Raw genomic sequence first — 71,727 nt, forward strand, 5'->3', positions numbered from 1 at the left:
CTTTTTAGTTTGACCTGGTCCCACTTGTTTATTTTTGCTTTTGAAGTCAGATCCAAAAATTCATTGCCAAGATCAATGTCAAATAGCTTACCACTCGTATTTTCTTCTAGGAGATTTATGCCCTTAGGCCTTACGTTCAAGTCTTTAATCTATTTTGAGTTAATTTTTGTGTACAGTGTAAGAAAGTGGTAAAAAGAAAATTCTTGCTCACTTCTACTTACATACTTTCAATCTGTGGCTTCTTTGCAGAAACCTCTTTAAACTGCAGTGTGTACTGTGTAGGTTTAGACTAAGCAATATAATCTTTGAGTTCATGTAATAGACACATTATGAGCTGCACATTAGGGCATGGCCATTCTGCTTCCAGAATACATCATGTACTTCCCACGGCATGTGACCCTCTGACACTAAGGGAGTTGCTGGTTTCAGCCTGTTTATTAGATAATAATAGAACTTAATTTCTTATTCTGTTAAAAATTCAGCATAAGTAGGTGACCATTCTTTCTTTCTGCTTCATCATGGATTATTTTATGCACCCCTTCAGGAATAAGCACCCTACTTTGGAAACCTGTGCTTCCAAGCATCAGGCCATCTAGCTACAGTCTTCCCAAAGCTGTCTTTGCTGCCTGGAAACACTTTTGCTGCCCACTTACTCATGGCCTAATTTCTATACTCCCTTCAAGGTCTCCAATTTATCACACCTTCTGGGCAGCTTTGTCTAACCCCCAGTTAAACCAGATTGGGTACTTCTATTTCTTTCCCTAGCACTTCTTCATACAACTAATACCTGTTGAGTTTCACTTATTCCAGGTTTATCCAGGTGAGCAGAATGGACATGGCCTTGAATTTATGAAGCTTACAGTCTAGAGGAGTTAATAGTCATTAATCGGTTATGATACAAATAAATATGGCATTATAATTGTATTAAATGCTTTGACAGAGAAGTGCATCATATGAAAAAAAGCATAAAGGAGGGGGATTTGATTTAGCAACTAATTGAGTTTAAATCTGAAGGAGTTCAGACAAAGGGGAGAGAGAGTTCTGGGGAGGGGAATGGGTGAATACCATATGCAAAGGCCCCGTGGCAGAAGGGAGCATTTATTTTAATACTTGCTATATATTTTACAGTTCCTTGTAAAATTGTCTGTGCCCCTCCTTAGATGCTGAGCTCTGTGAGAACAGAGACTATGTCCATCTCGGTCACCATTATATCACCCCTGGCTAACACAACATCTGCCACATAGTAGCTGCTCACAAAATATTTGTGGAATGAATGAATGAGCACATAGGAAAAGCAATAAATCCAGACTGAGGAATCAGAAAATTTTCTCAGAGGAGACAGCACTTGAGATATAAAGGACAAGCAGGATTTCACTACAGGAAGAAGCTGGAAGAAGTGAGGGAAGGAGCGGGAGATAACAGGAGTGTTAGCAATAGCTATCAAGCACCTGCTGGGGCTCCCATCTGGCAGTGGCTCTAGATCGGGGCAGGCAGGACAAAGGGAGGCACAAAGGATGAGGCTGGAGGGGAAAGCAGGAGGGGATGGGAGGAGCCCTCCACCTGACCTGGGGCCTTGGAAGGATTTGCCCCATGGCGAGGTGTTGTAATACAGGTGCAGCGTGAGGGCCCAAGCTAAGGCAGGTGCAGTGGGGAGGAAGAGAAGTCGCACTTCCAGGTGGTGCCATAACCAAGCGCGGGGCACAGGGAGAGCAGCCGGGTGTGATGGGAGTGGGGGTGACAGCTGCAGAGGAGGCGCGGCCGAACTGGAGGTACTTGTGCAATATTCCCAGGAGTAAACTGTAGTGGTTAAGATTCCTGGGTCTGAAGTCACCTGTGTTCTCTGACTTAGAGTCAGGGAATCCTGGTCAGAGTACTGGATAGGATACAATCATGGCTAAGACACTGTCCCTGTCCTGGTGGGTCCCAATCTATTAGGGAATGCGCTACACACATAAAATGACACACAAGGTAGGAAGTGTTAGGTAAGAGAGGAACACATTGGGTCTTCAGAAGGGAGAGAGTGGGAGTTCATTGCTTGCAGGGTGAGAAGTGGTGGGAATCTGCTCAGAAACCACCACACTGGGTACAAATCACACATCATCCATATTTTGTGGCAGTGGCAGCAGGAAAATGTGGGTGTCTTCGTTGGCATTAACCTCCAAAAGCTAGTCCTTTAAAACCCAGATTGCACGGTGACTTTTAAAAATAGCCGTTAGTGTGGAGCCTTTTGGAAAGTCTAAATAAATTACATTCATTGGTTTCCCCTTGTCCACACATTAATCTTCTCAAAGCCTGCAGCGCATTAATCAGGCCTGCCTTCTCCTTCTGGAATTGCCTTTCCCGGGGAAGTTCTGCGTATCTGAGAGCGCCCCATCGATTCCGTGCCTGCCTGGGCGCTGCTGGACGGGAGCTCTGCTCCTGGTTCTCAGAAGGCCCTGCGGAGTCTTCTCCTTGCTCAGGGTCACACTGGTATTTTCTGCCCCCAGATGTCAGGGGTCTCTATGCTGACATGTGACACACGGGCTGAGCATTGCACAATGCCAGTGCCCCTCCCCCAGCCTCTCAAAAAGTCCTGGGGGAGCCCCATCCCTACCCAGGGATTTATCTGGTTGAACAACTAAGTAATTCGTGGCTATTTGGTTAGTTACCGCCAAACTACCTGCTTCCATAAATGATCTAGAAGTGGCCCAGCCAAAGCATCTGAGTCCTTGGGCTTCCACGTCTCTCTCCCTCTGCCCAGCAACTGGCCATCACCTTAGGAAGTATGCCCTTGACTTCCAGGAATTTGGGTAAAGTCAAGGAGCCTTCTATTAGAAGCTTTGGGGAAAAAGGAGAAGGAGCAGCAGCAGCAACAGAAGCAGCAGCAACTTTGGAGCTCCCAGCAGGGCACCTTTTGAATTATTCGTGTTCCTGTTGATTCCATCATGCTCAGAATCTGCCACACTTCGTGCGCTCCCCAGATTTAGTTCATTGGCCTTGTCCGTGTCTACAAAAGCACCATGCGCACACCCTCAGCCTCCCCTATTGTGTCTGGCCATCTGGCCTGTCAGGGTGTCTTGTGCACTAGCTGGTCTGTAAGAGTGCAATTTCAGACACATACAGACCAGGACTGGGTCAAGGACAAGTGTGCAGCTATATGGCGGGACAGGGCTAAACCTACACGGGGTAGTGCGGGAGAGCAGCTGCTTTGCAAAGAGGCTTCCAAGCTCTGGGCAGAGATGGGAGTGTGTTTCCATGGCCTGTCCATAGCTCCTTAGTTGGCCCTGAGTCCAGGAAGGATCGTCTTTCTTTCAAAGGGCCATCTGGAACAGTTCAGATCCACAGGCTCCTAGATCATCGATAATCTGAAAAACTGAAACCCATAATGTTGGTCTTCCTTGTTCAGGCAAAAGCCTCATCTACAGTATTTGAGATGGCCTCGTCTTGGAACTGAATTAGGAGCCAACCAGGATGTCCACATCCAGCCCCAGAGATGACAAGCTGGCCATGGCTCTAAGTGAGAACTATGTGGGGCTGCCTCCTTCTCATTCTCTGTCCCCTCTTCACTGTATGAAATTTGGCTCTGTGTGTCTGACAGTCATGGCCAGGCTTCCTCTACCCATCAGCCAGTCAGTCCTTAAAACAATCTGAAAAATAGCGCCCCTAGACCTCCAAGTCAACCATGACCCTTAACACTAGAGAGAAACTTTTTGGAATGTTTGACTTTAGGTCATTCTTATTTAGCATGGTTAAGGGGAGAGCTCTGAATCTGAGAAGTATATGAATGATTCCCTGAGTTTACCGTCAGGCAAGGCACGTTGGAATTGTTGGACTAAATGTTATTTGAAGTCCCTTCCAGCCACGAATGCAATTTTCATAGGTGGTCTGACAAGTGAAAGCCATAGTAGAAAGGCCACCAACCTTGACCTGAGAACAGTTAGGGTTCTGGCAAACCTAAGTTTAGGAAGAAGGATCTGCTTGGAACAAGAAGCGACCAGGCGAGACTCTCATCAGTAGAAGGCAACATCCATCTCTAGGAACTTGGGTTCAAAACAGGACATCAATCCTTGGAGGATACAGAATAAGGTGCTATCCTATTTTTGGATGTGCTGAAGTTCTTGGAACCAAGGCTAGGATTTAGTTGGAATTGGGGCTCAGGACAAAGTCTCAGCCAAATGGAACAAGGCAGTGGGTGTATTATTGGAACCAAGAGACCAAGATCTGATACGGACTAATAGCCAAGGTGGCTTATGCTCTTAAATTTCTCCTACTTGGGTACAGGATGAAAAGGGTTAAACCTCAAATTCTGGTTTGGTGGCCTCAGTTGAAAAAAAAAAGTGAATTTCAGTTGGTTAATTTTGTAGAATGAACTTTAAAAACGCAGAGTGACTGAATCTTTGCGAACATCTGCATAGACAGCAAAGCCAGTAGAGTGGTGTTCAGGACTGGCTTTTCTATCTGTATCTGGAATCATCCTTCCAGAATCCTCAAGGGTGACTCTCACACAGATAGCACAATGGAGGAAGTACTTAGCTAGCCACACCTGGGATGGTTATCAGAAATTAATGCAAAGTCCAAAGATGCGCCATCAACAAGACAGGAAGGAGGGACCTCAGCTCACGATGAAGCAATTCAGCAACTGAAGATATTCTCACCAGGGAGTCGGGGGTTCTGTGCCCCTCGTTTTGCAGAACACTGAGTGTTTCACTCTGCCACATAAAATGTCAGAGCAATGCCTCCTTGGAATGGTGATGTGAGACAGGCACACTGCCCCATACATTTCTCTATTATTTCTTTCCTGCTCCCAGCTCTACTGCTCTTGTCCTAACTTTGCCACGGATCTCCTGCCCCAGTCCACTCTCACTCTGTCACTGCTTTCTGTGGGGAGCTTCAGGGACGGTTGAAGACGACTTTGAATCTCAGCTGGCATCTGCTGAATCAGCCACACGTGAGCAGCATTTCCGATCACAATGCTGTTCTCATCGCAAAACTATTAGCTTCGATATTTCTGCTCGTGTGCTGTCTTCTTTGTCTTGCCTACATACATGGTTAGAGCACGCTTCTCACAGCATGCTTTGGAGAAAGTGTGCATGCGTGTATGTCCGGATTCATATATGCACACTCTAGTTTAGTGTGCAGTAGGTCAAAATAACAGCCAAATTATCCTTCTTTTCCCTTCTTCCTGACACATTTACATGTAAGTCATGAAACAAAAATGTCATGCTATAGAGACCGCACGAGTTGGGGTGGGACTGTCTTGGAGGAGCTGCTGGGAACCACACCTGAGGTAGTTCTTGTGTAGTTCTCTCCCATATTATACCAAATTTGGGCTGTGTTACCAGGAGAATACATCATAGCGACCCCTTCCCCTTAATTTCTCACCCATAGAAACTGTGAGATAGTAAATATTTGTCCAAAGCTTCCAAGTTTGGGGGTAATTTTTTCATGTGGCAATAGATGGTGAATTCACTCAACACATGGGCTTTCTCTTGGTCACCACTCCCATTCCTGTTCCAGGCAGGACGACAGCAAAACGGGGGAGATGCCTTTATTAGGGAAGTAACAAATTCTGCTTCTCTCCACTGAGCAAGAACCAAGTACATGGCTCTCCCTGGCTGCAGAGCAGCCTGGGAAATGTGTCTTTTGTTTTGTTTTGTTTTTCAGCTGAGAAAATTACTGCCTGGAATTAAAATCAGGGTTCCATCAGTAAGGAAGAGAGGGAATGGATATTGGAAAGGCAGCCATGCTGTGTTAAAATAGATTTCTTTCTGAGTGTTCCACATATTACATTAGTGATTCCTAACCTTTTATCATGGGACCTGGAAAATAATGCTTGTATGGCAACCCAGAGTAAGTGCAGGATGCTGCTGATGGCCAAGGCAACTCACTTGTGGACACGGATTGACATGGGACCGACCTTGCTTCTCCAAGGGCTGAGAGAATAAATATCCCTGCAGACCAGTAACCCATTCACCATTTGAGAGGTGTCATGGGTAAAGTTTCTTGGCAATTGACACACAGGAGCTTTATCAAGTCATGTTTTTAAGAACAACACCTGTGAGGGATGAGGGGTACAGAACTGGGCAATGGGAGAAGTTAAGTGGCCCCAAATCAGAGACTTCAGAGGATCTCCTGGGGGAGCTCTGGAGCTAAGATGGCCCTTCAGGGTTGTCCACTTTGAGGCAAGGGAGCCAGGCCAAGGAAACCATCCCTCCTTCATCCCTGGCCAGTCACTGGATATGGGAGGGGATTGACTTTGGACAAGGGGCACTCTTAGGCTTAGGGCAATGCTCCTATTGGGACTCACCTGAGAGCCATCAGCTGCCATGACTCCCATCAGCTGGGGAAATGGGTCCCTCAATCCCAAAGGATAGGAGGGTCTGGGCAGAGCTCCCAGAATTCACTTCCAGGGGCTCTGCGTTCTGTGATCACAAGGCACAGCCACGCTCTCCTGCGGAATGACCCTTGGTGGCATGGTAAGAGCAGGAAATTGAAACGCATGAAATAAAGGTCTTACCCAGAATGGCATCTGCAGTCTTATGCAAACTGGCATCTCAGCCAGCGGGGGAGTCCCAGAGGCCTGAAGGAGAGTTCTGCCAGTCTGCAGCAGCGCTGGAGGGCTGACATATGTATTTCACATTGCTGTTTATTTGAATTCAGCCAGACTCCTCTGCAGCATTTAATTGTCATGGACCTCCTGTAGCAGGAGGCAGCTGAGAGCCTGAAATGAGCTCCCAATTTGTCTTTGGAAATTTTTCTCCATTATGAGACTAGAAAGATTAAAGGGATAATAATACCTTACACCCATATCATGCTTTCCCACTAGCAAAGAGCTTTCGGATGCACATTATCTTATCTGAGCCTCACGATAGTCTTGTGAGGTGGCTACAAGAGGAATTATTACCTTAGAGGAGAAAAAATTACTACTTAGGGAAGTTACGCCTCCGCCTTATAGTCCAAAAATGGGTTGCATTTCTCAATTTTTACAAAAATTGACCAAAATCCAAGAAGGCTAACGCATGAAGGCAAGTGAGAAAGAGAATTTCCCTTCTCTTATGCATATCTGCTTTGTAGCCTCTTCCATCTCCGAAGCTACCATACAAGGGCTAGGAAGCAGCAACCCAACAACTAACACACACAGAAGTATGGCAACTGTCAACTTCCGTGACTGTATCCCTTATTCATTGTGCCCCTGCTGTATGCCGTGGGAGGGGTTTTTTAAAAAGTGAATAAAAATCATAGTTCTTCTGGAGCGAGCCATCCAATAAGGGACATAAAATGGGCTGAGGACTACCACGTTAGGGAAAAGAAGAGGATCTCAGTTTATCAGGAGTTTAGGGCAGGCACAGATGCTGGAATGCTTTGACCAAAGAGGCAGTGCGAGAGCTGATCCCTCACGCGGATCCTTGACAGATGACACAGCAGCGACAACCCCAGGAGCTAACAACTCGTGATCCTGAGCTTACTGAGTGCTGAGCCCTGGGCTAAAAGGAGGGCGATCACATTCACCATACTGCTGATGCGATCAGGTCAGTACTGAGCCATTGCACACATGACCACCAGCCAGCCAACCAAACAGCCCACATCTGCTTGCTTTTCCACTGGGCTCTTTTTTAAACCATATTTTGTTTTCAACCTTTTTTTTTCAACACTTCTTGTAGTATTCGAGAGGGCTATGCCCAGAATTTTAAAGAAATGTTTGGCTGCAGTGTTCCTTGAAAAATCAACTCTTTAGGCTGGGATCTCCTGGTGTCTTTGGGGGGTTTCAGGAGATACTTTGAGCAGCAGATGGTCTTGTATCTGCACCAAGTCAGATGTCCTTTCTGCACACAGGTGATATATACGCCTGTGCCCAAGAGAAACAGCCAGCCTTTGAAGGGGATGTTTTTTTCACAGTTGCTTGTTTGTGTCTTGATTTTTGTTCTACCTTTATTCTTCTCCCGGAGGGAACATTCCTAATAGGATTAATAAATGAAAAAATGTAAATAATACGACTACTGAAAATAGATTTTTCAGGGATGCAATTTCTTACTGGCTTTGTAGAAGCTAGGTCACATGATCCCATCTGTTAAATGGCTACTTCCCAGGCTGCCAGGGGAGGATTCCACAAATAAGAGCCAGAGCTGTCAGTGGCTGGTCTGGTCTCCACGCATGGCTCCCAGGGGCAGCTGACTCTAGCTGGGGCAGGAGAGGAAGGTGCTGACTTGGAGAACAGAAATAAACTCCAACCATAAATTGGTGTCACGCGGACACGAGTCTTGGAACAGTAGGCTGAGGACTTTTATGCCTGAACTTGAAACGGTCATTTGAAAGCTGGGGGAGGCGTGGGGGAGCTTGGATTTGAAAAGAATGGGAGTGAGGAATGAACAAGAGACAAAGTGGATAATGACCGGGGGTCAAAGTGGCAGATCCTTATGCAACAACCAAAACTAATGAGGTATGTTTGCAGCCTTGACCACCTGGGGGAATTACCTGCAAGACTGCACAAACCCATGTGCATTCTGGAAGCTAGACTTCCCAGTGAGGAGAATCTGCCTTTGCAGCATCTCGGTGGTCCTAACTGGTTAGGTTGTCTGGTCTCTAGAGTTGCTGGATCTTGTATTAATGACTCCATTTCAGAATCCAAAGCTTTATAAAATACTTCTTTTCTCGATTCATTCAGAGTCATCTTTGACATCACTTGAAGGAGAAGGAAATGGGATCTGTGCTGACCTTATCTTCATCACCAACCGTCCTCTCAAAAGAGGAACCTGGACCCCCAAACAGGAAACCTGAAGAGCAAAGGGATGGCATCAGGAGCTACACCCCTGCCCCAGGGAGGGCAGAAGAGTGTGACTCTCCCTTCATTGGTACAGAAGGAAAAATCCTGAAAGAGGCTGATAGGGACTGCCAACCTGCATACGACTTCTCCCTGGTAGCCTCCTTCCCTCTCACCTTTCCATCTAAGGCTCTTCCTCCTCATGATCAGTGATAGACATTTCAAACAAGACTGTCTAGGAGAGAGGCTATTCCTGGGAGCTGTTCTTGACCTGAACCAAAGCAGGAAGCATGAAGGTGCCAAGCTGTGAGCAAGAGAGGGGAAACCAGCTCGCCTTGCCAGGGTACCCTTGCCAGGGCAGGAGAAGGAGGGGGTTGAGAGCCAGGTGGAGATGCGAAGGGGTGAGATCCTAAGGCAGGCTGGCATCCAGGGCCCAGGCTTCCCCCGTGGCTCTGAGAGGTGGATTTCGTAAGGAGGTCCTGAGGAGAGCCATGAAACCATGAGTATGGATCTCCCACTGCAGCCAGGGAGCCAAAGAACGGTTGGGAAATTTCCCTGCGAAAAGGCTTCAATTTCCTCAGAACCCACTGTATTTCATGGGAAGAATAAGCTTGTGTTCTTCATTCATTCATTCATTCATTCATTCATTCATTTAACAAGCAGTTATTGGGTCTGCAGTGTATAAGGCCGTGCAGATCCCCGTGGATTCTGTAGTGAAGATTATATATAAAATCCCTGCATCAGGGAGCTGATCCCTGCCTCGAGGTGCCAGCATCTGAGTGCACAACCTGCAGAAGGTGGGACCATGTGGTCTCAGAGCTTTGGTATCTTGAGCAAAGATCACAAGTTAATTTTTTACACTCATTGTCTCCAGCACTCTCCTTGGCATGCTGTAGTAGAGAAAAGACAAAGCTTTGGAGTCAAGGAGATCTGTGTTCAAATCTTGACTCCACTACCAAGTGTGCCACCTGCGTGAATTACCCAACCTCCCCAAACCTCAGTTTCCTTGTGAGTGAACTCCGAGCTGGAAGGGCAGATGTAAAGGATGTACGGTAAGTCATGCATGATTCTCTGGCCCAGGAAGCGTTCAAGGAAGGGTGGCTATTGTGCCAACTCTGATCCTGCTAGACCCCCACTGCATAGCAATGATCCCGCTGCCTTTTCCTGGTGGCATCAAAATTAGTAGATCATGGAAAGACTTCTCCCCCAAGTTGATTCAAGTATGGGAGAACCAGGAATCTGGAAAATCAAAAGAACTTATTGTCAATTTTTCCATACTCTCCCTTCCTTTTCAAAAAAAGAAAATAGGGGGACCCAAGGGAGGAATGGAAAATAAATATTAGGTGGGTAGTCGTATGATGTAAGAGAACCACTCCCCACCCCCTCCCCACGTGGCTAGCTTCAGTTCTTTTCTCTGTAAGGGAAGGCTGGGTTTTTCTATGCCCCAGGGAGGCAACAGGCTACTCCAGATCTCCAGTGTCCTCTGCACACCAATCAGGATCAGAGCGGCAATGCCTTCAGAAATTTATTATCTTCTGCCCCATGGACGTGTAGCATCACTGAGAAGCCATGACATCACCCATTGCCATGATGCCTGTCCCTCTGTAGTCCTCCTACAGAAACCAGGGCTGAGTCAATCCTGGAAATCGTGCTGTTGGGGAAGGTGTGCATGGCTCCTTAGGACAGATTCCAACCATCTTAAAGTAATCACTTGGTCATGCTTGGTCACTCCACATTTCTTTACCTCCATCCAGGCTCTCATAACCATGTGACTTTTGTTTGTTTGCTTATTCTTTGTCTCCCTTCACTTGAACATAAGCTCCATGAGATCAGAGGCCTCATCATGCCCACCCCTCTGGCCTCCGCTTTCTAGAAGGGCTGCTGGACACAGAGTGGGTGACATTCAATACCCATCAACTGAGCAAGTACGTGAGCCAACAAATGTGTGTCAGTGATGCCCAGCACATGCAGAGGGCCCACAGGACGCCAACACATCCAGATTTGGCCATCAACCAATACGTGAAGCAAACGCCCAGCTCATGAGTGGCCTCAGAGAGGCCAGACAGCACAATCCGGTTGCAATTATGCTCTGACACACAGTTTAGTATTGAGCAAATCAGATCCAATAGTCCCTCAGCTGCATGTCACCTCAATGGGTTGTCAGCGAGGTTTTCCCCCTTTGCCTTGTTCAGGCAGATTCAGAGTCCTAAGAGTAGAGTTGATCTCAGGAGGGGCATGATGGGGTCTCAGATGCTGGGATTAGTTGGCCAGTTGGGTATATGGGAGGTTTATGGAAGACCAGTGAGGCAAAAGAGCCCAATGGGCATTTAAAATAAGACAACAGGCTGCCCACCCAAACAGATGCTTTTTCCATCCCCTGCCTGGCTTCAACAATCTCTGCATCTCACGTCTCACAGTTCTGCTCAGACACGCCTCCTTCCTACCAGATCCTATCTGCTTTTAATTGTCCCCCTAATGACATTATGTCATTCCTAAATTTAGCTCTTTTAAAGTTCTATTTGTACCTTAACTAACCCCACGAAGCCTGTACCTGCACTGTCCATGTAGAAAGGACATCATCTATTTATGTGGCCCCAGCTGGATGCCCCTCCAGTGGCTTTCGGAGCCATAACAGAGTCTGCAGATGTGAGAGGGACAGGAGATGTCCTTGGGAAACTGAAGATGTGGGCTACTGGGCCCAGAAGGCCTTTATCCCAATTTCCTCAAATGCCTTCTATTGTTGCTTCATTGATTTTAGCGGCTGGTGGGACTCTTTGCCTGTTCATTAGAAAGGACTTCATTTCCCCTCCTCCCATTTATTTCGTTTTAAAGATTTTATTTATTTATTTGAGAGAGAGAGAAAGAGCATGAGCAGGGTGAGGGGCAGAGGGAGAAGCAGGCTCCCTGCTCAGCTGGGAGCCTGATGGGGGGCTCGATCCCTGGACTCCAGGATCATGACCTGAGCCAAAGGCAGACGCTTAACCCACTGAGCCACCCAGGCTCCCCCTTCCATTTATTTTTTAATCTGCTCTACCCTTGGTGAAAGAAGTGAATCAGTCTGTGTCCACTGCTCCACAGCTCGGGGCTCAGTATTTTCCTTCCTGAGTGTAGCCAGAGGCCTGTCGGTTTGTCTAAAATAGACTCGCTTGCAAATCTGCTTTGTTATCAATGTTTGACCAGTGAATGAGCAGAGACCATACCGTGTACAGAACGCATATGGGATTTAGAGAGATCTCTGTCTCATTTTCCTCAGGCCTGCCATTTTCTCTCCTGAGACAGACACAAAATACAGGATCAGCATGAGGATTAAATGAGGTGACCCGTAAAGAGCTTGGCACGCAGGAGGTGATCAACAAATACTAGGTCCCGTCCTTACACCGGATATGCAATCTCCACATTAGGGCCAAGGCGGGGAGGCAGAAAAATGATTCCCTGTGACTCTGGGCTATGGATCAGCCTCTCCCAACTTGATTGTCTCCAATCCCGATCTCTGTCCATGCTTTGGGACCATCTTCCCTACATCAATCCAGAATGTATTCCCCCAAACCCACGGCGAGTGTGAGACAAAATGCAAACCCTTTCCAGGTTCGTCAGTGCGTCGCTGTGTATCTGAATCAGAGTTGTAACAAAGGCTGAAAAACGTCAAAATAACAACAATCCCCTCTAAACCGTCCCCAAAACAGTAGGAACTCTTCTGGACGCCCAACTGACCGGAAATGGAAAGTGGAGCAATGGCGCCACTAAGTGGTGAAACTGCAAATGACAGTTTTGCCTGCAGGTTGTTCATGAACTTCATTGTCCTCGGAGGTACCTGGCAACCTGATGGCCTGGCTCATTAGAGCATAGGGCTGATGAAGCTGGCTCACAGGCACGGGCCACAGTTCAACCCACTGCGAGGAAGGGCAGCAAGCAAGAGAGTGGGAACGGAACCGCAGAAATGAACCCTTTCAGGGGGATAAACAATAAATAATTGTATTATTTATGGCTTGTCAGTGACACAGGGGTATTTTGCCACATGGTGTTCTACCAGACCTGCCTCAGGATCACCCGGAAAGCCTGGTAAAGGTGCACATTCCTGGGCCCGCCCCAGACCTACCGAGCCAAACCTCTGGGGATGGGGACTGAGAGTCTGCATTTTTAACAAGTATCCTGGGCAGCCGGGGGAATGTTACAATTTTGGGACCAGAAAGTGACCAGAAGTCAATGAATGAGGAGCCGTGAAGGTTTCCTGAACTCATTCTATAAAGAAAAGGTCAAGACAATGAATAGAGGAGAACGATCATGTTTAAAAGAGATAGAAACTTGAAGGGAAAAGGAACCCCCTGAACAGTAGATCGGCACCTGCCCGAGCACGTGCACGCACGCACACGCACGTACACAGTCCTGTTCGTGCAGCTAGACGGGTATGTGAACACGAGTTTTGTTTGCTGGACCCAGGATTTTTAAGGTCCTTATATTTTTTGGTAAATCAGGTACAAGTGAACCTACTTAAGCTGAAGTACTTCCCACGCGTTTTAGTCCTGAATAATCCAGTTACTTTTGGGGACATTTAGCCCTTCCCTCGAAACTCAGATCTGCTTTCCCCACCCTTTTAAGTTTTAAATTAGACTCCTACGCCCAGATGGACTGTATTTATTTCCAAGGAGAGAGAAAACAGTGCTTTGGCATTTATTTTCTCCCAGGGTCCAGGAAGGTGCAAATATTTGATATTTGCAAATATTTGATGAATGGAATGGATAGGTGATTGGATGGAAGGAAGAACGTAGGGAGGGAGGAAGTATAAAGGGAGGAAGGCAGGGAAGGAGGGAGAGAAGGAGGGAGCAGAGCAGATGTGTGTGCCCTCTCCTTTCAACATTCTCTTCTTCCTTCTCCCCTCCAATCCATCCCTGTAACCTACCCCATGGCAACTCTGGTTTGAGTCTCACTTGGTCCTTTTCCACAGTGGCTGATGGGGAGGGAGCAGCAATACGATGGAAGCTCAGTAGTTAGGGGCAAACAATCTGCTCGTCTGAGGATATCATGGACTTTTTGGTGGCTGATACTTGTGAAAACAAAACAAAACCTTCATTTGTAGCATTTGCCTATTTCTGTGGTGTAAATACTCCCCACCGTGGCCTATTTCCAGCCACGATGTTGACATCAGTGAACACAGACAAGATGCACAATCTCGTAGTATTTTCCCGTATAGATATAATCGTTAAGTAACCCCAAGAGCCCAGGTCATGGTAAAATGTAATAAAATAATTAGGTGGTGATGAGTTTTGAGTATTTATTACCTTTGTGTCTAATATAATTTATTTAATTATAAGTAATCATTTTTTAAAATAAATTGTGTTTTTGCAAAATTCCTGAAACTGCACAGTCGGGTCTCGTGCACTGGTAGGAGCCAGTTCCAGCATATCATCAGTCTGCCCCAAGAGATGTTCTGTCACTACCATAAAGCCAAAGTGGAGGGCCAGGGCCAAGCCTGGGGGGAGCTGCTGACAGGAGCTGATGAGAGTAGGTCTCAGGAGAGGGCTCTCTGAGGCAGCTTCTGGGCCACGCTAGGGGTTTTCCTTCTGAATATTTCCTCTTGAGGTTAGCCCTCCACTGGGCATGGAGTGGCTGGCTCGAAGTCCTCCCTGGTCAGCTGGCTAGAGCTTGGGGGGGTGGCACAGCCTTCGTGTGGACTTCCAGGTTACCCCTGTCCAGCACCCAGTGGAGTCCCCAGCCCAGAGGAGGGAGGTTCAATAAACAGTTACTGTTGAATGAATTAGCTGGCCCAGGGTCAGAAGAGTTGGGTTCTGGTCTTGGGTCTTGGGTCTGCCATTGCTGGGTTGTTCAACTCTGTGGTTTCTGGGTCTCAGTTTCCTCAATCGGTTGGAGGAAGGAGTTGAATTACATGACTCTGAGGACACTGCCAGTGTCCCTAGGACTCTCTTCTCCAGGATGATTGGCCCTGAGACCCTGTCATCACCCCCAGCCTGAGGCCCTGACCTGCTCACCTCACCCTCGGGGCTTGACTTCATCATGGGGTGCTGGTTCTCCAACCCCTAATGGGTTGGTCCTGGCGCCACTGATGTTAGAGGCTCTGATACATGGAAAACTTTGTAAGAACCCAGCAGTTGTATTCGTGGCAGGATTCCAGCTCCAGGGACAGGATTTCCCCCAGAAATTCCGGAGAGGGGTGTGGCGTGTCATTAGGGCCGGAACAGGCCTTTACCGTCTCAGCTGCCAGGGGCGCCTTGCTAACTCATCAGGGAAACTTCCAGCCCCAGCTCCCTGCCTCTGTGTCCTGGAGAAGATGTCAATGGGGTTAAGAAGTCGCAGGGAATCGTGGATATAATAAAAGCCACTGAACTGTACACTTTAAAATGGAGAATTTTATGTTGGGTGAATTATCTCAATTTTAAAAAGATTCAAATACTTGCTGAGGCAGAAGTTGAGGAGCCCGAAGAGGAGGAGAAAAGTCAGAGAGAGGCTCTTAGGGGCAAAGGGAAGGGAAAGACTATTCCGAGATTCCCTGAACCAACTCCTGGCAGAGGGTTTTCCTTTTAGGAGAGGAATTCAAACTGAGTGCCTTCATCCTCTTACTTGAATTAAAATGTTGGATAATTGGTGTTCCGATGGAACCCAAAAGCTGAGTCCTAGAAGAACAAGTCAGCGTATGAGAACCCTCCCCTGTCCGGGGTGAGGGGATGGTGGGAGAGCAGAGCAGGGTGTGGCCTGGGCCCACCTCACCTCCAGTCCTCCCGGGATGCCCCTTCCTATGGATCTCAGCTCCTAGTTCTTTACAGCTTCCAGACAAGTGTCATCTGGGGGTTCTGGGTCCCCCTATCCGCCCCAGCCTCTTGTGGAAAAACCCCCTTTCCTTTTTGTTCAGCTGAGACTGAGTTGGAATTTTCCAAGAGGAACCTTTTCTCAGAAACTTAGGGAACCAAAAAAGCACAAAGGTATTAGAAAAAACCCACAACCATCCATGCCACTAGAGGGTAGATTTCCACTGTGGTCAGAACGCAGGCCAAAGTTGGGGGAAGACAGTGGGATCTCTTCTCTTATCTCAAATCTGAACAGGGGCCCTGCTCACGAAGATCCCTCTTTGGGGCCTTTAGTGTCTTTCCTTCCCAGTCTCCTCCTGCCCCCCGGACCTCCCATGAAGCCATGTCTGAGGCTGGGCCTTGGAGAAGGAGTCTTCAGCGGCCACATCTCCAAGGGTTTAGGCAGGACCTTTTCCGGTACTCTTTCCCAAATTAATCCCAGAATTACAGAGTGACGGATCTGGTAGAAACCATGTTGACCACCTGGTCCAACTCATCCTTCTGATAGGAGTGTTTTTCCCAGGACGACCCAGGGTATCAGGCTGAAGGTGCTCACAGGGGGCCACAGAGCTGGCCACCTGGCATGGGGCACCTCAGAAGCCAGGGCCGGCCCTTCTGCAGCTTTAGGGAAGAGAAGAGGAGAACCTTGAGAGGTGGCATGGGGGTAGAGGGAAGAGAGGAAAGAAGCGCCATACCAAAAGTTCTGTTCTCTGGTGGCTGGTGGGATTTTGCTGTAGGCAGGGCTGGACTGGAGAAGCAGGGCCAATGAGCCTGAGGGCGGGCCATTCCCACAATCAGAAAGACAGAGGGACAGTAACTCCAGGCTCACCCCACATATCTCTGAGTCTTGCTGAAAGTGCTCACAAATGTCTGTGAGGCGGTCCTCATGGCCCCCTGCTATCTATCCTTCTCATCCCCTGGCAGCCCTGGGCCCATGGATGTACTGAATTCACTCTGGCCTGTGCCTAGTGACCTTGGACAACCCTGTGCGGACTGGCCAGACAATGAAAGTCCTGTAAGGTGAGAGGCTGCTTGTCTCCTCTTTGTCACCCTCCCTCAGGGGCACCCCACAACGAGGTACCACAAGCCCAGGCCCCAGACACTGCAGTTGAGTGGTACAGATTTTTCAGGTCTCACCACACACACACAGACACACACACGGCCATTTCTGTCAAGGTAGGTGTCCCAGGGTGACTTCAGCACTCCCCTTACCCCTGGGTTGTGCCAGGGTCTGGCTGCCTCTTTCCAAATATGCCCTGTGGTCCCTTCCAGGGGCTTTTCAATTTGGCCTTGTCCGGGGTCACACACTACTTAGGACATATTATTTCTAGAAACACAATGGAGGCTAGAATTTGGATCACGTTTTTGCTCAGGGAATTTTTTCCAGCCAATCTGGATTCAAATAGATATCCGGGACAGGAGCTCGCCAGGGGTTTCAAGGGGTGGGGGGCTGGGGAAGCCGGGGGAGGGAGATCTCTTCTCCCTCCAACATCAGACCCCACTCCCAGCCCCTTGGACTTTAAGAAAATCGTTCACTAGCCTTATGCTCTCAATTCTTTGATTATCAAAACTTTCTGAGATCGATCTGAGGCTCCTGGTGCAGGGACCTTGGTGGTAAGAAAGGATTTGTAGCAGCATTTGTCCCCCGAAGGACCATGAGGTCACAGGAGTGTCTGTCTACGGAATCCTCTCTAAAGACGGGCCTGAGGCAGGCTCGGTGGAGGCAGCACAGCAGAGGCAGGAGCAGAAGGAAAAGAAGGAAACCCACGGGCGATGGTCCCTAGCAAGCCACTCCCGAAACCCAGCGCTCTGGCGAAGACCTACCCACTCGTGCTCACGGCTCTCCGCGGCCAGGAGCAGGGGTTGTTAGTGATCCCGTCCTGCTTTCAGTACTGACTTTCCAGGACTGAGCATGGATCAGGGTGATGGAGCAGAAATGTGCTTCCTCTGGGTCAAAGGTCCCCATCGGGAGAAGTCTGGCTCACAAACAGAACCATCTAGCGCTCCTCAGAGCTCCTTTGAAGCTTGCCTCAGAACCTGGTTTGCAAGCTGCCTGCATGCTAAGCCTCACCACATCTAGATCTTCATCCCGGGGGGTGATCGCTGGCTTCAGCCCTAGACCAGGATCTGGGCACCTTCCTACATACAGTTGCTGTGTGAGTCCTAAGTAAGACTCGAGCATCCGGGACCAGGAGGAAGGGGTTCCTGTGGGCTGGCCAGAGAAGGTGGCCACAACTTGGCCAAATGAAGAGGAGCGAAGGCGACTTGGGGGGGGGGGGGGGACCATGAGTCAGTCACCAGGATGGGGCTTGGGGGACAGGGTGAGGCCGTGTCTGTCTAGTCAACCGACTGCATCGGAGCTGTCTGCTGGAAATCTTGGCCCTGGAGTGACCGTGCGTCCGACTACCCACCCTTATCGTGGAAGGGCATGAGGACCGCAGAGAAGGGCCTGGAGCCAGTGCAAGGGGCTGTCGGTGCAGCCGCTTAGAAGAGGGGTCCGTACTCCAGCGGAGAACAACTTGGCCTGAGGACGGAGAGCCTTTTGTAGCCCTGGCGACAGGCCGGGCAGAGCTGCGGGTAGTTCAGACGTGGCTTCTCATCCGACCTTCCTAACGATTCCGAGACACACGTGTTACTGTCGCGTCCACTCGGCAGACGGCGAAACCGGGGAAACAGGCGGCTACGCGACGCGCCCGAGGCTCTAGCAGCAAATGGCGAAGCCAGATTCGGCCCGGGAGTCCGGATCCGGAGTCCAGGCCACAAGTAACCCCCTGATGCAGTTCTTGCCTCAGGTCAGGACCCGAGGAAAACGCACAGACGAGGACAAAATACGGCTTTGCCCGTGGGACGCTGGAGTGGACGCTTTCTACGTGATGTCTGACCCGCTTCAACGGTCGGGCCTGGAGACGCAAAGGCCAAGGGAATTCCCTGGGGGAGCTGCTAGACTAGAAGGGGTGGTGGCATCTGGGACTAATCAGAGCAGCCTGCACAGAGCACGAGCCCGGGCTGTCGCAGCACAAACACGTGGGGGGGGGGTGCAGCCGGAGGGCCCGGGCCAGGGACGCGCTGCAGGAGCCAAGGCCCAGGGGCCGAGACAGGGCACGCTCCAGTTCGGCTGGAGGGAAGGCCTTACCTGTGCGGGAGGCAGTCAGGTCCTTCTGGAGTAGGTGTCTGCTGTGAAGGGTTTGGGTCTGAAGAAGTGGCAGCCACTGCGGGCCCTACAGTGGAAGCCGTAGGGCCAGTTTCAGGAGCCCGCGACGCAGGTGGACTGGATTGGACGTATCCCGTATCCCGGGGGGGAGACCGGCCAGCGCCAGCGCAGTCATCCAGCTCAACAGGGCACAGGTGTGCAGGCCTCGGCCGGGGGGAGGGGGAGGGGGATCGAGGGAAGGGTGTGGATGCTAAAACCGCTCTGAGGACAGAGGTCAGCCGGTTGTCAAGGGGCGGGGCGGCAGTGAGAAAGAAGAGGGAGGCCAGGGGATTCCCAGGCTTCTCGACAGGGCACATGGTGACGTCCTTAAGCCAGCCGGTAGGAGGGGCGGGGACTCCACCCCCTCTCCTGCTCGGTTCGCAGGTGGCCGGGCTTGAGGCCTGTTCTCTCAATGTGGTTCCCACACCGCGACTTCCATCAGGATCAGAATCGTCTGGCTTGTTTGGTAAAGATGCAGATGCCCAAGCCATACGCACAATCTCTGGGAAGGAAAGGGTGGAGCCCCGCATCGGAGGCATCGGAAAAACCCCTGATCCTAGGTATTCCTGGTTCCTTCTCCCCACCCACCCCTCCCCCACTTGTTCTCAGTCTCCTTAAACTGTGATGCTGGGAACGTAATAAAAAGAGCAAGTTTTAGAGGGAAGATAATGAGTTTGGCTTTCAAGGTGTTTGCAGATGTCCAATAGGCAGTTAGATATTATAAGCTCGAGCTCAGGAAAGCCACTGGGGCCGAGATGGGTATAGATATTCAAGAACATAACTGGAGGAATAATTTGAAACTGTGCCATTTTTCTCTTGTCTTCACGAGTCTATGACCTTTACACATAGTCTGCCTCAGGCAACAAGATGTCTGGGAAGAGATTAGAATTTGTCATAGAAGGATTGCTGAGGAAAACGCTAAATTGATATTCAACTTTTGACATTCAAAATAGGATTACAGCAGGACAATAATCTTTAAACCAGGACGCATCTTGAGGGAGGATTCACCAAATTCCTATACTTCCCTCTTTCCCTGTTGGTTCCTTAAGAGCTGGGCCCCTGCCCCGAATTTTAGGCTCAGGTAGAAATCTGGAAGAGGGTAATGTGATATAAGGAGGTCAAAATAAAAAGCCAGCTGAATGGGAGAGATTTAAGGGAGAAGGAGAAGATGACGGCTGTAGGAGGGGCAGGAGGCTAAGGATTCTGCTGACAGTGACAGGTAAGACTGGGCCCTGTCATCTGACAACCTGACTGGGCCCCAGGTGGGCAGAGCCCAAAGCAGCTGGTTCAAGATCAGAGGCCGTGAGAGCACACAAGATGCCAGCCAAGGTCATCATCCTGGAGAGCCAGTGACCCCACTGGAGGACTGAACGAGCACCCCCACGACCAGGGGCCTCTTCTCCTAGCAGAGATAGGCTATGGCAGCTCAAAGACCGAGCATCTTAATCCAAGAAAGCCTGAACAGACACCTAACTGACTTGATAGTTACCCAGCCTGATCAAGCTTCATTTGTCGTCTGAAAATTACAGTTTGAATCCTGTACATCCAAGATGTACCGTGGGTTAAATATTCAGCTCAGTGGAGGAGTCCATAGGTGGTAGTAGAAACTCTGAGAATAACCGGAAGTCGCTGAGGAATGTGGGTGGAATGAGAGCAGAAGCCTGGGGGAGGGGACGGGGAGGCAGAGATGTGCCAAGAGCCTGAAGCTGGTGGTGCCCGAGAGCCCGGAAACATCGGTTCAGGAAGCCCATGGTGAGCAATGCTGCACCATTGCAAGAAGAAGGGAGGATGAAGGTGGAGGAAGTCTCATTTGATTTGACAGTTAGGAGATGTTTAAGAAGTAGGTGGGAGTAGTGCCAGGAAAGAAAGCTGCTGGGCAAATCCTGGTGTTGAGTGAGTGGGTGATGGAAACAGCTGGAGTCAGCAGGTCCTTTGAAGGGCTTGTCCATGGAGTAGACCCAGGCAATACACAGGATGACAATTTGAGGGGTAGCGAGAACAGTAGTATGGAGGACCTGGGATGAGAGAAAGGGATGCAGCCAATGAGAGAAGGTCAAGGTGCTAGGAAAACGAGACGCTATCAGTGTGTGATGGTTGAGCGGGATGTCTTGGGGAGAACGTGAGAAGGGATGACCAGAAGAACAGGTGGGGGGACTGACTCTGTGAAGGAGGAAGGGGAGTCTCTCTCCAAGAAGGCAAACCTGTGAGGACACAGGTGTTCTTAGCTGGAGATGATGGTTTATTCATAAATGAGGCTAAAGACCTGTCCCCCTCCTCCTTCTTCCTTTAGTGACCACAGGGTGAGGTTGTCTGTAGGTGAGGCTGCCCAGCCTGGGAGTAGTCAGGTGATGGGGGACAGAGGAACACAGTGCCGTGTGTGGAAGATGCGCGTTTGCCCTGGGTTCTTGGCCTCTGCTCCAGGCCCACCTCTCATCAGTGGCAGGGACGGTGCCCATGCAGGGGCTTGAGCACTGACAGCTGGCAGTGGGAACAGTGGAATTTTATAAATGGAGGAGCCCAGGGAAGCAGGGGTTCCCCCTGGAAACAATCCCCAAGGTTCTGTCATTTTAATTGCTGGTGAATATACCTTTATGAATAATTTTTACTTATTGCCCAAAGAATATTATCAAACCAATAACAGGAATATTTTTTTAAATCAAGCTTTTATTTTTCCAAGTTTCTTCTCAGTCCCAAACCTAATGCTTTTGTGATTTTTATGTGGTTTTTAGCCACAGAGCACAGATTTCAGCAGATTGTATTTTCTGAAAAAAATGGCCAGAACAACATTGCCAGTCCTGCATGCTGGTCCAGAAACTTGTCACTCTCTCATGAAAGGTGGAGTCTCTTTTCCTTCCCCTTTGGAACCACCTGGGACTTTGTGACTGTCTCAATGAATGGAGATGAGGTGGCCCATAATTTTTTAAGACTAGGTCATATAAGGTGCATTGACTTCCGCCTGGCTCTCTCTCTGGGGACTCTCAGCTTTTGAACCCAGCCAGCATGCTTCAAGGAAGCCCAAACCGCACACTGGTGTCCTGGACGGAAAGTCCAACTGCGGTCTCAGCTGACAGCCAGCACTGATAACCAAACATGTGAGCAAATGAGCCTCGGAGGATCCGGGCTTGGCTGCGGCCCCAGGCGTAATGGCTCCAAGGAAGTCAAACACTTGTGTCCTGTCTGAACTCCTGATCCATAAAAAATGGTTGTTTCATGCCCTTAAGTTTTAGGGTAATTTCTCTGCAGCCATGGTAACTGAAACACATATAGCGAATTGTTTTTTAACTTCTGCATTTGTTAGCAAGAGTATTTACTCATGTTGCTTCCTAGCCATAATTATCTTATTGGCTGCAAAATATTTTGAATTCATGTAGTATTGCTTATTTTAATATTGTGCTATTCTTGGCCAGACTGCTTTTCATTTGTCACCATTTAAGTAATGATTTTAAAAGTTGTGTATAGCACTTTTTTTTTCTTTGAACTGCTTCACTGGGACTAATTCCCAGAAGTGGAATTACTTTTGGGTATGAACATTTGTATGACTCTACAAATGTGCTAACTATCCAGTCTTTCTCAAACAAAATAGCATCAATCGATTCTGCCACCCATTGTGTCTGGCAATTCCAGTACATAAAGCCACCCCAAATTTGTTTTGAACTGAAGTGAGGTATAAACAAACAACTGCCTTAAAGAAAAACCTTTACTACAATGTCGTCGGCATTCAACACCATCGCTGCTTTTCATTTTTGCTGATTTGATCACTGCAATTGTATTTTATCCCTGTTATCATTTGTATCTGTTGGGTGAGTACTGAAGCTGAGATTTTGCTGTATTTTAAAAGTGGTTTTTCCATATTGTAAAAATTGTAAAAAATCGTTTTATACATAGAAATGTCTATGTATATTCTTTATCCAATGTACTTATAAGAGCTCTTAATATCACTTTTTAACTATCAGTCACATTTCATTAGTAGATTGTGAAATCAAGTAAGTGGCTCATAGCATGCATTAAAAGTTAGAATAGAATAAAAACATAAAAAACGTATTCTCTGATAATATTATCAGAATCAAATAAAAATATAAGTTCACGCATAGTGTGGTTTTTTTGTGTGTGTGCAAAACTTTCAGTTTAAGTATGCTTTGGGTCATGATGCAAATTTTTAAAAGTTGGCCTTATCAGAATATATTTATCAGGCCCTTTTCATATTGATGTAAACATTTCCCAAGCTGCATCTTACCTTTTTATATTGAATTATTTTCCTTTTGTACCATTTTAATTTTTCATGTGGCCTGGCCCGGTAGTCCTTTGTCATTTCTTATTTCAGTTGAAAACAGAAATTCATCTTGTTTCTACAAAGCTGATAAATGATCCATCCCATTTTTTGTCGACTCAATTCTTACTGAAGCGTTCTCTGGACACCCCTGAACTTATAAAAATTCATGTCGGTTCAGCAAAATGCAAATGCGGAGCTCGGGCACAAATGCTATTATGGCGTGTGCAGATCGAGAATACGCCGTCGTCAGGAGAGCACCGGCCCCTGTTCCCACCTGCAGTCGTCAGAGCTCATGTTGCCTCAGCAAAGTCAGGCACGAACGATGCATAAGCGAATGTTCTCATAGTTGTCCAAAGGTAGTTACAGAAGGATCCACGAACTTGAAGAGAAAGCAATGCTGAAAATTCTTGAACACGTGGAAATACTCAGAATAATAAGGAGCACGGAGTTTGAAGATATAAATCGGTTGGAGACTAAGAAAATGGTAATAATGGTCATGACTAGGTATTCTGTATTTTCTGGGCGCATTTAGTCCTCACCATCACCTGTAAGGTTTATCATTACTTGCATTCTACAGGTGCACAAATGTCGGTCCCAGAAGGCTCTGTGACGTGCCTAAGGGTACTCAGCGGGTAAGTGCCCCGGACTTGACCTTCAGGCCCATGCCCCTAATCACTGCCCCATGGTGCATCTCATAGGGGACCCAGGGCTTGCAGTCAAAGGAAAGAGGTGACTGCCTGGGGGGAGTTGCAAAGGAATACTTCTGTTGCTCTAGGGGAACCGTCCAGATTTCCCCTTCCACTCTGGATGTTTCAAATCACTGGATCTCGTCACGGAGAATAAAAGCAGCTGCTAGCCGTGTTTCGTATTTCATCTATTATGTTGCTGGACTCCATTCCGAACTTGGACATTCCTAACGTTACAAGTGCTCAAAGAGGCAGTGGAGACGGTGGCTCGGGGCACAGATGTGGCAGCCGTGTGCATGGATGTGTGACTCCGCTCCTCACTTGTAAGATGGAAATAGTAATAGTACGTTCCTGTTATTGCAGACAGCGCGGATCCAACGGGAGTGGTGCGTTAGTTATATTGGTGTTACATAACAGTGATTTCTTTGAAGCCGGCGCACAGGTATCCCCCACTTTTCAAAAGTCCTCCTTATACCACTTTCCTTTTTCAAACATTAGTACCTGTTTTCAACTGAAAGAAACCCAAAGAGGATATTCGCTTTTCCAAAAAAAAAAAAAAAAAAAGCCAAGAGCACCCACAGAGCTCAGCAAGCCCTTACCGAGGCAGCCTGTACCCTGCACAGTGGGGGCGGTCCCCCTGAGCCCCGCCCCAGGAACGACACCCAGCGTCTCAGCAGCAAGCCCCCTGAGCTGTGAACTGTGTGAGCGACTGCTTTCTCTCGCTTTGTTTTGTGCATCTGTTAGCAAGGTGTGTCCTCAGGTGCCAGAAAAGCTTGACAGGGGTTCTTTTTGGGGTCTGGGAATGCTCCAAAATTTTTGCATGTAAATTAATGGTAATCTTTTCTCTTGGTTTACACTCTTTGGGTGAGGAAGGTGTTCAGAGGAAGGTCCGCTCTACTTTCGGGTAGCAGGGGAAGCCCGTATTTTATATCGGTTACACTCCAGTTTCTCTGGACTTCAGGAGATAACCTAGTTCCATCAGCAGCATATTTACAAAGTTATGATGTCGATGTGTGTAAGTTACATTTCATCTCCTGGCATTTTGCTATCTAATTCCTCAGGTTCCAGGGTACATGCTGCTTGGGCGGGGGTGGCCGTATTTTGTCCTGGCTTACACTTGCTGTCCCAGCGTAATTACTAATGGTGCCCCCTTTCAATTCAAAAGCCTCCTGGTTTGGAAGATAAACCATACGATCGTCATTTTTGGAGAACTGAAATCCCTCCTATCCCTGGTCACTGCTACATTATATGATCTGGGTCAGGAGGACCAAAGCCTGGCATAGAGTCAAGGGTAGAGAATCTTATTTTTCATGCCAGGACCCCTTCAGCCGGCTGCCGAAGCCTCGGAACCCCTTTCTAATCATAATTGTTTTGTTCTGTTTTTTGGGTTTTTTTAATTTAAATTCAATTAATTAACATGTAGAGTATTATTAGTTTCAGAAGTGGAGTTCAGTGATTCATCGGTTGCATGTAACACCCAGTGCTCATTACATCACGTGCCCTCCTCCATGTCCATCACCCTGTTACCCCATCCCCCCACGGCCTCCCCCCCCAGCACCCCTGGGTTTGTTTCCTATGATTCGGAGTCTTTTACAGTTTGTCTCCCTCTCTGATTTCATCTTGTTTTATTTTTCCCTCCCTTCCTCTAGGATCCTCCGTTTTGTTTCTTAAATTCCACACAGGAGTGAGATCATATGATAGTTGTGTTTCTCTGATTGACTCATTTCTAAGCATAGTTTTTTAATACATAAAAAGTGTACAAGATTACAAAGGAATTCCATCATTTTCAGAGAACGCGATCAAAATATTGAAAAAAAATGAATCTGTGATGATGTAATATACATACTTTTTATCGGGGATTAAATAACAGATCACGTGACTGTTTGATAGCTACTATAATTTTAAAACAGTGATGAACGTAAATGGTATTTTGAGATCTCTATGGCAGCGTGATACAGAAACGCCTATGATTTCTGTTAGTGATGAAGTCACAGCATTTCTGCTTATAGAATACAATTCTTTCCCTATCCAGGGTCACAGACCTCTTGATTCTGTTCAGGCCTCTTGTGGACTCCACTTTCCAAACCCCTGCACGAGGGCGAATGTGTGCCCCACCAAGAGGCAGGCAGATTGCACAAAGATCAAAAGAAAAGAAAAAGACTGTAACGACCATCGGTTTGGTGACGGGCACAAGAGGGGGAGGAGAAGCGGATGTGAGAGGTTACCAGGACATGAATGGACAGAACAAAAAGGCACGCTGGCTCTGTCACTGTCTCTGTTGACAGAGAGAATATGGATGAGTACAGCCCATCCAGGATACGGCCTGCTGGGAACATGAATTTGCACAGTGGCCCCAAATGTGAACTCGGAAGTCTGACACACCTGGGCCTCAACCGAACCCCTGCCATTTGCCAGCATGTGCTTTGCACAATCACATAACCGCTCTCTGACTCAGTTTCTTCTGTTTATTGCTAATGATAATTACCTATTGCACAAAATCGCTCTGAGGATTAAACGAGATGATGTGTGTAAAAAGCTTGGTGCAGGGCGCCTGGGTGGCTCAGTCGTTAAGCGTCTGCCTTTGGCTCAGGATGTGATCCAGAGTCGTGGGATCGAGCCCCATATTGGGCTCCATGCTCCGCTGAGAGCCTGCTTCTTCCTCTCCCACTCCCCCTGCTTGTGTTCCCTCTCTCGCTGGCTTTCTCTGTGTTAAATAAATGAATAAAATCTTTAAAAAAAAAAGCATAGCACAGTGTCTGGTATATTTTTATAAGCCCTCCACCAAGAGTTCTAGCAAGAGTATCGTGGTTATTGTTGTCACTAGGAAGACCCACTTCCCAGCAGTCAACCAGGCCTCCCTTCAAGTCAGGCAAACATTGGGGTTGACTCACAGGAGGCCAGCAGGAGGCAGCAAACACCATCCTATAGGCTGAGGAGGAAAAGAAAAGGGAGTGGTGTGTGTGGACAGAGAGAGACTTCCTTCTGCTTCCACAGAATGAACTCAGTGGGCTAGATTCCTTCTGCCCCCTTTGCTTGGCCCCCAGTGCCCAGAAGCGTCCAGTCCCCGTTCTAGACCACTGAGGCGCTGTCAGGAATGTTCTGGGGAGGCCAGGGCCAGGGCCAGAGAGCAGTTGTTTGCATATACACCATCCTAGCCAAGCAGTGACTGGAGACAACCATGTATTTGGGTCCTGGGAATAATTCTGCATACAGTTTGGGGCCTCTCAGTCTCCTCTCACTTACTCCCTCCTTAAACTGTTATCTACCTTTCACCTGCCCTCCAGGTAGTCCCAGAAGCCAACAGTGTTCTCACGGGCTGTGCCCAACTATATCCAACCAAGGACATCCGGTTCTGTCCTCCTCTCCTTCCACGATGAGGACAGGATTGCCTTATGCTATCCTGTGCTGAGTAATCTGGAAGGCTTTTGAATTAGAGTCACCTGTGCACATACGGAGAGAAATCATCCCAATTTTACAGTGGCAGAGAGCTCGCAAGTTGTTGGTGTCATGATCCTATTGCCCGGTCCCTCTGCAGTCCTCCTTCAGAACATCCCAGAAATGAGATGTAATTCAGTAGGATGGCAGGAACGCAGCATGAGACTGGCAAGTTGGACAAGCATCCATTAAACTGCTGATAAGGGAAAGTGCTTCCCTCCTCCAAGTGACTGACTAACCTAGGAATCATTCACAGATCTGTATCTCGAGGATGGAGTGATCTCCTTTTCGGTGCCCCTTAGCCACAGAACTGAACTCTGTCCCCAAGAATGCTTACTGAAAGGTACTAAAACTTGGGAAATGAGCAAAGAGAGAGGGAGAACCAAGAGATCCAACTTGATTCTCCATTGAATGATTTTAATTTTTCTGCAACTTTTAAGGGCCAGAACTTTTTCACAAATGAAATCTTACACAGTTTCAACACACAAAGCAGATACAAGGGAATTTGCCCTGGTTGAGGCAGGAAGGGGAAGGAGAGAGGAGACCTATGCCACCCTTCTTGACCCTCAGCTCTCACCAACCAATCCAGCCTTCCTCGAAAATGCAGTTCGAAACCCTTGGATGTCAAACCAGTCCAGTCTCTAGTTCAGATGAGGCCACAAATCGAGGGTTTGAGGTTTGGAAGACAATGTGTCCAGACTAAGATGACGTGACCTGTAGGAAAAGAATGCTGGATAAACATCCAAAGACATAAGTTCTGATCCTGGCTCTTCCACCAGTTGGCTGAGTGGTCTAGACAGAGTCCCTTGGACCCTCCTACATAATGAAACAGAAACTATATGACCTCTGAGAGCCTTTACAGAGACAACGTTCTTGTCCAAATTAGCTGATTTATGGTGACTGGGAGGGAAGCCTACACAATTCTCTTAGTGCCCAGGTCCAGGCTGGGAGCCTCACTGCAGGCTCATGTGGAAATTGGCAGAAGGAATGTGCTTTTAGGGGCGCCTGGGTGGCTCAGTTGGTTAAGCATCTGCCTTCGGCTCAGGTCAAGATCTCAGGGTCCTGGAATCAAGCCCCACATCGGGCTCCCTGCTCAGTGGGGAACCTGTTTCTCCCTCTGCCCTTCCCCCTACGTATGCACACTCTTGCTCTCTCAAAAATAAATAAATAAAATCTTTTAAAAAGGGGGGGAATGTGTTTATAGCCATCTTCTCCTCTGCCCTGTGCTGGTCCTATGCTGGGTCCTTGTGGCCTCCCCACTACATTGAACTATGGGTAGGTACATGCCCCCATTGGTCAATGCCTCCTGCTCTGGTCCCTTTGATCCTGTGCTCCAGTTCCACAAAAACATATCTGATTTCTGTCCTGGGTCTTCAGGCTGACCCTTCCTTCCCGGGCACCAGTTACATAACATGTATGTCAAAGGCACTGAGAATTCTCTTTCCAAAATCTGCTGTCTTGTGTGTGACCACCTCTCTCACTTCTTAATGCCCCACTATTCCCGGTTTACAACTCAGCATACCTAGCTTATCATTACTGAACGGGTATCTTATCTACACAGCACAGGAAACCAAGAACAGTAGGGGACAACATAGATCTTTAAAAGATAATTCTGGGGGCGCCTGGGTGGCTCAGTCAGTTAAGTGTCTGCCTTCAGCTCAGGTCATGATCCTGGGGTCCTGGAATCAAGTCCCGCATCAGGCCTTCTGCTCCGTGCGGGTTCTGCTTCTCTCTCTCCCTCTGCCGCTGTCCCTGCTTGTGCTCTCTCACTTTCTCTCTCTCAAATAAATAAATAAACAAAATCTTAAAAAAAAAAAAAAAGACAATTCTGTTTTTAAACAAACAAGCAAACAACCCTGTCTTTAATTTTGCTGAATAACGTGCAGTTGGGCAGAGTTTTCTGTGTCTAGAGTTAAGATAGGCATGAAATAGTGCCTGACTGGCTCAGTTGGTAGAGCACATGACTCTTGATCTTGAGGCTGTGAGTTCGAGCCCCATGTTGGGTGTAGAGATTAAATTAAAAAGCTTAAAAAAAAAAAAGAAATAGTCATAAAAATTGGTTTCAGTGTGATTGAGTGGAAAGGTCACAGAATGAGAAGATGGAGCTGTGGACTGGCTGTGAGATATTTGGCATAGCAATGAACTTTTCTTGATTTAAGTTCATCATCTGTAAAATGAGAATCATGATACATGGGTCTCATGGGAGTGTTGCAAGGATCAAATGAGATCATTCATTTTTCTCAGCATTTATGTTTTCTTATGAAATATATATACATAAAATCCATAAAATCTCTGTATCCCATTTAAAGGACTAAAATAAAACAAACACACATATTCCCAGAACCCAGGGTAAGAAATAAGTAATAACTTAGAAATGTTTTCATGTCCCTTCCTGATATCAAACCTCACCTGACCTTCACCTTTTTTTGTGTGTATGTGGTAACTTCAGTCTGTGTCTTCCGGGGTCTGTCTTTGTTTCTCCAGCTTATTGAGATATCATGGACAGGTCACATTGCATAAGTTTAAGCTGTACAGTGTGATGATTTGATGCAGGTATATATTGGGAAATGTTTACCACAATACGGTTAGTTAACATATAATTACGATTTTGCTGTTGTTATAGTGAGAACGTTAAAGCCCTATTCTCGTAGCAACTTTCAAGAACACAATACAATATTGTTAACTAACGTCACCATGCCATACATGAGATGCCCGGAACTTATTCATCTTATAATTGGAAGTTTGTGTCCTTTGACCGACATCTCCCCATTTCCCCCACCGCCCCCAGCTCCTGACAACCACAGCTCTGATTTCTGTTTCTGTGAGCTCGATGTCCTTAGTTGCCACGCATAGATGAGATGCCATAGTATTTGTTTTCCTCTGACTTACCTCACTTAGCATAATGCCTCAAGATCCGTCCAAATCGTGGCAAATGGCAGGATTTTCTTCTTTCTCAGGGCTGAGCAATTCCATTATGTATACACATTTTCTTCATCCATTTACGCATGAATGGACACATACGTTGTTCCATGTCTCAGCTATTGTGAATAACACTGCAATGAATCTGGGGATACAGGTATCTCTTCGAGATGGTGATTTTGTCTCCTTTAGATATAGACGCAAAAGGATTGCTAGACCATACGGTAGTTCTATTTTTAATTTTTTGAGGAACGTTTATACCACTTTCCATAACAGCTGCACCAATTTGCATTCTCACCGACAGCACACGAAGGTTCCCCTTTCCCCACATCCTCACCAACACATTATTTCTTGTCTTTTTTATAATAACTATTCCAATAGGTATGAGGTGATATCTCATTGTGATTTTTTTAAATGTGCTCATTTATTTCAGAGAGAGAGAAAGAGTGTGCAAGCTGGGGGACAGAGGGACAGAGAGAATCCTTGAACAGGCTCCCTGCTGAGTGTGGAGCCCTAAGCAGGGCTCGATCCCACAATCCTGAGATCACGACCTGAGCCAAAACCACAAGTCAGACACTTCACCGACTGAGCCACCCAGGCGACCCTGTATTAGTAGACTCTTATGATATGTATTTCTCTGTGACTAACTTTTCTCACCTCGGACTTCTGTTATTGAGATTTATTCATGTGAAAGCATACAGTGGTAGATGGTACACAGTCAGGAGACGCATGGTGGGTATATGAGATGGCTGTGGAGATGTCCTTTGTCAAGTTAAAGAAGTTTTCTTCTCTTGTGAGTCTGTCAAAAGATTTTATCATAACATGATTTTAATGTATCAAACATTTTTTATTTGAATACCACCTATACCCTTAATTTATTAATATAGTAGACGACGTTAATGATTTTCTAATATAAAATCAACACGGTATTCCTGTGATAAAATTGCATTGATCATTTGTACATTATTGGATGTGACTAAGTCTATTTTGTTTAGGATTTTTACATATCTGTTCTTCAATGAGATTAGCCTGTACTTTTCCTTTCTTGAACTGTCCTAGTAATTTGAGTATCAAATTTGTGCTGGCTGCATAAAGTGATTTTGAAGGTATTCCCTCTTGTTCTGCTTTCTGGAACAGCTTGTGTTGGGTTGACATCGTCTGTACCTGGAATGTTTATGATACATAACAACACCTCTATAAAGCCATCTTTATCTGGTATTTTCTTTGTGGAAATATTTTTAATAGTTACTCTACTTCTTCAGTGGTTTTAAGACGTCATAAATTATAAGATTCCTAAGTATTGCATTAGCAGCATCCCAAAATTTTGATAGGTCTTATTTTTACCATTTCACATGTGTTCTCTACTTTATGTTGAGACAGCCTAATAGAACCAGAATAGAGAGTCTGGAGCCAGACTGCCCACAGGCAGACCCAGTGCCACCATTTTCCAGTTGTCTGACCTTGGGCACATTGTTCATTCTCTATGTGTCCCTGGTTTCTTCATCTGCCAATAATGATAGGACCAACCTCAAAGGGGTTATTGGAGGATTAAAAAATATCTAAAACTCATAAAATATCACATAGGACATAATTAATTCGTAAATGCCATAGGGAGTGTTTGCTATTATTTATTCTTCTTTAATCCTTGGGTTGATTGTGTGTCTGTTTTCAAATTTCTGAGTGTGACTATGGGAATGGGCAGTTCCCAGTTCATGGTTTTTGCTAATGTTTTATATTTTTATTAAATTGTGGTCAGACAGTATGAGCCATATGATATCAATTTGTTGAAATTTGTTGAGGCCACCACTTTGGCCCAGCATATTACTGATTTTCATGAATGTCCCACAGGTGCCTGGAAATCTGTGTTCTCCAAGAGCAAGGTTAGTGAGCGTGCCATTCAAATCTGTATCCTTGCTAGTTATTTCGTTTGCTTGATCTAAGAGAGATGTGAGCATTTCTAAAGCAAGTGAGTAACCTAGGCTTGTTATATTTTGTTTAGAAAAGCAGCTCTTTCTGACCATTCTATAAAGTTTTTTTTTTAATAGACATTTTTTGAATGGTTTTACAGAAAATTTTCGTAGTACAGTCTTCCCATAATACTCCACACCTAGTTTCCCATTATTAACAGATCACATTAGTATGATACATTTGGCATAATTAGTGAACCAATATTGATAAATTTTTACTAACTGAAATCCAGACTTTATTCTGATTTCCTTAGTTTTTACCTAAATGTCCTTTTTCCTGTCCCAGGATCCCATACAATTTGTCATCATGTCTCCTTAGGTTCCTCTTGGTTGTGACAGCTTCTCAGACTTCTCATTTTTGATGACCTTGACAGTTTTGAGGGGTATTGGTCTTGGTCAGATATTTTGTAAAACACCCCTCAAATACAATTTGTCTCATGTTTTCTTCTGATTAGACTGGGGTTATTTTGGGGGAAGAATATCATGGAGGTAAAGGGCCATTCTCATCACATCATGGCAAGAGCACATATTATGAATGTGATCTATGACCGCTGATGTTAACCTTGATCCCCTGGTGATAAGGCTGTACACGTGTTACTGTAATTTTTATTAAATGGAATATCATGGTGTAATGCAATAGACTTGATCCAGACACCTGGATTCTAGGTCCATTTCTGTCACTAAATTGCTCTGTGAGTTTTGGCTGCCACTTGACCTCTCTGATCCTCAAGCTTTTCTGTTGTTTTAAAACCAAGGGGTTGCCTTGGCTGGGCATGATGATCAGAACATATATTCTTTTGAAATATTGTTTGCATGTTTATAATTACTTCTGAAATGCTTTCTAAACATAGGCAGTTCTGGGTTTGCAAATTGTGGTAGCCAGCCTCCAAGATGTACCCAGTGGAGAGGGCTGACCTTTTGTGGAAATGCTGGTGGTGTGTGACTTCGGATGTCAGATAATGAAAGACATTATGGCTTCCACTTTGGGATCGCCTGGATCACTCATCAGGGAGTCAGCCGCCATGTCACGATCACTCCAGCAGCATTATGGAAAGGTACATGGGGTGAGAACTGGGGCCTCCTGCCAATGGCCCGTACTGTCTTGCCAGTGATGGAATGCTCCACTTGGGAATCAGGTCCTTCAGGTCCAGTCAAGCCTCCAGATGATGTAGTCCCAGCCACCATATTTGCTGCCACCTCATGAGAGACCCCCATCCACAACCAGCTAAGCCACTCTGAAATTCTTGAATTCCAACAACTGCGTGAAAGAAACCTTTATAGCTCTTAAAAACGAAGGGTTGGCTCCCAGGGCTTTGCAGCAGTGGTCAGGCCTCACGGTTAGGCGGCTGTGCTTGAGGGTGCTGACTGGCTTGGTTCGCACTCCTCCCCCACTTAAACCACAGCAGCTCGGCCATCTGGTTTATATATTGGGGATCCATGCAGGATTCTTTCAAAAAAAAGAAGTCTGCAGCCAAAAAAATAAATTAGATGACCTCCAACACTCAATGATTTCATCTATCAGTACAAAAAAATACTTCTGACAAACACATATGCAACATTTTCTTCCTTTTTTTTTTTTTTTTTTTTTGGGGGGGGGGGGGCAGGGGGTGGGGGAGCAGGAGGAGGGAGAGAATCTTAAGCAGGCCCCACGCCCAGCACAAGCCGAATGCAGGGCTCCATCTCACAGCCCTGAGATCATAACCTGAGCCAAAATCAAGAGTCAGATGCTTGACTGACTGAGCCACCCAGGAGCCCCCAGCAGCATTTTCTTCAGGGCCTGCCCTTCTCGAAGGACGCACCAGCCCTGAGATTGGAAACACGAGCCCGCAGCGTGCTGCTCACTGAGAAGTGTATCATGTGCCGCGGGGGAGGCGACCAGAATCAAGGCCGTGGAGAAAGCGCTGCCCCCTGGGCAGAGCGCCATCCCCCGGACACCAGCAGCAGGCCGTGAGGCAGAGGCTGGGTTTGCTCCTCTTGCCAGCATTCCGTTGTCAGAATGATGGCACGCAGGTACTGAGGGCTGTGGGCAAGGCCCAGGAGAGGGGTTTTACATGCCATGTACCTCGTGTAATCCCCGTGACTGCTAGGAGGGACGCATCTTGTCGACTGGGGAAATCGAGGTCGGGAGGCTAACTGGTGTGCCAGAGTCGCGGACCAGGAAGAGGAGAGCTGCAAGGAAGACTCGGTCCGTCTGCATCTGTAGAACCTTTGCCTCTTTCATGGATTCCAGGCCACCATTCAAAACTGAGCAGCCCCCCTCTTTGGGTCAGAAGTGCGCTGAGTTTACACTAGGAGGTTGTCCTAGTCCGTTGCTCTAAGAACTGCTTGTCATTCACTTGGTTACTTGTTCATGCAAATGGCATTACGGAGCCCGCTGGGTGTTCCGGCACTGGGTAGGCCCTGCGGACAGAAGGGAAGGAGAGGAGAGACTGGTGCTGCCTCTGGCCAAGCTTGGGCGTTGGGCTGGAAGGGGACCTCAGAAGCCATCAGCTGCTTCCACTGCCTGTAGCCAAGCTCCAGGGCGGGAAGGGGAGAGGGGAGGGGAGTTTCCCTCAGGATCCTGAAGACTCAGGGCTTCTTGGAACACAGCCAGAAAATGCCTTCAAGGGACAGGAAGACCAGGTGTGACCTGGAGCTGGGTCCCAGGGAGCCATGAACCCCAAAGGTAGTCCCTTTTGCCCCCGTGGGAAGCCTCCCAGGGTTGGACCCAACACGGGCGGTGCTGCTCCTGGCTGGGCAGCTCCGGGGTCCCGCCAGGGAGCACCACGGACACGGCACTAAAACCCCTCGTCCAACAATTGTATCGTCGGGAAGCAGGACGCAGTGTTGAGAAACCGTGTTCTGTGAAACCGGCCCTTGAGAAACTGCGCTGTTTGAAAGCAAGTCTGCATTGCTCAGGGAGATTTTTCAAGGGCAGGTCTTAATCGTCTATGTGATTCAATTAAATTTAGTTCCGTCTTTCAGTGGGTCTCATTATCTTATTAACGATTCTACTCTTTGGCTGGAACTTTGTTTTGATAAAAGTCCAAATATTTTGCAAGTGTGTTTGGAGGCGCCAGCAAAGGTCCTCAGAGATGGGATCAGCACTATTGTTCTAGAACTCCCACGGCCATGGCCCCCTGGAGAGTCACTTCATTCACGACAAGTCCACCTGAGTGCTGAGGCTGCACTGGAAACCTGCCCGCACTTGAGGAATGTGCAAAGCTGTAGGGAGCAGCTGTAGCTGCACAAAGGGAAGGGAGACGGGGCTCTGCACTGGGAAGGCCCCACCTGTCTCTAGGACGACCCCCCCCCATGTCTGTCTGCTCCACCCTCGGATCAATTCGCTCTAGAATGAAGCCGGCCCAAGGCGGGCCACACCTACTGCTCCTTCACACCACGTCCCAGCACCAGCGAGCCGGGGTGCCCACCTGTGCTGGGGCCACTGACGGCCACCCACACCGCTTTTAAACCTTCAAAATGCAGTTCTTCAATCAAGAGGCTTTAATTCTCCTCTCCTTTCCCACCCCAGGCAAAGCTCCTCCTTCTCTGGGACATGTTCTTAGATATGAACCAAGTCTCTGATACAGAGTAGGGACCAAGGCCAGAGCAGGGCCTTTTTTAACTTGTTTGTGCTTCTTGCTTTCAAATTATCTTCTTTTGATGTGTGCTTAAAGCCGGAATCTAGCACAGTGGCATCAGATTGGAACTCTTAGCAGGGATCACCCCGAAGTTCTTCCAAAGCGTGCTAAAGCCAACTCTGGGCTAACTGGAGAAATAGGGTGCGGACAAGGTCAGAGATTGACTCAATTTACAATAAAACGACAGGGTGCTCTTGATGACCTACAGGGCGATGGCACAAGTTTGCAGCTTAACCTGGGATAAGGTGGGACCTGCCTCTCTGGCAGGCAAGCTGGGCCGCTGTGAGGAGCGGGTGCCAGGAAGAGGGGTCCAGGCCCACAGCTGCAGGCTGTGGGCGGCAGGGAGCCGGCGGGGCTCCGAGCCCTCCATCTGGCCCAAACCCTGCCACGCAGGGGCCTGGTGCTTTCCTGCATCCCTGGCTGAGGCCCAGCAACCACTGTTGCCCAATTATCTAAAACCCTGGGGGTACGTTTTACCTGCGGATAACCTGCACAGCAGTTAATACCCCCTAATAGGGGCGACAGTCATCCCGTAAGTAGTCAGCAACAAAGCCACTAATTCTACGAAACCCGAAGTCGACTCTTGTCTAGCTCAGCCCTTTCCCAGGCTTTGCCAATTTAACTCCAGGGAAGAAATGTTAATAAAAATGAGCAACAGCATTCGTAAACACTGAAAACAGACCTTTACTTGTGTAATCCTATTTAAAGCATTCCTCTTTGGTCACGTGAAGATGCAGTGAGAAGGGGACGGTCTACAACCCAGGAAGAAGGCTCTCACCAGAACTAGACTCTGCTGGCCCCTGATCAGACTTGCAGCCTCCAGAACTGTGAGAAGGAAATGTCTGTGTAGCGCACTCAGTCTAGAGCATCTGTTATGGTGGCCAGAGCTCACCCAGATGCCCTTTCACGGATGCTTCTCTTCCCTCTCGTCTAGATGACGAGCTTCATGAAAGCAGCTCTTTGTAAACAGGCTGCTTAGTAAACGTAGGACTTTGGGCTTCACAGGCAGGAGGAATAACAAAGCAACTTGTGAAGTGCCCTCTCAGCCCTAAAACGGTGGCTCTCAGCCTCCGCTGCAGTAGGAACACCTGGGGAGCCTGCCAACTCTCAGGGGCCTGGCGACACCGTGGGCCAATCAGATGGGTCCCCAGGGGCAAGGTTCACACATCACCAGCACTGAAGGCTCCCCAGGTGACTCGAATGTGCACCCAGATGAGACCAATCATCCTAAAGCTGAATGGGTGAAGTATGGGGGCGAAGGGTCCCCAACTAGAGGGAAAGAGGTCAGGTATTCATTCTTGTTGCCCAGTTTAGTGTCTCCTTTATAGGTATAGAGGGGATGAAGGCCGAGTGAGACAGAAGGCAGTGTACTGTTTCAATAAATCAAAATAAAACAGCAACAAGTTCACAAAAGAACTTTTTATTTGAGGCAAGAAATTTGGATGAAAGGGTTACAGTTCCCAGCAGCCAAAATCCAGTTGTTAGTGGCACTATTTCAACTTTATAGATTCAACTTAGTCAGAAAAGAGTACTAAGGTGCTACTTTCCCCAGCTGGACAAGAAGGGTAAAGAGAACTGGAAGAAGCTTCTAACCTACTGATACTGCTCTTCAGACCTAACACCAAACAGGCCAAGCCCACCACTGAGGGGCAGAGGCCAGGCTACACCACATAACAGGGAAAGTGACGCAGGGAACAAGGCGGCAGGTCACCTGGAGGGGGAAAGAGGCACCACCAGCTTCAAAACTCAGCGTTGAAGGGATAGTCCTTGTGGGAGGCACAGCTGTCGGGACAAAAAGAGGAACATGATAGCTTTTCAAGGCAAGAGAGTTCAGCCACAACAAATTACAAAAAGAAATGGTGAGGGTCTCATTATAGGCAGAAATAGAGGCCCCAGGGACGAGCCAGTTTCCAGACTGCAAGCCATGGGTCTTTGCCTGGGGGCCGCCACGCCCCTCCAGGCTCCCCTGCCTCAGGGTCTTATCAGCCAGCACAGGTGTGACGGACCCTGCCCTCGCTGTGCCCTCGCTGCGTGTCCAGCACTGTGCCTGAGGCAATCGGGGCACCAAGACCCGGTTCCTGCTTCCCGGTGGTCACTCGGTCTAACTGGCAGGACCAGACAGTGCCCCCGTAGTCTGAAACAGTAAGAGGTGACTGGAGAGGAGTCAGGAGTCTGCATGTGTGATACAGCGGTGTTGCGAGGGCACAGAAGCTGCCTGGTCTCCGTGGGCGCTGAAGGGAGCCCCAGAGAGCAGTGGAGAGTGGGACACATGAGACAGAGAGGAGGGACGAGGCTGGGTGGGTGTGTGTGAACAGGGCCAACAGCTCATGCTGGAACAAGTTTTGGCACTCACACTGGAAAGACCGGCTGGGCATAGTGTGAAAGGCCCAGGGTGGACCCAGCACGGGGCACAGAACGCTCAAAGATTCGGAGCCGTTCAAAACATGCCCCTAGTCTGCCCCTTTTTTTGCCTCCCATCAAGCCTGATAGGACCCTGCCCTGAGAAGCAGGGGCTCAGTGAGCAATCATCGCCAAAAAGAGGCAATGGATGTGTCTAGCGAGAAAGCTTTCTAGGTGACTGGGAATGTGAGACCAGCCTCTCCCTCCCTACTCCAGCCCCAGCCCATCCCCATTAAACAGCAGCCCCCAGCATCACCCGACGGTGGTTTCTGGAGAGTCACTGGAAAGTGGAGGGAGAAGAAGGGAAGAGGGACCCGTTGGAAAATCACTGTGGTGTGTCAGCCCCGAGAGCACCCAATACACTGTGTCTGCAGAGGGAAGGGCAAAGGGAAGTGAATGAATGATACAGAGACTCTCAGAGGAGACGAGACATCACCTGGCGAATGATTCACTTCTCTCCCACTTGCCCACTTGATCCAAAAGGGATTTGAACGTCTAGAGGTTAAATACCACTAACACAAACAGGGGCATCGGAAAGGGCCTGGTGTGCCAGTGAGAAACTGTTAGGGGCCTATAGGTGACAGCCACATGCACACAGGTGCGGTCACACCAAGGACGCAGACCTGGCAGACAGGTGCCAGGGCGGTGGCGGCCCCACCGTGCTGCAAACGGACTGCAGAGGCAGCAGAGAGAAGGCTAGCACCCTACCCCACCGCAGGGGAAGTCCAAGTCTTGCTCAGAAGACTAAGCTCTGGGAGATGGGGAAGAAACAGAGGCCATACATAGAGTGAGAGAGGAAGCTCTCAGTCCCCACTGTAGAACGAAGGCTTCGTCTTACAAAGCAGGGAATGAGTTTCAAACTTTAGTTACTGTACTGTCGGAGAAGGGAAAACAAAACAAAAAACCCAACCTTCCTTGTCATCTTCCTCAAATTCCAAACTACAAATCCCAGGGAATGCAAGCCAGCGAATATGCAGCTGGAGGGGCCCTGGGTGACCGTCAGTCAGGGAGGAGTCGAGATGTTTCCTCAGCCCCAAGCACCAGTCTTCCTACTGAACCCCTTTGATTAAGTCAATAAAGATAGAGTCACGTGCAAATTCTTCCAGGAAGGTGGGAAAGGAGCCACACAGATCACCTGGTTTCAGATGAGCCGCTAAGATTTGAAAACTAATACTAAAATATGTGGTTGCTGCAGGTTAGGCCAACAATGCCGCTGGGGCGGGAGGAGATCTCTAGAACCGATCTCTTGGCATCTTCCCCTTGGCTGTATGCAGTTCGGGTGACGGGTTCAAGCATTTCTCGCTGCGCATGGGTGGAAAGCAAGGCGACGGGCACCAGTGGGAACCGCTGTCCTAACAGGACACGGCCGTTACGGCCTCCGGGAGCTTCCCCGGGGCGGCAGCCTCAGATCCTCTCCCAGCACACACTCACCTCACCAAGGCGCACACCCGCCAGTTCCGGTTGTAGCTGAGTAAGGTGGTCATCTCCACGCTGCTCAGTTCAAAGTCAAAGACCTCAAAAGAAAAAAATAAAATCCAGTAAGCTCTTCAAATAAAGGCCAAACACAGACCACAAGGTACCCAAATAGCTCTGTGCAGGCCGCTGGGGAGAGGCTGCCCTGAGTGGGGAGGGCAGGAAGAAGACAAAGGTCAGAGACATGGAACTGCAGGACTCCTCAGAGTGCCCACGTGCTGGCTGGACACTATACAAAACTAGGAAGACAGTCCCTCCCTCCCGGAGCCTCTGAGCAAAATGCTACTTTCTGGTCCATTTAGTGACTGTCAAAACCACAGAAGGGCTGAGCATTTCTAGGACAAGCAGCAGTGGGAAGAAAATCAGGGATCACAAGTGCCCGCTGCCTCAGTTTACAGCGAGGCGAAGGAAAGAGGTACTTCAACAACGCCAACCCAAGCACCGAGTGAGCACACGCTGGAAGGAGTTGCTGCACAGAGCTCTCGGGGTGGAGGGTGGGGGGGCGCAGAGGAACGAGGAATGCAGGCCAGCCGGGGAGCTGAAGGGTGCCGTCAAAGAAGACGGTATCGGAGATGGGCCGAAGCAAGTAACAGCCGGCCTGAGAGGGCAAGAACGGTCCTTCGGGGGGAACCATTCCCATGAGGACAACAGGCTGCCGGGGAAGAACGCTGCCATCAGGGAGGCCGGCAGGCGGGCCTGGGAGGGGCGGCACACGCGGGCGCCAGGAAGGCCCTCATGTCAGAACGCGCAGAAAGCAAGCCTGCTGCACACTCGCTGGTTACATCTGTGGGCAAGTGTGCAAACAGCTGTCTACACAGGCTGGCTCCCTGACTGAGAAGAGACAGGAGTGTGGGGGTCCCACACATGACAATCCAGGCACGAGAGGAGAGGCCCTATCTCCTGCTCCGCTGAAATCACCCTGGCCGACCAGCCAGGATCTTACCTGAAAGTTCTCAGCAATGCGTTCGGGTGTCACAGACTTGGGGATCACAACCAAATTCCTCTGCATGGGGAACCGGATCAGAATCTGTGAAGAGCGGGGCCGAGTGTGTATGTACACTAATAACTACATTATCACATCACTTAGTCTTACATACATCCGTTCCCCAAAGACGGAAATTCCAGAATGTCACATGTGAGAAAACGGAGACTCAGAGAGGTCAGGGTCACCCCCAGCCATGCCACGCACTTCCGTGTCTCCCGGGTGTACTGCTCACAAGGAGGAAGCCATCCTACCACTTGAGAGAAAAAGAACATTTCCCAGGTGGCTGATAACGAGTGCTCTTCTGTGAGCAGAGATGAGCTTCCCACCTCTGTCGGCAAATGTGGCCCCTCAGGGTGGCCTGGAGAGGGGGAGGCGAGCGCCGCCATCCCCACCACGTGGCCATCTTCTGGCGTCCTAGTCTGTGCACCCGTCTCCCACCCGCTCCAGGACCTCAAGCTGCACTGCCAGGGAGGGCTTGGTCGCGTCTCCCTCCCCGGTAAAGGGACCACTATGAATGCAAGGGGTTCAAGGGAACAGTCGCGGGCGCGTGGAGAGGACGGCACCTGCGCTGTGGTTTTATTGTGCTTGGCTGCGATGGCTTTGATCCTGGGATCCTCCAACAGGGATGGGTCCTCAGGCTTGGCCCTGGAGACAGAAAGATGGCCTGTGTGAACACCCACCATCATTTTCACTCAAGGTAGCTCTAACTCCCAGCAGCCTTAGAGGGCAGCCAACCAGTCTCCTCCGGATTTGAAGCTCGGGTGCAAACGCCTAACCCTCTGGAAAAAGAGTAGCCATTTTGCTACTAGAAATGCCAACCAGGAAACCCAGCGAGAGGCTCCTGGGTAGGTCTGCAAAGTGGCGCCAGAAGCATTTTCCTTGATGCTGAATTTTTCTTTCTAGCCATTTCTAACCTTCACCAACAGACGAGAGAACGCAATTCAGTGGGAACCTCACCAGGGCCTGTCGGGAGAGCCGAGGGGACTGTAGGCCGTCACCACGATGCCTTTGGACTGGCAGTACTGGATTAGCTTCTCCTGAGTGAGGTACGGGTGGCACTCGATCTGCAGGTAAACACTGGGGCTGACGGTGGCATGTGTGCACAGGTGTGGGGACATACAGTAAGTGCACCCCCACCCCCGGACAGAAAATGATGTATAACCGCCTGAGCTCTCGGATAAGCTGTAACAACTGTCTACGTTTCCCAGCTAGTGTCCTCGACATGAATAACAATAATGTTATCTGTGTACTGTGGCCATGGGCCCCAAGGGTTTGTTCTGGCTTCTGCCATTTATCAACTGTGATGGGTCTGAGGATCTCAATGTCACACTGATAATCCGGGAGAGCCCTAGTCATCACAAGTCAGGCTCAACCCGTCTCTCCTGCAAGCCTGGCTCCCAGATGGGTCACATCATCATTCTCAATCCGGAATCAGGACCCGCCTGTTGGCTGCTTCCTGGCAGAAGTGGACCAGAAGTAACCGCCAGCTTCAGACAGTAACGACGTAGTCTCCCACGCATGCCCTCCCCTGCCGAGGTTTACCTGGTTAACAGCCGGCTTGTATTTTAAGCCAGGTTTGTTTAAGATCTTCTCGACTTGAAGATGGTTGAAGTTGGAGACTCCAATGGCTTTCACCAGCCCTTCATCCACCAGCTCTTCCATCGCCTACCAACAAAAGAGGGGCTGCTTGATCCTGACATGTGCCCAAGAGGACAAGGAGGGGAAAAGCATCCCTAGCTCTGGCCAGTTTAACAGGTCCGGCCCTTACTGATCAGTGGCGGTAAATGAGACCTCTGAAAAGCCAAGAGACCCCAAGACAAAAGCCAGGCTGGCTTTACCAAGACAGGAAGAGCAAACATGGTGACCCAACACCAAACTGCAGGGAAAGACACACCAGAGCCGATCACTCACGGGAGAAAGGGAAACCAGCAAGGAGGGCGCAGACCGAATAAGGGACTGCCTTACCTCCCACGTGTCCACAAAACTGGTGTCGCTGGGAATCACATTGCCTTCTCCATCCAGTGGGAAATATTCCTTCCCTGGCTGTCGTTACAAGAGCAAACAATCAATGACAGCCCTTCATAGACCTGCACCTTTAAAAGCAAAGTCCTACAAAAAACTACTCTGAACGACCCTAGCTGACTAAGTTTTCAGAAGATAATCAAGGGCTAACGCACGGGTCAGTGTGAAAAGTAAACAGAGACAACACCTCTCAAGGCCCCAGACACTTTTCCTTTCAAACGGGTTGCACCTGACGGTCTGATGGAACCAGCAGGACAGAACAGGGCTAGAGGATAAAAACCACATGCCTTCAATCTGACCAACAAAGCAGAAGACGGACCCTGTGGCTAGGAGGAAGGCAAAGGAGGTAATAACTCGAGTTTGTCTGGTGCAGAGACTCTGGTCGCCAAGGACCACGGTTCAGGATTCCACAGGATGGGGCCTGTGTGCAGAACGCAGGACTATATCCACACACGCGGAGGCAGAGGGTGATAGCCAATGAGGTCTTGGGGCCACAGCACCATGTCACCTGAGCCACGTTCAGGGTCACCGTTTGAAACGGTACCACCAGCAAATGACAAAGCAGAGCACTCCTGAAATTCTGTAACGTGTGATCGAGTCGCTGATGGGTCAGATTCAGCAGGCCTGGGGCCGGAGGCTGATTTCTATCGGCTCCCAGGTGACAGCACTGGCTGCTACGCCAGGGGCAGTGCCAGGGCCAGTGAGGACACACACACAGCGTGTACCCACCTGACGCAGAAAGGCCTAATGCATCACAGGCTACGTGGAGGGACGGGGCCTGGCCTGAGCTGTGCCGCCTACCTTGAAGCCCGTCGGCCAGTGAACAAGGTAGAGGTCCAGGTAGTCCAGCTTCAGGTCGCTGAGCGTCTTCTTGCAGGCGCCCTTCACCATGCTCTTCTCATGATACGTACACCACAGCTGCAGCCAGTGAGAGAGCACGTCTTACCCTGCGTGCAGGAGGCCGTGTCCCCATCTGGGAGCCAGCGGGCTCCAAGACACAACCCACCCCTTTCACAGTGATGCTGGAAGTGGAGGTGAGGTAGTTTCCATTGCACACCGCAGAGCCTAATTTTCCAAAGGAAGGTAGGGTACTGAGGTCCGTATCAGAGGGATGAAATTGAGGGCATAATACGGAACGGACAGGCTGGGAAGGCCCAGGCCCTAATCATGAGCGCTCAGGGCCATTTTCCTACGAGGCTGGTCTCTGTGGGGTCAGCCTCACCCTCCCACCCAGTGTTCCTCTGGGCACCCCCAGCCACCAGGTGAAAGATGGTGGCCAGCAGTGGAGATCCAGTGTCCAGATGGAAACCAAGTTCTGTCCTCCAAGAGAAGTCTCTGGAAAGGGAGCACCAACCCACAACTTAAGCCTCATCAACATGGGGCTCTAACCAATGGCTCTACACTGAATGACCATCCAACAGACAATGGACAGGAGAGCTTTGGAGCCCTCTATGGCCTATAGTCAACCCATCTCCCCAGAAGAATGGCCTTGGCTCCTAAGCCCACACTGCCATCGCACTAGTGTGGAGGAGAAGCCCATCGCCCCGGCTCCCCTGCACAGTAGCACCTTGCTGACGATGAAGAGGTCCTCACGCTTCACCACCTGCTCCTTGAGCTTCTCCTGGATGGCCAAGCCCACCTCATTCTCATTCTGGTACACGTGAGCACAGTCGATATGGCGGTACCCAAGGTCGATTGCAATCTTCACAGCCTCGGTCACTTTGCCCGGAGGGGACTGAAAGGAAAAGGAACGGAAGACATGGAGTTGAAATAAACAAACGAAGCGGCCCAGGAAGGCAGAAGGGCAGTGTGAGGCTCCTGCCCCTCTCCGATGGCTGCAGGTGGCCAGCTGCGGCCCAAGGAGCCTCCTCAACCACCGGCTCTCAGGCAGCGGCGGCGGCGGCGGCGAACAAGGTGCGACGCCGCACGGCCTCATTTCAGGGTACGCTGACGACCGCGTAACGGCAGCCTAGACCACCCTGAAGAGACGTGCCGGAGCGGTCCCGCTTGCTTCTTTACATCTGTTCATTTCCAAACCACTGTATAAAAAACGGACAAAACACCCTACGCCTGAATCTTTTAGGTTCCCAAGACAATAAGGGACACCATTTCCTTCAAATAGCTCAGAATATTTTAATAACTCCTGTAAATACTTTACCCCATGCCCGTTTGGTTTCTGAGCTGTCACTAAACACCCATGATTTACTGTCTCTCCTTTTGGGTGTGGATTTGGACATTGGCAATCACTCGTTTTTCAGCAGTTCTGGGAGATCATCATAAAGTCAAGAACATTACTGATATAGATTCCAAGGCTGGTGCTTTTTTGTGACCACGTAAGAACCTGCTGTAAGAGGCAGGGGTGGGAGATGGCCCCTCTGAAATAGCAGCACACAGAAATGAGTTGAAAGGAGAGGGGAAATGGGCATCAATAATGTGTGGGCCAAGCTGCAAGGAGACAGAACAGCTGTCCGAGCCCAAGCCATCTGACCACCTGTGTGACCAGGACAGGGCAGAGCCTGGCTGTCGGGGAGCAGAAGGCTCCTTCAAGCTTCGCCAGCACCCAGACTGACAGCACGGACATCTACTCCATCTCCTTGCTGATCCTACAGAGACCAGAGAGGGGAAAAATACACATATGTGCAACAGACCGTGGAATGAATACAGTGCATTCCTCCAGAGAGCTGGGGGGAAGAGAATGAAAAGAAAACTCCCCAAGGCTAGGAGCAGCTGCAGACATTCGCTGTTTTGACATCAGCTGTTGTGAACAGGCACGGGGGGTGGGGTGGGGGGAGTAGTGTGGATTATGAACCAGTGAGAACAAGCATATGGTCAGAGCCTGTTAGCACACTGAGCTTGCTCACCCCCAAGGAGGAAGCAGGGTGCAGGGTGCTAACCTCAGGTACAAGAGAGGGTACATCTCCAGATGACCTATCTCCTAGAGGACCAAAGAAGCTACAGGTGCAGACTTCCCCAACATTCAAGATTCAAGGGACTGGGCAAAGAGAAGCCCACCCCTGGAGAGAAGCCACGTTCCCCAGGCCAGGCCTGGCCACACATTCCATCTGCCACACCAACTGGTGCAAAGGTGGAGGCATGACCCAAACCAGGCCCATGACTCAGTCTCTGGAACTACCAAGACAAGCTCCCATTCTGCTGGGGTCGCCGTGCTGGGAGAATGGAGCCAGGAGCTGCTTGAAGAGAGTGGGGCTGAGAGACCGGAGGGTCGAAAGAGACTGCTCCTAGCGACTTCACGTATAGCCTCGACCCTGGTATGCCCAAGGGCGTCCTGTGGGCCCTTGAATCCGTACCTCAAACATACTGTTTATTCTGCCCAACATTAAGTTGGTTATTCAGTTCCTTAGAGCCAGAAAAGTATAAACTAGGATAATCAAGGTTGCCGAAAGAGTGGCACAAAACTGAAAAAAAGTTCACGTTATGTTTTCAGAGAGAAGCCAAGGGCAGAAATGACCAAGAGATCAGCTAGGGACGCAGGCGCTGGGAAGCTGGCCACGCTGCTTTCCAAGGGTAAAGAAAAACAGAAGCAAGGGCTATTGGGCATTTTATAAATGCAGTCTGCAGAAGTTGTGGCAATTTGTGACAAGACTCCCGAGAATGGGAGCTGTGTGCCAGCCTCCCCTTTTGGGGACACCTTTCGCAGCCACGGGGAAGGCCACATGGGGCCACGTGCCCTGCCGCAGGGGGACGGATGGCTGTCCCCTGGGCTGACCCTGGAACAGGTGAAGAGGCATCCTGGTTACCAGAAGGTTTGCGCCAGGGCAGATTGTCACTGAATGGAAACTGACCAGTGGGGTCTTTATTTAGCACACACTGGCTCAAACTGAAAACATGGACCCGTTTTTACCGGTTTTAAATACATTAATACCCCGTATCTATCACAACCCCACAGATACTGTTATCATTATAGCTAGGGAAAGTAAGGCACAGAGAGGTGATGTCACGGGCCCATGATCACACAGTCTGTCAAAGATGTCAGGACTCAACCTCTGGCAGAAGGACCTTAGAGCCATGCTCTGCCTAAGGTCTGTCCTTCCGTGTGGATCTTAAGAGGCACGAGACACTGGTCAGTGAAAGGATAAGTCTCCTGGCCTTGGAGAAATCATTCTCTGGAATGAAAATGTACCAGAGTCCACAAACTATACTGTTAATGATCTCAATCTAACCCTTCCCAGAAAGAGACGAAACGGACTTCTCTTCCACTAACAAATCAACCAATTTAAGATACGGTGAAAAATCACACAATAAACCTGGTAATGTTACTACATGATTATACCATCTCTCCATTTCATGTCCCCATTTACAAATGCAAACCAAAGGGAGTGGTCCAAACTGAAACTTTGAAAAGAAAATAAATCATGAAAGTACATTTCCATACATCTTGCAGCAAATCTGCAGAAAACCATTACAGGAAGCACTCAAATTACGGATGACCAAATTGTACAAATCTTACAGACTAAATCGATTCTGCCAATAATCTGCCCTATGACTTAGGCAAACCCCTGCCTGCCCAACTCTCTTGGACCTTAGAGCTCCAGAACGCTAGCTCAGGCAGCAACCTGACAATGGTCTAGGCTGATGGCATCAACTGATGGCAGTGAGAACTCTCGGCCCCCGGGACCCACACCATCTCCACAAGATAGGCCTCCCCATCTCCTCACTTTGTAACACTCGCAGCCAGCTAATACCAACTCAGATCATATTAGTGCCCCCCCCCCCTTAACACATATACACTTTTAAAACCTAATCAACTTCCCCTTTGCATGTAGCTCTTACCTGTTACTTTAAAATAACCCTCCCTCTACCCCCTCTGCAAGGCTCAACCAGAAAGGTTATAAAATGGTGTCAATGGTAAACAAACAACAAACAAACAAGTATTTCAGAGCCTGAATCCCTTGAAGTATTAACCACGGGGATTTCTGGAAAGAGGGGACTGTGTTCTTTCTGATGTATTTTCAAAAAATTTTCTCTAGTTAGCAGGTATCACTTTTGCAATAAAAGGGGAGATGGGAACAAAGGAAACTTTGGGGAAAAAAAATCCTGGGTAAGATGGATGAGAACATTGTGCCAGTGATAATTCTAGAGTAAGGAATAGGAAACCATAACTTTTGATGTGAGCTTGGATTTAATAAACAGGACCATCAACCTCTAAAGCCTTTAAAAGTACCATGATCACAGAAAAGCTGTCCCCACAAACATCACTTAATTACTTCTGATTAAACCAGCTTTTCTTTAGAGAAACTCAACCTGTGTCTAAGAGAAACTCATTTTTTTATTATTAGGTTTGTTTAAATACTAGTGGTTGTACAATATAATTTTCTATTTTAAGTGTTTGTTGTAAGTCATTTCAACCAGATGCAAGTGTTAACAGGCATTTGTGACTTCTCAAAATGTATTCCAAGTACCGATTAATTTACTTAGAATCTCTGGAAGAGGAATTGGCAAACGTTTTCTGTAAGATGCCAGACAGAAAATATTTTAGGCTTTGTGGGCCCGACGGCCAGTCGCAAGTGCTCCACTCTGCCACTACAACACAAAAGCAGTCACAAATAATACGTAAACAGGAGACGTGTCCTATTAAAACTTTATTTAAAAAAATGGCCTGTGGCTTGTAGTTTACCGACCCCTTTCTATGCCGGAAGAGCATACAAAGAAATGGGGATTAGGCAAGAGGCCCAGGCTTGATCTGTCCTAATTCCTATTCACAAATAAAATTTCTGGTGTCCAATTCAGCATCATGTTAACAAAAAGTTAGGTATTCTGATAGTGAACATGGGTATTTTGGTGACCAAAATCGTTTAAAACCTGTTCTAATTTAACCAATTGACAATACAGTCCCCATGAACTTCAGGTAAATCTGAGCAAGCCGGCTTGCTCCCGCTGCAGGGCACACAAAGCTCCCACTCTGCACAAATGGGAGACTGGGCTGGGGCGCCTGGGTGGCACAGCGGTTAAGCGTCTGCCTTCGGCTCAGGGCGCGATCCCGGCGTTATGGGATCGAGCCCCACATCAGGCTCCTCCGCTATGAGCCTGCTTCTTCCTCTCCCACTCCCCCTGCTTGTGTTCCCTCTCTCGCTGGCTGTCTCTATCTCTGTCGAATAAATAAATAAAATCTTAAAAAAAATATATATATATATATATTAAAAAAAAAAAAAACAAAAACAAATGGGAGACTGGGGATCTGGTGGTTTGTATAAACAAGGCTTCAAATCTGCCATCCTCCTAAGACTCCCACAGACCAAGCACCGGGGGAGGATGCAGAGAACGACAAGAGCCTGCTACCTCTCATGTCCAATCTACGGTCAATAGAAAGTGTGCTGTTCGATGTTTGGTGCAGGAAGCCCCCCACTGGGCTCCTGATCAGTACGTCCACATCATTTTACAGTTCCACGCAAGTAAGCTGACCACCCTTTCCGGTTGCCTCATCACACGAAAACAATCTGGCTACTATTTGGCATCAAAGCTCATAATCAGGCTTGGCAACAAACACAAACCAACTAATAAAACTGAAATTAACTTTCTCCCGCTCAACCTGAATCAATCTCTCCTGAATTCTAAGGCACTGATATCTCTACTTGGTTAAGATGGGAATGGACCAGGACTGGCCCTGCTTGGGGAAGACTTACTTAAATATCTTTGATCTTGAAGAGGGCCAGGCGGAGGCGCACAGGGAGTTGAGGCAGGAGAACAGGAAAACCAAGTTACCATCTCAGCTCCAATGCCAGCACCTCTCCCCTCCCCCCCAACCCGGGATCTTGGGGCCATTACAAGCTTGTCCCACTTTGGGAATGTGACAGAAAGTCTTTCTCAGCACATTTTTTTCTACCTCATGTGTTCTTAAAGGGGGAGAGAGCACCCCCAAAGAGGCAAAACCTGGTTCAGTGGGGGGGGGGGGATAAACAGCTTACACAATGGTTTGTGGCCCTCTGAAGGGTCACAGGACACAAACAGATGTACAGTCTATCTCTGATAAAATTTATGTGGGGGCAATTAGGAAAAAATGTCTCCAAGGTTCCTGCGTGGGGCAGGGGTGGAGATCATGGAAAAGAGGTTAAGAAACACAGTGGTACTCCACTCCTCAGTTTGGAGTATGTGGGTGCGTTATAATGATCAAACTACCAACAATTTTTCAGCTAAGTCAGAACACTTACTAGCAACAGGACTGCAAGAGGGCATCAGAAGAAATCTGTTTCAACGGACTCCTGGCAAAACAATGTTGGTGTGTTTACTTCCTGTCTAATGCGGAAGGCAAGCTTGCCGGGGAGAGACACTCGCTAAGCCACACGGGGTCTGAGGCAGAGATGCTCTCCCATCTGCCTGCAAGCCTCACCTCCAAAGACAGAAGGGCAACTCTGACGACCTTTGATGCAAAAGCAGATCAGAGACCACTAGAGCCCTGAGAAGGGTCTGGATGGTACAACACAGATGCCATGACAAGAAAGATCCAGAACAAGGAACTGTACCCACTGGCAGAGCATCCCCCACTTCTCACAAAGATAAGCAAGTGCTTCTTAAGTCACCCCTTCTTTTGTCCAGCATCTGTGAAGAAATATGTACACATATCCGGGGGAAAGGAGAATCGCTACTATCTACACTGTTATACGTAAGGGGGAAAAAAAAAAAAAAGGAATCCATTCTAAGCCCATACTTGTGCTATTTATTTCACTGTTACTACCCCATCACACCTCAATACAATTCCGTACAAACCTCATCTCCTCACCTCCCCCACCATCCAAAGTTATCTTATTTCTTTGTATTAATTCAACATCTATCTGCATATCTTTTGAGCGGGTACCTACTCTTCACCAGGCATTGTGAGATGTGCTGGAAATACCTGTGAACAAGACAGATGCTACCCTCGCCCTCAAAGAATGTAGTCTGCCAAAATGAATGACCGAAGTATAGATTTTATAATGTTATTTTAAATATACAGCTTTTCAGGGAATTAAGTGTGCAGGTGCAGGATTTAGAACTCTCTTTAAGCTACCCTATGACCCAGCCATTGCACTACTGGGTATTTACCCCAAAGATACAGACGTAGTGAAGAGAAGGGCTATATGCACCCCAATGTTCATAGCAGCATTATCCACAATAGCTAAATCGTGGAAGGAACCGAGATGCCCTTCAACAGATGACTGGATTAAGAAGCTGTGGTCCATATATACAATGGAATATTACTCAGCTATCAGAAAGAATGAGTTCTCAACATTCGCTGCAACATGGACGGCACTGGAGGAGATAATGCTAAGTGAAATAAGTCAAGCAGAGAAAGACAATTATTATATGATTTCTCTCATCTATGGAACATAAGAACTAGGAAGATCGGTAGGGGAAGAAAGGGATAAAGAAAGGGGGGGTAATCAGAAGGGGGAGCGAAGCAGGGGAGACTATGGACTCTGAGAAACAAACTGAGGGCTTCAGAGGGGAGGGGGGTGGGGGAATGGGATAGACCGGTGATGGGTAGTAAGGAGGGCACGTATTGCATGGTGCACTGGGTGTTATACGCAACTAACGCATCATCGAACCTTGCATCAGAAACCAGGGATGTACTGTATGGTGACTAACATAATGTAATAAAAACAAACAAACAAACAAATAAATAAAACTCTCTTTAAGGGGTGCCTGGGTGGCTCAGTTGGTTAAGCATTCAACTCTTGATTCTGGCTCAGGTCATGATTTCAGGGTTCTAAGATCAGGCTCTGCACTGGGCATAGAGCCTGCCTAAGATTCTCTCTCCCCTTCTTCTCCCCGCCACCATCCCACCTGCATGCATGCTCTCTCCCTAAAGAAAAAAAAATAGGGACACCTGGGGGGCTCAGTCCGTTAAGCGTCCGGTTCTTGGCTTCAGCTCAGATCATCTCAGGGTCCTGGGATGGAGCCTCGCATAGGGATTGGGCTCTGAGCTCAACAGGGAGTCTGCTTGAGGATTCTTTCCCTCTTCCCCTGTCCCTGCTTACATGCTCTCTAAATAAATATTTTTTAAAAATTTTAAAAAAATTGAAAACCCTCTTTTTAAGAACTTTTATTCCTTCTTTACCCTAGAACAGTAATTTTCAAACAATGGGCCAAGGTCAGCAACATAATTCATGAAAACACAAAACAGAAAAAAAATATTGGAATTCATCCCACCAAGTAGTGTTTTGTGGATCTTTTGTTCCACTTATATGTCTGTGCATTGCCTGCATCGTTATACAAACTATAATAATTTACTATTGCCAAGAAAGTGTCTTTTAACATCCATTCCAAGAGAATAACCCTCAACAGCTGAAATTTAAGTCGGTATCACAGTCATAATTCAATTACACCCTTAGAGCCATCACTGGACATCTTGAAGGAAACACAAATTACACATATGCTGATTACTTTGGCCAAGAAATACTTTGTATGAAGCAACTCTATGACCCTTTTCTTATTTCTTATGTTTACTAATCTTTAACTGCAGCTTTTAGGGTAGAGGTAAACCCCACCCTCTGTTCTAGATGAAACCACTGAACGGTGCACTGAATCTTGTCTCTCAATTCCTTATCCATGTGTAAATACCCCATGCCCACATTCAAAGTTCCTGGGAAAACCTGGGTCATAGCTGTAGAAAGTAATATATAATACCCCAAAGCTAACTTATAAAGAGCTTTTAAAACCACTGGGTTTTGTCTCAGCCCCCATAATACCACGCTTCTGTGGTCCCTACTTTTCAGATAATCAGGCTAGCCTTTTTATTCCTAACCATTTCTTAGGGACGCTGTGGAAAGATTTCCGTGGTTGTTGAAGTTTCCCGAGACAGTTTTAATAGTGGCGCCAGCTAACAGTTTTCTCCGGGAGGTAACCACAGGTGCCCAGATTCTCTGCGAAGGTCGGCCCCGCATACGATACCCACCCCCCCAACCCCGAAAGGCAAACTCGGCTACAAGGGGTCAGCGTCGCGTGTTTGGGGACACGGAGACAGATCTTGGGCATCCTGGGCAAACTCGTGGCAGCTAATTTAATTATCTGCAGTCTCCAGGCTTAATGTGAGTGCTTATTCCTGAGAGAGTAAAAACGAAAACAATTAAGAACTATTTAGGAGAGAGACAAAAGAGCAGGTGCCACAGGTGCGGTTCAGACGCGAGACGCCGGCGCTCGGCGCCCTCACACCCCTTTCGGCCCCGTTGCCTCGCGATTCCTGCCCCTCGGGCCAGAGCGGCGAGGCTCAGGAAACCCATCTCCGTGATTTTCCAGCCGGGATCCGAGTCCAAGCGCGGCCTGGGGATCCCACCCGCCAAGCGTCTACAGCAGCAGTCCCCCACCCAAGCCCCCGGGACCGCAGGCCAGCGCCCCGTGCCCCACCCCGTCCCGCCCGGGCCCCGCCAGCCCAAGTATGGCTCCTTGGAGGCCAGGTGTCCTCGGCGGGGGCCCCTCTGGGTCACTGCAGATCCCTCCCGCCCCAGGCCGCGCCGAGCCCGAGACGAGCCGTGGGACGCGCCCACCCCTACCCCAGGGCACTTACCTTCCAGGTGCCCAGCCCCACGATGGGCATCTTGGCGCCGGTGTAGAGCACGAGGTGGCTGGCCATGACCGCTACGTTCCGCAGACCCCCTCCTGAAGACCAGGCAGCTCTGGCCCGGGGCGCAGGCCTTTAAATAGCCAGCGAGGCCGGACGAAAGGGCGGGTACGATTGGCGCGCGGCTACGCGAAGGCAGAATCTGATTGGCCGGCCCGCGCCGAGGCTGGGGCGCCGCAGCCCGGGACTCCGCGTGCACGCTCCTTCCGCTAGGTCCCAGAGGGACCGGATTCTTGCGGCTCCACCCACTCGCCTACGCCCCACCCAGCGACGGTGGAGGCCTCCCCAAACAGTGGAACACGCGGAAACCGGAATGATTCCGCAGAAGCACCAGACATCCCATAAATAAGTACACTGGCGAGGAGTTGGGGTTCATTTTTTTAAAAGGAGCTCCGAAGGATACATTTGTCTGTTGTCCAAGCCCAGTCACGCTCTTTGATAATCGGACCTATCCTAATGTCCTATCCTTAATCTTTAGAAATCGTACTGACTACAAGTACAATTTAGCAGCTCGGTTTACTTTAAGAAAGGTGCATATGGGAGAAATGACTTGCAGTCTTGTTGCAGAACACAGTGAGTGTGGTTGAGCAAGCCTTCCTCCAAAAGCCAGGATCTTCTGAGGTTAGGAATCCCTGATGAGCTTGGTCCAGAACCCAGGGAAGACATTCGGTCTTCAGAAAAGACTACCAAAACAGCAAGTTTCAATACGGTAACTCGACAGAACTCTCTAGAAGAGTGACTAGGCAGACACCCACAGAAGAAAAGTTAACTTTAATATTGTAGTTTCAAGTATTTCAAATTAGGAGGTGCTAAATAATAAATTGATCAGCCTTAATTGTCAGGGATGACGACATCAGTTTCCAAGACACCTGAAGGAAAGTTGCTGGAAGAGCTTTGAAGTTGATTTGGTTTCTTTTCAACAATCTCTCTCCATGATTCTCTATCCTACCCCAAACCTGCTCTTTCTGCTCCATCACCCTCTAATCCTTCCTAATTATGCAAGATTGGGAACCACATCTGCAGGGCAATGACTCAGGAACCAGGCCTCACTAAACTACCATTCTGGTGATTTTCCACTTGGCGACTTCTAAAAATTTATACACAACAGACTAGCCCAGATACTTTTCCATTTGACTTTTATAAAAACCTGTTAATTGGCAGATTCTGATGCTATTTGTCCCCAAACAATCAAATTTTAATTAGAACCTTCAGCTGGGAACTTGGTTTGTAATAAAACAGCAGTAGCCTAACGCTCTTCATTTGTAAGATTTCTGTTGACAGAGAGAGTCTATCCAAAGGCTGCTGTCCAAAGGTCTGGTCCCTTGGGAAAAGGATACACCTTAAATGATCAGGTTGGTATACACAGAGGGGTCATCTGTTAGGGACCTGGACTCAGTATGAGGGTCTTGCTGTTTCTATGATTGAGGATAGAAGCTGACTGCATGAACGTACACTAAAGTTCTGACTTGAGAATGGTCTGTGTGGGTTATGCAAATGTGAAAAGTCAACCTGGGGATCTTAGATAGCAACAACAGTACTACCACTGGCACGTTTGTGTGAGTCTCTTAACTGCCCCACTGCCTGTGTCAGCTTTGTAAAATGCTATTGTGCACATATCAAAATTATGCTTCAAAAAACCCAGTGGAATCCTTATAAGAAAGATTCTAGTACTTCATATCAAAAGCAATAAGATTCCTCATATTCTTTTTTTTTTTTTTAAGAGCAGGGAGCCCAACGCGGAGTCGATCCCAGGATGCTGGGATCATGACCTGAGTGGAAGGCAGATGCTTAACGACTGAGACACCCAGGCGCCCCAGAATCCTCATGTTCTAAACCAGTAATCCCATCATGAGAACCAGTAATCTCATCCTGAAGAAATCATGTAAAAGCAATGCGTTTGCGCATGCGCAGACGAGGGATAGCCCTGGGGCTAGGATAAGGGAAGTGAGCTGTTATTCAAATACAGCCTGGATGTGAGCATCAATTTAAACTTGACACCTGGGGCACTTCACTTGCTTCGTGTGTGTCTCTGTGTGTGTGTGTGTGTGTGTGTGTGTGTGTGTGTGTGTATGAAAAACAGTCCTAGCCACATAAAGTAAAACCATAAGTGTCCAACTGTGGCAATAGACGCAACATAGCCATTGAAAATGAAGACAATGTATAGAGAAAATTGTACCTGAAATAATACTAAGGTGAGAGTAGAGAACAAAATTGTAAACGTGGCCTCATTATAAGCATGAAAAAAAAAACGTGTACCATATAAAGTTAGGAAGAAGCCAAAGGAAATGGGAATGCTGTTTGTCAGACTATCATTAATTAAATGCGTTCTGCCCCTACAAACTTTCCTATTAACTCTCCGATTCCCATACAACTTAAACTCCTTAGCCTGGCGTTCAAGGTCCTGTGAAATCTGGTATGACTGTGAATATATGAAAATCCACCAAATCGTATACTTTGATGAGGTGAATAGTATGGCATGTGAATTTTATCTCCATAAAGCTGTTATAAACAAACAAGCGTACAAAGGTTACGTGCGATCTGTCCAACAGGCCAGTGGGGTGAAGGGGGGCAGTAGGCTTTGCTTCACAGAGTCACTCAAGGACCCAGGCTACCACATTGTTTCACTGCTGTCCCAATCCAAATCTTCAGGCTTTGCCTCGGGAGAGCCAGAGAGCACTGGAGAGTCTCAAAGGAGCGCTTAATTGCTCGGGCCTGGAAGTGGGATACCTCACTTCTCTCTACAGCCTACTGGTCGGACCTATTCACAGGGTCCCGCCTAGATTTACTGGGATGGGGAAATGTCTTCTTGTGTGCCAGAAAGCAGAGGAGAACAGAATGTAGTAGAATACAGGAAGCACCAGAAGTCTCTTCCACAATGATAAACAACTCTTGAGGCTTTATTATATTGCAGGCACAATCTTAGGCCCTTTACATACATTATAGGAAGGTGCTGCTGCTGGTGGTAATAATATAATAGCTCGCATCTGTTGAGCTTGCTCTTCTATAAGCATCGTATGCGTCAAATCACTTAATTTTCATAGCCCCCCCTTTGCAGTGGGTACTATTATTAATTCATTTTACATATAAGGAAACTGAGGCACAGAGAAGAGAGGTAAATTGCTAAAGTCTCATAGCAAATAAGTGGCATAGTCAAGATTTAAACCCGAGGAGCTGGACTATAGCACCCAAACTCTTCCCCACTGCACTGAAGGCTTTCAAATTATTTTACTGCGACTCATAGTTATACGTGACACAGTACGCATGTGTGTAGATAGAACAGAAACAAAATATTGTCCAAGTAATTCTCATCCTTATGATGTATGGCATACTCTGGTATTGCACATTCTGGATTTTTTTCTAAGATTTTATTTATTCCTTTGACAGAGAGAGAGACAGCACAAGCAGGGGGAAGGGCAGAGGGAGAAGCGGGCTCCCAGCTGAGCAGGGAGCCCGATGCAGGGCTGGATTCCAGGACCCTGGGTTTATGACCTGAGCCGAAGGCAGTTGCTTAACAGGCCGAGCCACCCAGATGCCCCATATTCTGGATTAATTTAGTGCTGCTTTCAATCATGATTCACTCATGGTTCCACGATACATGATTTCATGACCCACTAGCAGATTGTGGCTTGCAGTTTAGCAAACTTCTGCCCTCCATCCACTCTGTGGTCTTGCCACTACTCCTCATCTCAGGTGGCAGGAAAACTAAGACAACCACATGCCAGGGATATGATGCAAGATCCAGGAGAAATTATAGCGTGAGCCTTTCTACCATGCCTACAAAACTTTCTCCCCACCTCTTCCCACTCCATCCTTTTGTACCCTCAGCCAAGCAGTCCTAACTGTAGGATGAGAATTAAGACTGGTCCTTTGGTAGGTAGAAGCAGGGAGAGGTAATGAGGCAAAAGAGAAAGTGTGGGATTTGTTAAGAACAGGACAGAGGCCTCAGCCCCTGCCGGGGAGGGGAGTTGGCCTTAAAACCTCAGGGACCCGTGGACCAAGGAGCTGGCTCCAGGGTGTCAACAGTTATTCCCGTTTGTTTGCGAGCTGAAGTTTAGATGGCAAACATCATTGAGAGAGTTGTCAACATTAACTTTTCTCATAGATACTGGAGAATGATAGCAACAACAACAACAACCAAAAAAAGGAAGAAGGAGAAGAAGGAGACAAGAAAGAAAACATTTTGTCACTTTGAGCACAGCTCTTCAATACATTCTTGTGAATAACATCCACTGTTTTCTGGGTGCCTCCCATGTTTAGGCACTTCAAGCACATTGCTTCACTGGATCCTTACAAACTCCTGGAAAAGACACACCTCTCTATCTTTCCCATTTTTCAGGTTGAAGATACTGAGGTTTGGTAATATTAATTTGCCCAATCCCAGGAAGTTAGTAAGTAGCCATTCTTTAAAAGTTTCCTATTTTGTTCATCATGGATTCTTCGTGGGTTAACTAAATTTTTAAAATCCTGCATTAAAATATAATTTATTTTGGTTTTTTTGTTTCTTTTTCTTTTAGAGAGAGAGCATGAGTGGGGGAGGGGCACAGAGAGGGGGAGAGAGAATCCCAAGCAGGCTCCATGTGGGGCTCAATCTCAGGACCCTGAGATCATGACCGAACTGAGATCAAGAGTCAGATGTTTAACCGACGGAGCCCCCCAGGCGCCCCGAATTTATTTTGATTACTGATATTTGGGGTGCCCTCCCTCCGTTAAATTCCGTTAAATTCCGCATTGAGGCAACTGCCTCATTTGCCTTACAGCACCTAAGAGCATCAGAATAAAAAAGACAACCCCCAGGGGCGGAGTTATGCACCCAGAGCAATCACTGTCCACACTGCAGTGACATGTGACTGCCACATGGCTTCCAGTGCGGTGCGAGGACGTGTGAGCATCTCTGGGCTTCAGCACAATTCCCAGCCCTTGCGGCAGTGACTCCACGCCCTTTTCTCCCAGTGGCTGAGAACCTCCTGTACCTGTGGCTTCTCCGGAATTCCTGAGTGAGGGGACTTAGGGTACTAGGTGGCAAGAGGGAGACCTACCTATACATCATTGTGGGGGACTAGGCCTCGCAGTGCAAATAAATAAGTCTCCCCTACTCCAAGCTAGGAATAGGTCACTGGTGAGATGGAGGGGTCTCCTTATTTATCTGGGGTCCTGATTTTGGTGGCAGTGGGGGTGGGTGGAGGGCAGTGACAAGAATTGCCAATGGAGGCTCTGGTATTGTTAAGCAGTTCACAGAGCCTCTGGTCACTCCGTCAGCATGGATTTGCCTGAGGCCATAGATGAGTTCTTGGTTGCTGGCTCCTGTTTCATCTGTAATGGCCAGATCCAGAGCTTAGCTGTGAAAATCTACTGGAAGAAGAGATCTCTGTGCACAGGCCAAGTGCATGGGGTATTATCAAGTTTGGCACCTGTATTCATTCCACAAATTCATTCACTTATCCTACAAGTATTTACTGAGTATTTGATACCACCAGGTACTTGTTAGATGGCCTGGGATTACAGAGATAAAGAGAACAAAGTCTCAGACCACATAAAGCTTCCTTTCTAGAGGGAGAGATAGCTAGTAAACATATTAAAAAACAAGCCAATGTAATTTCTGGCCCGATAAACCAAGGTGATGAGAACAAAGATGAGTACGGGGTCGGAGAGGGAATGTGAGCCCCGTGCATACCCAGAGAGACCCATTCCAGGAGGGGGAGGCAAGAAGAGTCCTGAATGGACCTTGTGGGTGGAAGGAGTTGGCTGGTGTGTGAGTGGGACCTGGGGGCAGGGTGCGTGCAGGGGGAGTGGTGAGAGAAGCAGGGACATCTGTGTGGATAAAGCAGAGAGAATGTGCGGGAGGTTCCTAGGAAATGAAGTTGGAGGTGGAATGGGAGAGGTAGGCACAGGTCACGTCTAGAACCTTAAAGGGCCATCATATAACAATTTGGTTTTATTTTGAATGTGATGAGAAGCCTGGCGAACCTCATTATGGTAGTTGCAAGATGCAATAATTTGTCCTCTCCTTTACTTCGTTGGAATGTTCCAGAATGCCCCAACCATCGGACCCCCAAAATTTTACTGGTGTGGTATGCAACCTGAGTTATGGTAGGGTTCATCTCCCACCCTCTGGGAGGCATGTTTCTTTCCAAAGTCCTTAATGTGTTAGCCCTTTCTTGCTCAGTCCAATTAGCGTGTCGATATAGTGGATCAATGAGGGGATATCCAGAAAGTCCAGATATTTTTCAGCTACGATGAAGGGCAAGACAGTTAACTTAGCCCTGGGGCACAACTGTAAACACATACTATTGTCTGTTCTGTCTGAAGGCAAACTATCTCTCATTCTCTTTATCGATGAGAACAGGAAACATTTATTTGCCAGCGAAACATAAATGCAAGGAATAATTATTGGGATAGACCATGGAATCTAAGCTGGATAAAGAGGGAATTAGGATGAGAAGACGGTGACTGTCTAGGATGGTGGTGATAAGACAGTGAAATGAGATAAGGTTAGTGGATTAGGGGTCTTTACGGTGTCAAAGAATTGGTGAAGTATGAGTGTTAGAGGAAATACAATGGGGGTAAGAGGAACCAGGCAGGAGGCAACAATTTGAGATTTAATGGTAGTAGATGTGTTGGTAATGGCAGTAAAGAGAAAAAAAATTTCATAACAACTGAGAGAGTTGATAAACAGACATCGAAGGCACCAAGAATTAGAAGGATGTTGTAAGTCACCAAGAATGATTACAGAGGGAGTCCTGGCACATAGTAAACTGACTGACAACGGAGGAAGAATGACCTGCAGTCAGTGGAACGGATAACGGGGCGTGTGACGAGATGCTGTGCACTTCCGAGTACGCGGACGTCGAGAGAAGAAATGGACTGAGAACTGCAGTAGCCAAGGAGGACATGACCTCACTTTTAGGCTCACTGGCATGAGGATTGACAGAGAAACAAACCAGCTGCCTCTTAAGCGAGCTGTGGGGTCAGCGCTGTTCTTCACCCATCTGGTGGCTGGTGGCTGGTGAAAGGAACATTCAGAGAAGAGATGCAGGATAATAGACCAAGGGCTCTGGGCCAGGAGGTTTGCTGGCAGTGTCTGTGGATAAATGGGAAACAACATTTATGTGTTGGGGGTGGGCGGGGAGCAGGGGTAGACAGGAGTTCCGATTTGCAAGTGCTGGTCAATTTCTGTGCAGTGGATACTTCTCCTCCCCCACGCCAATTTTAAGCTGCCCACCCTTGGGTGGGGGGCAAGACCAGGGTGCGTCAAGTGAGGCAATCTTCTCAGGCTCAAAATTGAACGCAGCGCCAAAAAACCCTCAGGTATCATGATAAGTGAGACTTTAATACGATATTTTAAGAAGGAATAAATTCATTAAATGAATGGAGAGAGACCCTGATTCCACAGAGTGGTAACAACATGGAAAGAGTTAAAACAAGGTAACTGAGCAGGGAGTGCTTGGGAGTGGGGGAGGGGCTCCTTTGGTCTCTGAGGAGGCTTCACATTTCCTTAGAGATTTCAAGGACTCTGCGAAAATCCTGAAAGAAGTCTTGTTTGCTGCTGCAGGCCTCATCAGTTTCATCAGAATCAGGGCTTTGAATCACCACTGGAATCACAAAATTTTAGCAAGAAATGGGAGCACACTCCAACTCACTGCCTTTGCAGAGGCCTTCTGGAACCACATGATCAAACTTCAGGCAGTTGTTTTTTTTGTTTTTTTTTTTTCTTTTGTTAAGAAGAAAGGAAAGCCCATTGTCAAAACAATTTGCCAAGCTTGAACATTTATGAGAATGAAGGAGTCATTAATTATTGTATGTGTTTTTAAATATTAGTCTGTGAAGGGTAGTTCCTTTTCAATGCAATAAAATTCCACAAATGCACAATTTGGAGGATGTTTTTATGTGCATTTTTCCAGGAAGGAGTTGAGAGCTTTCTTTTTCAGATCCTCATATGAATTTCTGCATATTTGCAAAAGCTCTCTTCAGTGTCCATTATAACAAATGCCAGAAAGCTAGCCTTTTTTAGCAAAGCTTAGAAAATATCTACCCAAATCATAAATGGATTGAATGCCCTCACACACTAAAGTTAGATTTCTCTATTTTAAGACTATCAGAGCTTGCTTGACAAAAAACCAAAAACAAAAAAAAAAACCCATTTATGTGATGTTCAGAAAAATGCCATCTTGTATGTTCTAGCATGGAACTCTCTGGGCAACCAAAAGTCAAAGTAATAGTCAACACGTATTGTTCATGTTCTGTTGGAGTTTGAGAGTGACTGCTCTCCTTTTCCTGAGTTGAGAACACACTGAGTAATAGACACAAGAATTAGACATACGGAAATCAAAATATCAGCTTTGTTTCTGACAAGGCTGAATTGGAAAATATGATTTGAACTTAGTAGACAGGTTCCCCCCCGGACTGACTGTGCCCCCCAGTGTCAGGCAAGGCTGGACCACTGTATCTTCCTCTCAGAGGTAGGTCATTTACCTGTTGGAAAATGTGTGTAACCCAAAGACAGGGAGAGAATGGGCAAATCCAGAAAAGGCTGTGCCAATTGTGCACAATTCAAATTCAGGAAAAGACCAGAATTCACCAAATAAGTCATTCCACCATCCTTCAAGAAGGGTAAGTGAGGGGATGGGTGAAAGGGAATGAATGTTATCCTCTAAGGAGTTCCCCGAGAGCAGAATGTCCTAGAATCTACAGAAAGAGAACAAAGAGGTCCTGCTAAGATGACTTGTGTGAAAGGCAATGTGCTAAGTGATCTATCTGGAAAGGGGATGGGTAATGAAGTAGTCTGATTCCAGAGACCCCAGATCGAACCTCCCCACTGCCTGGGCATTCCCAGTGCATGACGAACAGTCACAAACAGCCTGCTTGGATGTGGGGGCCCGTCTCATTGAAGGAGTGTCACATATAATTCACTCTTCAATCAGAAGTGGAGGCCCTGCCTCTGTGCAGCCGATTTATATCTGGGTTCTGTTACTCCTCCTCGTAGGTGGGCATGATCTTATAGGCAAGTTTTTACGGTTCAGAGGGTTTACGTAGCTTGCCCAAGACCATAGAGAGCCAAAAAGGGGATGGAGAATGAATATCTTTAGAAAGCCCCTTCACTTCTCCCCCTTATTTCATTGCCAAAGAGAAAATTATCTCCTAAGAGCACGAACCAGATTGAGGATGATGACAGTCACTAATCTGCACAAGATTTCCCGGTAGGAGTTCTAAGATCTATAAGCAGAGAAGGGCCCTGGTGATGAAGCTGTGCGTTTATGATGGCATTAGTATTTCTTTTCCTGGCTCCGCTAACTGTCTGGAGCAGAAATCTGTTTCTTCTTCCTGTGAGATCTTCAGAAAGTTCATAACTATGCAATACTCTTGAGTACCACGTAGCAGAGATAATACGTATCTGTCAGTTATAAATCTCAACAATTTTTTTTGAGGTACAAGTTGGAGGCTTTGTGTTTCACAGTTACAGGTTTCTCTTTTTTTCTTTTTAAAAAAATTTTATATATTTTATCTGAGACAATGGGTGCACAAGAAGGGGGGAGGGAGAAGCCAGATACGGGGGCTCGATCCCAGGACCCCAAGATCATGACCCCAACTGAAGGCAGATGCTTAACTGACTGAACCACCCAGGCGCCCCCCACAGTTACAGGTTCCTGATGGGCCAAGAAGGACTGAAGAAGAGAAACTCTATACAGCTGGAAGAGACAATGAGACGGCTCTCAGCGCAAGATGAACATGGACGTCACTTGGTAGGACATGGGAGTGGGCAGTTCTTTAATTTCTTTATTTATTTAAAAATAAACACTTAGAATAACACTAAAGTAACTAATGGCTTATTAATTTCATCAAGTGTTATGCTTTTACAGGAAGAAGGATGCACATGCATTGTGAGTTTTGCTAGAAACTGTTCATACACTATCCCCTTTAATCCTCACAAAACCCTGCAAAGGTAGGCTATAATCTCTTTCGTTCTGTTCTCTCTTTCACCTTTTGATCTTTAGCATATGAAGATCCTTGGACTCAAAAAGATTAACTAACCTAAGTACACAGGTCCAAAACCAATGCGCCTTTCAACATACAATAATCCATTCCAGCTACCAATATTCTTAAACTATGGAGTTACAAAGAGCAGTTCACACACATTGTCTTCTTAAGTCTTTCCCAGATCCCTTGAATTAGTCTTATTAAGCTCACTTTGCAGGTGAGAAAACCAAAGCTCAAAAAGTTATTTCTTAAAGTTATTCTTCCAATAAAAGAAAGGAGCTGAAATTCAAATGCAGGTCTTCTGACATCCAATCTCAAGCCCTGGCCAATACACTGCCCCATTGAAATCTGAGACACATTCCTTTTCACCCACAGGAAGCCTTTGGATTTAAGTCGTGACTTCACAGACAGAACAAAGCCGACTGTCTGATGGCAGATATGGGGTTCGTGTGCTCAGACTTTAAAAAAAAAATCTGCAAAGTAATTACCATTAGCTTTTTTAAAAAGATTTATTTATTTATTTATTTGAGTGGGAGATAGGGGGTGGGGAGAGGCAGAGGGAGATGGAGAGAGAGAATCCCAAGCCAACTCCTTACTGAGCACGGACCCCTACACAGGCCTTGACCTCGCCACCCTGAGATCATGACCTGAGCCGAAACCAGGAGTTGGATGCTTAACCACTTGGGGCACCCAGGCGCCCCCCAGCATCATTATCTTTGAGGAATCCTTTAGGTACAATTACGGATGGCAGCTTCAGAGTGCATTATTAAAGATAACTTTACTAACTTAACAGAACCTTTGGTATCCATCCCTGCAGTAGTCAGAGTTCGCCAGATGGTGGAACCAGTACGTACAAAATATAAATATAAATAGATATATAATAGATTTGTAATATATAGATAGGGACCACACAGGTTCTGTGCACAGCAGTCTGTGTGATGGAGACCCAGGAGATCCGGTGACCTAAGTTCTGTTTAGAGAGCAGAGGAAGACTGATGTCTCAGCTCCAGAAGTCAGGGAGGCAAAATTCCCTCTTGCTCAGCCTTTTTTCTTTTTTTGTCTTTTTTTATTCAGTCTTTAATTGATTGGCTGAGCCCCCCCCAGCCCCCCACCAAGAAGGGCAATCAACTTTACTTAATCTAGTGATACAAATGTAATCACCCTTATTGATAGGCCAAAAATAATGTTTTATCAAATGTCTAGGCACCCCATGGCCCAGGCAAGTGAACGCATGAAATTAACCATCACAATCCCTAATGAATGACATTGATGAGATTACCAGAATCTTCCACCACATATGCCTCACTGCTTTTATGAAAGTCAGGTTCACTGGGATAGTCATTATATATGTCATGTCTAGAAGTTTGCACCAGTTCTGTAACTTCTCTTTCTCTCCACTCTCACTGGTTGTTCTCGTCACACATCTCCTGTATTAAGCTATTTCATAATTCCACTATCTGCACTTGTCCATCTAAAAATAAGTTTCATCAACAATGAATGTTAGCGTGGTATAGAAGTGCAGAGGGCCGGGACCCAGAGGGTTGGGGTGTGGATTCCACTTTTACTTCTTACTAGTTAACATAAGATGGGATCATAAAAAAATTATAAAGTTCAGCTTTTTAAAAAACAAAAATGTCAGTTTCGTGTCTTTGAATCTAATAATGGCAGTCCGAGTAAGTGTGTGATTCATGTTATCTCATGCAGCTGTCACAAAGCCATTGTGAAATATGTTTCTCATTACTTATGTTTTACTGATGAAGAAATGGAGGTTCACAATAAGGCCATCAGTCTTTGTGTGGCTAAACTGAGAATCTACAGGTCTTTCTGTTTCCATAGTCAATAGTCTCATTTATGACGTGACTGAGTCACTTAGCAGACATCATCTCTTCTATTTATCATCTGCAACAAGAAAGACAGGATTTTCTTGTTTCCGCTAGCTATTATCAAAGGAGAAAAACCTTGAAAATGGACAGAATTCATGAGTGATGGAAAAAAGATTAAAGGAGATCAAGGCAACAACTAAGAAGATAAAATTAAAGCTGGATACATACAATAATATTAGAGTATTACAAGTGAAAGTAAAAATGATTAATATGAACATGTGATACCAAAAAAATGTGTGCTACCTTCTGTATGTAAGATTTATTAAGTTATATTTTGTTTCTTAGTAAAAAGAAGTGTGTCTTGACCAATTATGACAGTATGTAAATTATTATAGACAACACAAACACACAATGGATTCCTTCCTAGATCATGGTTTAGCTTCTTGCCTTATCCAGATTGCAGGCTTTCCTGTCCATGAAGGAAATGGGGCCAAGGACAAATCCTCCCCCCCTCACTTCTTTGAAGAAAGAGTTTCAGAAGGCACGGGGGATAGCATACTATGGAGACCCTCAGCCTCAGTAGGGGAGGGCTTCTATCCTTCCTGGGATTCAAGGCTTAGATGATCCCAATGAAAGCCCACCTGGGCCTTGGTAGGTCTACGGGTCCTTGTACCTGTGGGTTGGGAGGGCAATGGGGAGCCCTCTCCCAGTCCCATATGTGCCATAACCAAGACAAAACACTGTAAGAAGTATATGTCATCTTCCCTTTGTTTCCCGAGACCCTCTTTCAGGGCTGTCCAACATGGTAGCTGCAGTGACAGGTGATACTTGATAGACATATCAGCTCAGGGACCTGAGGGCTGTAGCTGTCAGAAGCACTAGAATTAAGAGTGCAGGCAGGCAGGGGTTCTCAGAGATGATGGGGGAAATGAGAGACATAACCAAGAAACACTTTGTTTGTCTGTTTGCTTGTTTGATCACCATAAGAAACACCCTGATCAGCCTCCAAAGTTTCCTTGCCTGGCATGCCCTCCCAGCCCCAGTCAGCTATCTGGAAGGAAAGGGAAGAGAGACATTCATGGGTCTCAGACCACATGAAATGGGATCTTCACTCCTTCCTTGAATTAATTCCTAACATCCAGAATTGATTGTCTATCGGTGGGGAGGTAGTTATACTTTAGGTGAAAAATAAAACAGAAATATTTAAAAATATCCATTTTTAGGGGTGCCTGGATGGCTCAGTTGTTAAGCGTCTGCCTTTGGCTCAAGGCATGATCCCGGCATTCTGGGATCGAGCCCCACATCGGGCTCCCTGCTCTGCTGGGAGCCTGCTTCTTCCTCTCCCACTCCCCTGCTTGTGTTCCCTCTCTTGCTGGTTGTCTCTCGCTCTGTCAAATAAATAAATAAAATCTTTTAAAAAAATCTGTTTTTAAATAAGATTCTATTTGCCTCCTGCCTGGAAACCAGAAGCAAGAGAAAAACAACTTTGACAGGGAGTAGTTCTGTTAAATTTCTTAAGTGTCCTTATTTTACTCCCATTTTTCTTCTGTGTTTGCTCACCTTGTAATGCAATAAGGAAACTGTACTTTTTAACAGGGGTTAAAAGTACAGTAACACCACGGACGTGTGCGAGGTGGCAGCCTTAAATAAAGCTAGATCAAACCAAATCAAGTCAAATCAATACAGTTCAACCAAGGTGTACTGTACTATGCACCAGCCAGCAAGGCCTCAAGGAGCTCACAGCCTGGCATAGAGCAGACTTCTAGAACTAACTGTGAGATGGTGGGGCAAGGGCAATAGAAAGGCAGAAGTGGGAGGATGGGAAAGTTTACACAGAGGGGGTCCAATTTACTACACCTGACCTTGAAGTTGGGCACTGTCATGAAGAGTGTTTGGGGAAGGTGTTCTAGGAAGTGGTTACAATAGGAAGCAAGGCATCTCAGCATGAATAAAGATGGTGGGGTTGGGAAATGGCAAATACCTTGGCACAAATGGTCAGGGAGGCACTGGGGAAAGAGAAGGGACGGGGAATGTGGCCAGAAAGGTAGACTGGTCCAGACTGCGTAGGTCTTGAGTATCAAGCAAAGGAGCTCTAACTTCATCTTGCAGACTGCTATGGGAATTATCTCAGGAAATCAGAGTGTGTACATGGTTAAGCAGTGATTTAAGTGGTATCAGCAATGTTGCCTTAAAGAAACAACCATGGAATTTTTCCTAAGTACGCGGCTGGTTCTGTTTACTCGGCGCTGAGTGTTGGGACTAGACATACCGTTGGTTATTGTAGATGTCATTCTTTTGTTTGAATGTTAGGGTTCTTTCTTTGTTCACTTCTCTCAGTGTTTTCTTAGTAGCTAGCAATAATTTCTAAAATTCTTGCCTAACTGAGCTATGCCAGGGAATTGAAAAGAAAGGATATTTTTGTTTCAACTTGGGCTGGAATTGTAAACTGTACTCAGGGAAATCTGGCATGGTGGCAATAATGGCATAAAATATTAGAGCCCAAAGAGGAAGGAAGAACCTGGGGGACAGAATCAGGCTGCTTGGTCAGCTTCTCCTCCCTACCTGGAGTTTTTTCATGCATTCACCCAATAAATATTAATAAGTATATTTATTTTTAGAATTTATATTACTTATATATGATATATGTTCAAAATAATAACTTATAAAATATTTATATGCAAGGCATCCTTTTCTCTACAAAATCGTGTTCTTTTAATGAGAAGCATCCTGAGAAGGGAAATCATCTATACCACATGACTTAACCGTCTACAGTCATGTGAGTATTTTCTTCAGGAACATATGCTTCAAGGAGATGCTTGCCCAGGAAGATAAAAATGACAGATAACTAGATTGCTCATTTCAGGAACTTCCTAAAAGACCCACCAACTCTTTCATACAGAGCAGCAAATGGCCGTTTACCCCAAGAATCTTTGAAGACTACCCTCAAAATCTTTACTTTGTGGGACCCACCACACCTAGTCTGTTCTGTCATCATTTTTCCCCAATTCTAATCTGGCGCCAGTCCTCAGCCTCAACATCTCAAGAAATATCCCAACTTGTCTCCCCTCTGAGATGCTAAGAAGTCTCCATAAAGCAGGATTCCCCTTACCTCCATAAGCCTAGTCTCATCAGCAAGTCGTTTGGTGTGATTTGGGGGACCCAACATTCCAAAGACGCCCTTCTCTTCAATTGGCGGCATGTGAAGGTTTGAGTCAGAAAACTTCATGTGGAAAAAATTTTAAAGAATTGAATTACTGAAGTGCAGCCTTACTTAAGAATTAGCTCACCGTAGTAGGAAAAATCAGATGACTAGGGGGAAAAAAAACACATGAGATACAGAGAAACTGGCAAACCAGGCAATTGTTATCAACACATGAGAAAAAGCCAAGTGAGTTTAGAGAGTTGAATATTTTTGGAAAATGATGAGACAGCTTCATTTTTTAGTAAACAAATACTATAATTATTATCTAGTTACTAAGAATAAGTGTGGATTAGGCCATAAACTTGGCTTGTTTCGAGAATAATCTAAATACCACAGCAGTACAAAAATGTAGGGAAATGGATTCAGCCTGGATTTTGGGCTTTTGTAATACAGTACCACAAAAACAAATAGTTATTTATTTATTTATTTTTTAAAGATTTTATTTATTTATGCGACAGAGATAGAGACAGCCAGCGAGAGAGGGAACACAAGCAGGGGGAGTGGGAGAGGAAGAAGCAGGCTCATAGCGGAGGAGCCTGATATGGGGCTCGATCCCATAACGCCGGGATCACACCCTGAGCCGAAGGCAGACGCTTAACCACCGTGCCACCCAGGAGCCCCACAAAAACAAATATTTAGACAGGTCAGTTTAGTAGTTTCAGTGGCAATAAGCTTTTATTGCTTATAAATTAGCCCAATGTTTTGATCTCAATCTGCCTGAGGTTTAACACATAATATATAAGGACATGTTTTTGCAAATTTATAAAAATAGAAATTTGAATATGCAGAAGCAAATGTGTTCTCATAAGTATGCTGTAAAGATTTTTAGTGTTGTGAAAACATGTAAGTTTAAATTTAGTTTAAAAAATTCAGTGCAAGTTGGAGTTTCTTCCTCTTCAACTGTAAACATGTTTGAGCAAAATCATAATAAAGCTTATGAGGAACTGAGAAAACAGTGAAAATTACTTATAAATTACACATTGCTTTTGGATTCCTCAATTAAGAAATTACTTTTTGGACAACTTCAAATTTAAATTTCCTCATAGATTTATCAACATTGACATGACCCAGATATGAAATTTTTTCAAGATGGTTTCTTTGCTGGTGAGTCATTTACATTCATACCAGCCAGCGATACAATGCTGTCAAGAGTGTTGAACTTCTACTGGTTCAACTTTGTTACATCTTGATGTGGAAAAAAATAATGAACGATCTTTTTGGGTTTTGATGAATTCATATGTCAATGCTTTCTTCCAAAGTAGAATCCTCCCACTGGACGGGGGGAATCTGGCTTATTCATGTAGTATTGTTTGTTCGATAAATTGGGTTGGTATTATCAGACCATACAGAGTTAAAGTGCGCCTAGAATACGCAAGATGTTTTTAGAGGGTTCATGGGACCAAAATGATTTTCATAATAATACTTAGACAGCATTTTCTTTTTTCACTCTTGTTCTCCCACAAGCGTAGAGTTTCCAGAGGCTGCATTGCAACAGAGCAAATGCAAAAAAAGACACGAGAATTCAGCTGGCTTCTATGAAACTCTACATTAAAGAGTTTTGTAAAAACGCAAAATAATGCCAGTCTTCCCACTAAATTTTTGTTTTGGAAAATATAGCCATTTTTTTGCATAAAAATGTGTTATTTGTATGCAGTGGGGGTTTTCTTATTATCTTTCAACGGATGAATGCATCACTGTTTTTTAAATGTCCTGGTTTTCATTTCTAATATAGTACATATTGGTTAATGTAGCCCACATTAAACTAAAACTTTTGGGGGTCCTCAATAATTTTTAAGAGTGTAAAGGGATCCTGAAACCAAAGTTTGAGAACCACTGCCGTAAAGTTTTACTACTATTCCCCGTCCAGTGAGAAATCGTTTGCAGGTTCCATAATAATGGGTCACTCAACCCAGGAAAAAATAATTCTGTTCTTGACGAGGTCAGGGATTCGGGACGCAGTTTGTCAGTCGGTAGGGCAATCTCAATCATCGTAGTACCTTTACTTTGTGCTCCGTAGAACTCCTGGAGCCATTCTTTTTGGTCTTTTGCTTGCCGTCATAAAAATTTCCTGTGGCAGTTCTTCAAATTCTAAAGACATTACCGTATCTTGCCTCTTGCCTACTTCGTTTTCCAAGCATATCATCCCCAGCACTTTTGAGTATTCTCTGTCTGACCTGATTGCAAATCTCCTCATTAGCACAATTCAGTTTTTCGTGGGCTCAGCACAACACGACAAGGAAAGAGAATTTCTCTGGAAAGGATCTAACCAGAGCCAAGTGCAATGAGGTTATCAACTTCCTTGATTTGTCATTCTATTTTTCTCACTCTTACGTCTTACTGAATTGCTGATAGCAAATCCTTATTTTATTTTTTATTGAGTTTCTCCAAGAATTAGGTCTCTCTTAGTTTGTGTTCATGCAATAGATTCTTTAAACCCTAACGCTCATTCAGACCTCATTGTGTTGAGCTTGGTTCCAAATTTTAGCCTATCACATTCTTTAAAAACTTCCCTTAAATCATAAGTGCCAAAACTTTATTCCATTATTATCTTCTTCCATTCTTGGAAGAAGGAATTGGAGTATGAAATTTCAAAGGCAAGTGAGCTAGCAAAAATTTGATGTCATGTTAAAAATCGAGACATTTAAGGGGCGCCCAGGTGGCTCAGTCGGTTAAGTGACCAACTCTTTTTTTTTTTTTAAGATTTTATTTATTTATTTGACAGAGATAGAGACAGCCAGCGAGAGAGGGAACACAAGCAGGGGGAGTGGGAGAGGAAGAAGCAGGCTCATAGCGGAGGAGCCTGATATGGGGCTCGATCCCATAACACCGGGATCACGCCCTGAGCCGAAGGCAGACGCTTAACCGCTGTGCCACCCATGCGCCCCTAAGTGACCAACTCTTGATTTCAGCTCAGGGCATGATCTCAGGGTTGTGAAATAGAGCCCCGCTGTGGGCTCTGTGCTGAACGTGGAGTCTGCTTAAGAGTCTCCCTCTCCCTCTGCCCCTCCCAAACCCTCTCTCCCTCTCTAAAAAAGAGAGAGAGAGAGAGAGAGAGACATTTAATAATAATGGTAATGATGACCCTACCAGTTCAGTGCTTGAGGAAAAGGTAAAAGCTGGAGTGGGAAGCAATTTCACGTCTTTTGGGATTACCTGAAATAATCTTACTGTCTTTCAGGCATATTGCCTGAAATATCTATACCATGACAAAGTCTCTTACTGGCTTTTATCTCCAAAGGAAATATTAAACAAATTATCTTACTCCATCTTCCCTCCCTGATTTAATTTCAAGCACTGAAGGTACCGTGTATTTATAGCTATCTTGGCTTTCAGATATATTTATCTCACAAGATATCTTAAATTAACTTTTGGGTCTCTTGACCTTGTTGTGGCTCAGGTGACATTGTTTGGTGCAATCACCTGTCAAGGGCAAAGGGTCTAAGCTCTTCAGATTGTCTCACAAGTGAGTGATAGGAGAGCGCAGTCGTGTGTGTCCCATTCAGCTCATTTTAACAACTCAGATTTTCACTATATATATATATAGTGACATTCAATACAACTTTTTAAAAAGCCTAGCTAGTGTGCTGTACTTTTAACATTTGGATAAATTGCTCCAAAGTGTAATGTCAAATTAAAAATAATGTTGGTAAATTTGATTGAAGGCTTTTTTAAAAGTT

General features: G+C 46.9%; 1 protein-coding gene and 1 long non-coding RNA gene across 2 annotated transcripts; both read right to left on the minus strand.

Annotated features, from left to right (window-relative positions):
• Positions 1–27,545: 27,545 nt before the first annotated feature.
• Positions 27,546–34,635, minus strand: LOC117804564. Its single transcript, XR_004629044.1, has 4 exons — positions 34,064–34,635; positions 32,917–33,466; positions 30,692–30,833; positions 27,546–27,829 (listed from the first exon to the last, which is right to left on the minus strand). It is a non-coding gene; the product is annotated as an uncharacterized LOC117804564 (long non-coding RNA).
• Positions 34,636–37,025: 2,390 nt separating this feature from the next.
• Positions 37,026–53,167, minus strand: AKR1B1 (aldo-keto reductase family 1 member B). The gene is made up of 10 exons (XM_002927503.4): positions 53,000–53,167; positions 44,069–44,236; positions 43,303–43,419; positions 42,445–42,522; positions 42,022–42,144; positions 41,437–41,543; positions 41,043–41,124; positions 40,438–40,521; positions 39,453–39,535; positions 37,026–37,403 (listed from the first exon to the last, which is right to left on the minus strand). The coding sequence occupies exons 1-10, from the start codon at positions 53,063–53,065 to the stop codon at positions 37,361–37,363; spliced, it is 951 nt and encodes a 316-aa protein (XP_002927549.1). The 5' UTR covers positions 53,066–53,167; the 3' UTR covers positions 37,026–37,360.
• Between the last annotated feature and the right edge of the window lie 18,560 nt (positions 53,168–71,727).

This window comes from Ailuropoda melanoleuca, chromosome 1 (assembly GCF_002007445.2).
Source record: "Ailuropoda melanoleuca isolate Jingjing chromosome 1, ASM200744v2, whole genome shotgun sequence".
NCBI lineage: Eukaryota > Metazoa > Chordata > Mammalia > Carnivora > Ursidae > Ailuropoda > Ailuropoda melanoleuca.

Coding starts and splice junctions, on each gene's coding strand:
- AKR1B1 (XM_002927503.4), bottom strand. CDS start 53,065: ATGGCCAGCCACCTCGTGCTCTACACCGGCGCCAAGATGCCCATCGTG. Junction 41,544..42,021: donor ACAAGCCGGCTGTTAACCAG/GTAAACCTCGGC, acceptor GTTTACCTGCAG/ATCGAGTGCCACCCGTACCT. Junction 41,125..41,436: donor GGCTCTCCCGACAGGCCCTG/GTGAGGTTCCCA, acceptor TTCTGTCTCCAG/GGCCAAGCCTGAGGACCCAT.